The 72,089-nt window shown below is 42.6% G+C and overlaps 3 protein-coding genes across 5 annotated transcripts in view; all 3 read left to right on the top strand.

Moving 5' to 3' along the window:
• The window catches only part of zfp64 (zinc finger protein 64 homolog (mouse)), a 5,661-nt gene extending 2,937 nt beyond the window's left edge, over positions 1-2,724 (top strand). The window contains exon 6 of the mRNA XM_089014981.1: positions 630-2,724. Coding sequence (XP_088871107.1) covers positions 630-1,732 — 1,103 coding nt within the window. The 3' untranslated portion in view covers positions 1,733-2,724. The remainder of the gene's footprint in view (positions 1-629) is intronic.
• A 29,177-nt stretch (positions 2,725-31,901) lies between these two features.
• On the top strand, positions 31,902-38,338 carry sall4 (spalt-like transcription factor 4). Its single transcript, XM_089006901.1, has 4 exons — positions 31,902-32,078; positions 33,774-36,170; positions 36,250-36,533; positions 36,605-38,338. Exons 1-4 carry the CDS (start codon positions 32,012-32,014, stop codon positions 37,046-37,048), a joined length of 3,192 nt encoding a protein of 1,063 aa, XP_088863027.1. The 5' UTR covers positions 31,902-32,011; the 3' UTR covers positions 37,049-38,338.
• Positions 38,339-40,000: 1,662 nt separating this feature from the next.
• On the top strand, positions 40,001-71,547 carry atp9a (ATPase phospholipid transporting 9A). 3 transcript variants are annotated; one of them, XM_089014948.1, is made up of 28 exons: positions 40,001-40,168; positions 42,072-42,216; positions 45,095-45,208; positions 45,333-45,441; positions 47,719-47,777; positions 48,336-48,387; positions 49,433-49,527; positions 50,310-50,390; positions 50,893-50,968; positions 51,116-51,192; positions 51,739-51,899; positions 51,997-52,139; positions 52,316-52,428; positions 52,902-53,132; positions 55,418-55,579; positions 56,770-56,862; positions 57,213-57,296; positions 58,843-59,013; positions 60,301-60,399; positions 61,760-61,849; positions 62,476-62,620; positions 63,808-63,872; positions 65,092-65,247; positions 66,894-66,958; positions 67,043-67,151; positions 67,244-67,301; positions 68,982-69,185; positions 70,646-71,547. In XM_089014948.1, the coding sequence occupies exons 1-28, from the start codon at positions 40,101-40,103 to the stop codon at positions 70,780-70,782; spliced, it is 3,162 nt and encodes a 1,053-aa protein (XP_088871074.1). In that variant the 5' UTR covers positions 40,001-40,100; the 3' UTR covers positions 70,783-71,547. The 3 variants fall into 3 exon arrangements, with proteins under 3 accessions (XP_088871074.1, XP_088871084.1, XP_088871094.1); XM_089014958.1 differs by having other exon boundaries at positions 40,002-40,168; positions 52,923-53,132; XM_089014968.1 differs by lacking the exons at positions 40,001-40,168; positions 42,072-42,216 and having other exon boundaries at positions 45,096-45,208; positions 45,316-45,441.
• Positions 71,548-72,089: the final 542 nt, after the last annotated feature.

The following is a 72,089-nucleotide window of genomic DNA, read 5'->3' as shown; positions in this document are numbered from 1 at the left end:
ATTTGTCTGTATGCGTTCCTCATATTTTTGTTGTAAATATCTCCATTGTTTAATTTGGTCTGCTTAAGTTGAACATTTAATTCTCTGCGTCTGTGTAAGCCCTCAGTGGTACAGGAGCGGTCCATCCATCGAGGAAAAGGTTTCTTCAGCTGTCATCTGGACTTCTTTCAAGTCGTCGGATGTTTCGCTTCTTTTCCAAGATGCGAATTAGTTTTACTGGTAGTAACGGCCCTATATATATCCCAAACATAAGATTAGTAATGCTGATGAGGTGATACCAGAGCAAATAGGGCAATCAGGCCAGTCGTTAGTCAGGAGAATAGAAGCAATCAGTGGAGCCGCAGGGAGTAGTCCTGTGCTCCCCCCACCCTGAGAGCAGGGACCTATCATAGCACAGTAGCGAGATATATCTATAGGGCCGAAACTACCAGTAAGACTTTAGTTTGCTGACGAAGCTTCTTGGAAGAAGTACAGATGAGGGCTGAAGAAACCTTTTCATGTAATTCTCTGGTATTAAACTCAAGTTGAGCCTCTTCTAATGACAAATAATTAATGAGTGGTGCATTGCAAATCTGTTGAGGAAAACCGAGTTACGATTGGTAAGCGTCTGGTGTTTTGTATTCTCCAAGGAGATGCGCCCTTCCAATGTCAGCAGTGTGACGCCAAGTTTAAGATCAACTCGGATTTGAAGAGACACCTTCGGGTCCACTCGGGAGAGAAGCCGTACAAGTGTGACCTGTGCGAGTACCGCTGCGCCATGAAAGGTAACCTCAAGTCTCACGTTCGGATCAAACACGGCACGGAGACGGCCTTCCGCTGCGCCCGTTGCGAGTTCACGTGCGCCAACAAGATGGCGCTGCGGCAGCACTCTCGCCAGCACAGGCCCGTTCAAGCCGCGCAGTGCTCGGAGTGCACGTACTCGTGCGCCAGTCGCGGGGCGCTCAAAGTCCACCAGAGGATCCATTCTGAGGAGCGCCCCTTCAAGTGCGACTCGTGCGACTACGCTTCCAAGCAGCGCGGCAATCTGCTCATCCACAAGAAGCGGTTCCACTCGGACGCGCCCGAAAAGGCCGGCGGGAACCGGGTGGGCCGCGGCCCCCCGAAAGCCGTCGGCTCTCGTTACCGAGCCAAGCTGGACGCCACTCGGGCCTTCGGCTGCGACTCGTGCGGCGCTTCGTTTGTGAGGGAAGACTCGCTGAGGAGTCACCGGAAGCAACACAGAGAGGCCCGGAACGCGCCGCCGGCCGGCGCTCGGGCGGACTCGTCGGCCCCTTCCGATAGCGCGCACTTGAAAATTATCCTCTCTTCCGCTGAGAGCCCCGACAAGATGGTTCTTTGGAGTCCGGAACACCAGGACGTGGTCCGGCAGGTCGACCTGCTGGCCCCCGCGCAGCCACTTGGGTCGTGCCAAAACGCAGAAGCCGCTTTTGGAGCCCAGACGGTCCTCCTGACGCCGCTCCTCCCCGCCGACGACACCGGCGGCCCTCTGCAACAAACGCCGGCCCGCTCGGTCACGGACGATCAGGAGTCCGGCGTCGGCCCTCAAACTTTCATCGCCACCTGCGCCGAACTGGAGGACTTGCGCGCCTTGCTGCGAGAGGGTGGCACAGAGGTGACTGTGGTGACGGAAGGAAGTGCGGCTCCGGTGACTTCCAAGAGTCCCACTGGACTGACCGCAGAATCCGCCGCTGGAGATCCAGTGGAGGGTCAAGGGCGGTGCCTTAGCATGTGAGCCGCACGGGCAACCGCTGCAATGGAAGCCACTTTGCCCGCAGCAAACGTTTACAGGGCTCTGGTGTTAGTTGTGTACTTTCAATGATTCCAAATTAGTATTTTTTTTTTTTTTTTGCGATCAATTCATTGGATTTGTGTACTGTAAGCACTCTCGTAAGCAGACAGCAGAAACATTACGGCTTGTGGGCCATTTTGAGGGCTGTAAATATGGAACGACAATTGAGTATTTCGACCTTGAGATCCATCGAGAGTGAGCTGCCCACCCGCAGAAAAACGAATCCTGTGACTGTAAAGTGTCCTTGAGAGTTTTGAAAGGCGCTTACAAATGAAATCTATGATTATGATTAGTAGTAGTGCTACTTCTGTTCGACTGTGTGAAAAGAGGGCTGTGTATAGGAAAGGTAAAAAGATATGACTAATACACCAGATCATTCAACATGCTTAATAGTTACAAAACAATATCAAGGCAAAATGTGGTTTGATTTGATTTTTTTTAAACGAAGGACATTTCAAAGCAAATTCGAAAAGAAGGGGCGAAAAGTACTAGCAAGTCTTTTAGCTAGCTAGCAGCATGTCTACAAATGTTTTCCAAACACAACAATAATTAGCGAAATGGAATTCGAAAAATAAATAAATCGTTCGTGGAACTGTCATAGGAAAGAAAATGTGGGGAAAAAAATTCTAAAGTATTTTTGGGACTTAAACAAGCGCTCCTTTCGCTGTAAAAAAAAAAGGCAGTGAAGCAGCTGGACCGCCGTTCCCAAATTGGTCCACAAGGAGGCAGCAGAGAAATAGCCTGCAAGCTGTCAATATGGATTTTTTTTTTTTTTTTTTTTTTTTTTTTGATGGTTCCATCCAAGTTCCATTCAGCGAGGATCTTGCAAGTAAAAAAAATCTAATAAGGCATACCAAGGTCTGACTTTCTTAAAAGCTGTGTTTTGCTCTACTGATTGATTTTTCAATAAAAAGTGCAGTTCTTCTTCAAGCCTATCATCTGGCCTATTGTTCCTCACTTGACTTTAGCACTTAGTTTTTTTTTTTTTTGGTGAAGGTTGCATTTGTACACTTGACCATTGATTTTTGTTTCAACCTTTTAGTCTAAATCATGTTGTTCTGGTGGAAGATGCATTGGGTACCTGACTGAAAACAATCTTTTACATAGTGTTTCTATTATTTTTTTAATTGAAGAGAAAGCAAGCTGCAATTTAATGACGATGATGATGGCTGTACAACCACGTGTGGACAGTCCAAGCTCTGTGATGGCAACCGTTTTTGAAAAAATATAATCACCAGTGCAGCACAGTGCCGCAGTTGCTCACAGGTCTGTAAAAAAAATTCTGAGGTCTGTGTTTGAGACTCTACTGTGGTTGTTGTGCGTGTGTGGCTTTTCTCTGGGTACCGTGGATTCCTTTCACATCCTTCAATGTGCATCCAAGGTTAATCGTGATATGTGTTTGATCTCATTTACCGGTAATAATTTCCCCCATTGTTTTGTAAAAAAATATATACTTTTTTTAAAATCTCATTTAATTTAAATTGAATGATAAGCTGTTTTTAGTCTCCACTTAAAATCAGGGCTGTTCACATCTTTGGGAGTAATGAACGTATCTTAAACATCTTCATTTCATACACAGGCATAAACCATTCTCACTTTTTAAGATTGACTGATGATTGCAAATGAAGTAGTCTACAACTAACATCCCGACAGAATTCTTTTTTTTTTTTTATTGTGTCTATTCCAAATGATTCTTGCTTTATGTGTGTGTGTGTGTGTGTGCGCGCTTGTGTGTCAGTTGTGCGCGTGCGTGTTCCTCTTGAAGCTTGCAGCAGTTTGATAATGTTTTGGCACGTCTTCCTTCCTTCCTGTGTTTGAGTGGTGTCATAAATGCCACCCCCTTACAAAAAAAAAAGCCATTTCCACTCACCAGCTGCTTAAAGAAATCGTAAGATTTGCGAGATGCGGCCCTGCGAGAGAGACATAAAGAACAAGCGCAAGCACACAAAGACCAACGTGTCAACATGTCTTCATATTGAATGATGTTGTGTGTTTGCATGTGTTAACTTTAACTCCGGCATGATGACCTTTGCTTTGTATGCACACAATACATCAGCATCTGCAGCCACTAATGAAATTAACCGATTGTTGAAGACTTTGATTCTATATCCGCGGTTTGGCCCGCGAGCCACTTATTGCCTGCTTTGTTATTTCATATGCCACGCTAACACTTTTCTGTTTTTTCTTCTCAGAAAAATCAAAACTTTAACAGATCTTTTTTTTTCTCATGTCTTTAGATTAATTTACTTTTGGCTCGAAGAACCACTGTGGAGGTAACTGAGTTTACGTTAAAGGCTAAAAACTAACACAGCGATACCTCAACTTACGGACTTAATTGGGTCCCAGAAAGTGTGTCTCAGGCAAAAAGTTTGTCTGCCAAACATTTATTTCTCATAAGAAACCATTAAAAATGAGAATACTGTAATCCGTTCCCAGGTACCCATAAAACATAATTTTCTTTTAAAAGTTTTTATTATGTCCTAAAGATGACAATGTATGAAGAAGTAACCACTGTGTGGTGAAAGTAAAACAATAAAAAAAAAGAAATAAAATAGCAACTCTTTGATGTCGACATTTGAGATGGGGGGGGCGACGTTACGCGTCACTTTGTTGACATTCTTTGTTCATACTAATAGCGTGGGTGGAAAAAGAAGTCAACCGCTGTGTGATAACACTTCCATCCATCCATTTTATTATCGCGGTTGTTAAAATTAATGTTGGGTGAAGAGGTTGCGGTGGTCAGGAGCCTATTTCGGCCGACTTTGGCCAAGAGGAGGACTACACTGGCTGCAAGTACTACGTTTTAACCGCGAATGACCATTAGATAATTTTTTTTAAAACTCTTTCAGGGATAGAGCTTACTACAGTGGACAGCTTATCGAGTGACAGGTTATCATTATTGTTGTCTTAAAGCCGTAAGCTATGGATTCCCAAGGGGGGGGAAAAAACTGCTGACTCAGAGCATGCTGACTCAAGGTATATATATATATATATATATATATATGCTTCAACCAAGATTCAAACCCTGAACCTGAGAACTGTGTGGCAGACATGTCCACATTTGGTCCGGTTTCATCAAACGTTGCCTTTTTTTGCCGTCACTTGGTACCCCATGTCGTAGTGCGACTTTCACAACGTGTACTTGTGATTTCCCAAAGCTCCACAAATATGCGCAAGGGTGTGACACGACGCCTTTCTTCAAACAACTTAAATGTCCAAATCTGCTTTCCACTTCATTTCCTTAAATAGTTGCTCTTAGTATACTGAACATATATTACAACACACAAACTGTATCTTGATTCCGTGTGAAATTCAATCGAAACACTTAAACAAAACATACATCGCTGAATTTCAACCCAAACAGAAGCATTAACTTTTTCAATCTTCTTCAAATTCAAGATGATTTCAGCGGGAATTGCTTTTCTTATTAGACAGCGGTATGATCGGGCATTTCTGGGCAACCCTCGTACAGTATATCTACAGTACACGTATTTTAGTTCCGGGAAGGGACCCCATTTCTAATTTGGGATCTCGAGCTGAAAAAGTCTGAAAGCGTGTTTTTAAGGTGTCTTTTTTTTTTATCTCACATAGCTTGTCAGGAAGCGTTATCCTGACCCGCTCTCTTGTTACTGCGACTGCTTTCAGACTAAAAACAGCAGTTGGAAAAGTCCTGAGGGGCTGGGCAGAAAAAAAATAAGTGTAATGTTGCTCTCACCACTGGGCAGCGCCGTGGTGAGAGCAGAAAAGCCCACAAATATAATTGAATGGACAAAGGAATGCTACAGTATCTGTTATGTGCCAGGCCAGCGCACTCTGTCATGACACACGCACGCGTCCACCATTTTGTAACATTCTCAATAAAGGAATCAAGCTTTGTGCTTTGCTAACTCACGTTAAGTCAATTTGATTTCAGATTTGGGGAAGAACACAAGTGGAATGGCGTCGGGTGTTAGCTAGTTGCGTGGTTGTAGCTTGTCAGCATGTAGCTTTGTGTTTCCTGCGCTTACATTTGCAGGACAATTGACCCCCGCCGACCCTCTTCAACACAACACAATGCAGCCACACTTTGAGCCCTCCTTTTTGGGGGAAATCGTGTTTTCATTAACATGGATAGATAGATGGAGAGAGATACTTTAGACAGAAAAACAGGATCTGAATGTTGGGGATTGTTTGGGGGGTCGGGCGGTGTCGCTTGCATTGTTTGGGGAAAAGTAGGAATAGCCGTGAATGTGGTTTTTGTTTGGGTGCGTGGTTTCCTTTTTATGTGATAAGTATAGTATAACAGATTCTCAGACAGAATAGTCCAATAGATATCTTGGAATGTTGATTATGATTTGCATTGGAATGGTGACGACTCACACTGCTTCGGTAACACGGATGAGCCTGTGCTTGCTGGACTCAGCCTCTACATTCTCAAAAAGAGAACCACCATCTTCAGCTACAGAGATGCATGGGAACATTGGCCAGTCTGTCGTGTGTTTCGAAGAGGTCATGCCCAATCGATGTAAACACCCCCGCCAAGAGGTTGCTTGATCACCCCTCAATGGCTTTTTGCACCTTTTCAAGGGAAGACCAAGAGAGGACGTTGCAGATACAGTGTTCGGGGATATAAAGCAAGTACACCGTTCACCTCTGCTTCACAAGCCCAAAAAATGCTTTGGTCACTATCACAGCAAGTGAGGGTTGTTACATCGGTCTACATCATGGCAGCAATTGTATTTCGGTGGTTTGATTAAATTGGGATGTTCATAAAACTATTATTTTGATTACTATATGCTTTTTAGTTCTATAAAATGGCTCTAAACTGGCTCCATTCACAATCCACCCTGCATGCAAATGATTTCATGTTGTGTATATTTCAGTGACCGAGTCCAACTCTTAATTTCTACTAGTTCTCAGTCTCATTGCAAGAATGATGTACATTTTGCTCAAGAAAAAGTTCATTCTTCCTGAAGAAAAAAAATCTAGACCAGATCGACCGCCTACAAAAACCTCTAAGTGGTCCCAAAAAGATGCTAATTATTTTTCCATGTCTGGATTTTACTGGGTTAAAACAATGCTGGGAATTCCTCTGGTTTCAACAGATGGCTATTAGCAAGTAAAAATATTGTCTTTGTTCACACATGCCTTATCCTAAGAAAACAAACATGATGGAAATCTGATCTTTACACATGCGAGCGAGCCATTGTGTGTGTGTGTGTGTGTGTGTGTGTGTGTGTGTGTGTGTGTGTGTGTGCGTGATGCATGAGTTTGTGCTCTAGCTGGTATTTATCTTGCCTGTTTTCAAAGTGTTTCAATATCACAGCAATTGCCATCTCTATTCTTTTGCAGTCGACAAATCCTTAGGATGCAATTTAAAAATAGCAACTTGAAATGGCAGCGCCTTTAAAAACAAATCACCCGCATATTAAGAAACGATGGATGCCGTCACACAAAACATAGCATGCATTGCACGAACATTCATTCGGTCATGACATCGTATCATGCAAATCGGCCCTCTTTTGACAGCGAACAGTGTTCAGATGACCTGAAAGCTGAGTGTACGCATTGGCCTTGGCCTCAATCGGCAGCACAAATGCGCCTAAAAGTTAGCAACCACTCATTTGACGACAATGAGGTTAAAATATTAGCCAAAGAACGTAGATGGTTTGAAAGGGGAGTAAAAGAAGCGATTTTCATAAAACAGTTAAATCCTTCACTGAACCGATATGGTGGTGTGAGGTTCAATTTGGATCGTTCGTACAACAGACTGCTTAGGCGACGTAGGATTAGTAATGCTGATGAGGTGATACCGGTGGAAGTGGGGCAATCGGGCCAGTCGTTAGTCAGGACAATAGGAACAATCAGTGGAGTCGCAGGGAGTAGTCCTCTGCTGCCCCAAACTGAGAGCAGGGACCAATCATAGCATAGTCCGGCACCGCTATGTCTGGACAGTAGGGATACCAGTAAGAGTTTAGTTCGCTGACGAAGCCTCTTGGATAAGAAGCGAAACGTCCGACACCTTCAAAGAAGTACAAATGACGGCTGAAGAAACCTTTTCATCGATGGACCACTCCTGTACCACTGAAAGCTTACACAGACGTATTGGCTTTGATTATTTTCAGATTATAGCAAGAACTCCTAGACACGTGGAAGAATGTGTTATGAACTTATTAAAATAAGGTTGAACATGTTGACGATTTAAACAAAATGGAACTTGGGTCTGAAACAAGATGGAGGGAATTGCGACCCATTCCAAATAGCAGTCAGTGTGAGTACAAAAACCTTTTGCTGGAAAGCAAAAAATAAAGCCAGGAAAAGGCCACTAGAACAGCTGCACTTTATTTGGAGGTCATCAGAGGCTCTTTAAGTGGTGCCACCGCACCATTCAGTCTAAAAAAGGCACATCCCACTTGCAAGATGGAAGGCAACAATATTATCTTACTTTCTTTCTCTTTGTCCTCTTTTTATCTCGGTTGACTTGTATAGGTTATACGGCACAATATCACAAAACCTAACATTAGAACTGGGGGGGGGGGTGTAGACTTTTCCAATCAACTGTTTTTCTGATTGCCTTGATTATCCTGACGTGACAGTTTGAGGAGTTTTACAAAAGCTGGTCGGAAGATGAGAATGTGACGGTCGTGGGTGAAGGATGGTCATCTCCTAAGTAAGCTTCTGCTTTGTTGAAGCTTCAAGTGATAAAGTTGCGCCTTATAATCAGTACTTTCTGCTACTTTAGATCAATTCCTGGGGTTTCAGCTTGCTGTGGTGTTTGGTTATTCGTGAACCTTTGGGGTCAGACCCAGGAAACATCCTTGTTTTCATTGTGATAGGCTCGTTTTCAGGAATGGGGCCGAGCAGCAATGTGGTTGGAAGGGGGGGGGGGCTCGTTGAGATAACATTTTCTTGCTCACTTTTAGTCTCAAAGCTACAAATGTCTCCTTATTTCTTTTAAAGGACTTGATTTAAAACTAATACAGTAATACCTCAGCCTAAGAACTTATTTGGTTCCCAGAAATTGTGCGTAAGGTGTCTTCCAAACATTAATTTCCCATAGGAAACCATTAAAATGAGAATAATCCGTTCCCAGGTCCACATAACACATAATTTTCCCGAATCCCCCATGATTTTATAAGTCAATTTTTTCATATGATGCTGCACAGTGGATGCCAAGCAATCCTATTCTGCATACCTAAAGTGGCTCAATGGATGCGCTTGCTGATCAGCGGACATGATTTTGAGGCCAAGCTAAAGCTACGACGTACACGTTCCCTAACGGCCCTTGTGTGGGCCAGATTTATATTCCACAAATGCCTGCAATCCACACCCCGCACCCCCCCCCCTTTTTTTTTTTTGAGCCGAGTCATATTTGCTGTTTGTTTGACCCCGGCGGGGCACCAACGCAGGGTGATCCTTCATCGGAGGACAAAGCTTATGTTTGCGGTGACATCATAAAATGCCTGCGCTTGGAAAACAATAGCTGATGAATTCCGTCAGACTCCAGCATAGTCAATGCGTTCGTTGGTCAGAAAGAAAGACGGACAGACGGCGACACCCGAAACTTCCAGTTTAGCGGAAAGTTTCCGACATGGATCCACACCTTCGTCAAACACACTTCCTAAAATGAGGGGCGCTTTCTGCTCGGATGGGATCCAATTGCCTGAAATGTTTGTCACATGATTTCCCCTCCCCCATGCAGATAACGGCACATGGTGTCAGATCATAAACGCTTTTGACACAATCCAACTTCAATTTTCCTCAGCAACAAGGAGAAAACATCAATACTGTGCAAAATTATTTTTTTTTAATATGAGCAGCGCCATGAGCCATCAACGATAAAGACTGTCTGGTGTATTTGGCCATTTTATGGATGTAAATCAACAACGGGGAATCATCAACTTTTTAGCTTTTGTCAGCTACATTAGAAAGAAGTTTTAGCATGAGCATACTAAAACCAGCATCATGAAATGCTAGTTTATGGGGAAACAAAATACATCAAAAAAAGAAAATAAGTGCAAAATTAACAATCATAATAATGATAATGATCATTATCATTATAATGATCATTTGATTTGATTATCATTATAAGTATAATGATAATTATAGGGATAATCAAAGTCAGCTTGCCGTATTGTAATTATAATTATAATACTGATAATAATGATAATCATGATAATAATAATTATTAGTTGTTATTGTATAATATAATACTATTATTATATAATAATAATGCTAATAATAATGTAATGATAGTTATGATAATAGTAATTATGATTATATTATCATTATTATTATTATATTATACTCATTATTATATAGTAATATTAAATTTGTATTGTACAATAATAATGCTAATAATAATATAATGATAATAATATTAATGATGATGATGATGATAATAATAAATGCAATTAAATTGAACCATCGTAAAACCCCATCTGCTTTCAACATGTAAGTGTTGAAAGTGGATGGGGTTATTTTTATCAGGGGAAAAAATGTACAAATTAATTTTTTTCTAGATTTTTAAACATGAAATGTGATTGTTTTGACCCACAAAAGCTTTAAAGCAGTTGGATGATGCTGTGCTCAGCTACAGCAATCTATTTGTTGAAAAATATTGTCATTGTAATATTTTTAAAAGCGGAATACAGTGTCCCTCCCCCAAATAGTGATATTGGGGGTAGGAGGCGTGTGTGGGCAGGGGGTCCTTGTTGTTTTTCAAGGCTGCTTGGAATGTGTTGCAGACCTCTCTTTTATTAGCATTTGTGATTCAACCCCCAACTCCGAATCCGCTGGTGGTCTGATAACGGGCCTCAGATTGCATCGCTTTGCAAACTTGTTGAATGGCTCCTAATCATATTTTCACACAGGTTGCGCGGTTGCGCGGCGGGGGTGTCAGGAAGCCGTCTTTGCTAGGTAGGTGCGAGCGACCTTTGTCAATGTTCTAGTTGGCCGGCAAGAATGTGAGAGGCCTTCATTAGACATGCATCCCACCCGTGCGCTCATACTAGCTGCCGGATTAGCATTGTCTTTGTTAGGCTAATTGCATCCTTGTGGGGGGAGGTGATCCGTGTATGGCTGTACATTCATTTATTGGGGGGGCTTCGAATGGAAATGAGTGATGTTCTTCTTTTTTGGGAGGGGCAAGCTTGGCGCTTTAAATGTGATTATTCCCAGAGGGGCAGAAAAATAGGTCATCTGACCTGCACTCTTGAGTCAGGATTGAAGCCACAACACGGTGCCTCGGGCAACTTCCTCATGTCACATCTCCACTCCAGATAATTCACGAGTTCATATCTGCCATGCGCTCTTGCGCTCAACAACGCTTGACACATCGCAAACAGATTTCTCCTATGAATTGCCACCCGAGAAACTTCGTTTGCAAATGTTCTCCATCGAGCCAATTGTTTCTGCTCACATACAGTTCCTCCCGGGAAGATAAGCCTGGCGTGGCCTCACAGATAAGAACACGAGCCTAAGATGAGACATTCACTGTCGACGCGTCCGCTCGGGATCATTCCACTTGGTCCCGAGCAGCCGGCCACTCGTCGTGAACATACCGTAGGAGGGGCAATCGACGCGGCCGTCTTCGGGATGTTAGCCATTTTATTTCATCAGACTGTGACTTGGCTTTAAAAGGCTGGAACTTGCTGTTAGGGTCATTTCCAATGGAAATTTCACGGGCCCCCGTCGACATCGGCGCATTTATTTTGTAGCCATTTTTTTTCATCGCGAATATTCTGATGCTGAGTGGTTCTTGTTGCAAATTCCAAATGTTATCACCGCTTGCTTCTCTTTGTTTTTACCATTTGTTGTTCCCAACAATAAAACTACTTTGCTGCATCACAGAAAAAAAATCAAATAAAACAGCAAATGGGCCAAAGTTAATCATTGGACGCACACTAAACAGAGATTAGCCGCAACATTGGCCTTGTGAGTAAAAACATCTGCCTGATGCTTGTGTGAATGTCAATGTGCTGCTAAAAATTGTCCTCCCTCCAAAAAAAACCTACTGGTAGAAGGTATGGTTTCATCATATTATCACAGTATATAGTGATTCCCACCCCGTTTTTGTGGGTGTCGCGAGTGTTATACGTATTGATGAGCTTTTGTCCTTGTCACACGAGCACGTGAGAGTGCTGACCCATCCCGCTGCACCTCCTGAAGGGGCACTAATCCTCCCCAAGTGTTCAGAGCTGTTGCACCGCTGCTTGTTTTGATATAATAAACAACCCCCCCACCCCCCTCCACCCAAAGCCACATCCCCTGCCTGCCTGCCTGCCTGCCTGCCTACCCCCCATACCTCGCTCACCTCATTCTCCTCTTCTTTCTCCACTGCTGTGCTTGAAATTGTTGAAATTACCCTGCCGGCATGGGCGTGACCACAAACATTCACAAGGTTAGATCATTATCACAACAGCATGACAGCGCACAACATGACCATCGTTCATTTATTTATTTAGCTGTCTATCAAAGATTTATTTTGGTGAGTGCTGCTATATTTTGTCCCCGAAAAATGAATTGTGTGTTTTGACCCTTTCATTTGTGGTGCCCGGCGACTTATTAGTGGCCCTTCTGCAATCAGCCACAGGGTTACGCCCCTGGCTTAGGCGGCCACAACTTGCTGGGATGGGCCATCAGGCAAGCATACGCTGCTTAAAAAAAAAAAAAGTGGGCTAAGGCAAGAAGTTTGTTCAGCCTCCCTGTGTGGCCTCGTATCATTCCATGACCCGTGGTTTAGGAACCCCAATGGGTTTTGTCTACGTAAAGTCACCAAAAGTCAAATGCAAAATAAAAAATACTGTAATTGTAATCTTATCGATAATCGAGCCATATACATATGTTCACCTCTTAAAATAAATGACATTCTTACTTTTTTTCATGCTACGTCCTCATTTGAACATCGTGTGCTTTATATTGCACTGCTGTCTTGCGTGGACTTATTTCTGAACATTTGCGAGCTCCGCCAAAAGTGATTTGCCGTCAATTCTAAATGATGTTTTTTTTTCTTGCGTCAAATAATCCGTTTGAATGAACTAGATAAGCACGTGCAGTGTGACCGACCTCTGTATGTAAATGCTTCCAGCAAGTTCCAAATTCAGCCCTCCCAAGTCAAACAAAGCCCCATCCCCCAATTCTCATGTTCTCTCGCCCCATGGGAGGAGGGGTGCTTGCACAGAGTGATCCCAAAGCATCTGAATCCCTTTTAACTAAGTGGCCGCAGAGGAGTGAGAGACCAATTATTCCAACATCATACATTCCATCACTGGCCAGCTCAGCTCAGTTCCACTTTGCGGAATGCAAGCGGCAACTTTTCTCGTCACTTCCTGCCTGGCCGAGCAGGTGCTGGCTGGCCGAAAGAAAACAAAATGACATACTGTAGCTTATTGTGTTTTCCCGATGCAAATCTCACATTCTTACTATCTTTTGTGGTGGTTGGGAGGGTGGGGTTGGGGGGGTGGGGGGGTCCTGCCAGTATAAACGCAGGCTTAGCGACCATAAGTACAGCTGCAGGACGTCTGAACAGAGGAGGCTGCAATTAGCGGAGATTAATAACAGTGTGGTGAGATGAAGCCTCTCCCTCATGAAAAGCCCCACCAGGCACAAACTCTTGTTTGTTTTCACCTTTAAAGGACAACCGACGTCACTTTTTTGTTTCCTAACTGACATCAGAAAAAACGTTTTATAGCATCGAAAATAACCAAAACACGCAGGCTGATAGTTTTAGTCAAATGCAAAACACCAATAAAAATGACTTCAAGTGTCTAAAAAGTACTTCAATTTGAAACCGGAAGTGGCCAGTTTCAGAAGGTCCCGCCCCCTTGTTCGTGGTGTCACGGCAAGACGTCTTGCCTTGCTGGAGAATCAAAACAATGGCTTCAGATTGGGACAATATGCTTTCTTGTTACTCATCCACTTATGAATATGATTCAAATAGTTCTGAAGAAGAAAGCATCAGTCACTGCAGGAAAGACTTCATGAATGAGGGGGCTTGACTTATCAAGGGACTAGACTTTAGATAACCTATGACTTGACTTGACCATGAAAAACAATGATGGACTGCTTGAGATCGAAAGGTGAAAGACCCGAGACTTGGAGTTTCGTAACTTGATTATATATCAAGGTTCGTTCTGTGTAAGCTCTCAGTCGTACAGGAATGGTCCATCGATGAAAAGGTTTCTTCAGCCGTCATCTGTCCTTCTTTGAAAGTATCGGATGTTTCGCCTTTATCCAAGAAGTTTCGTCAGCAAACTAAAGTCTTACTGGTAGTCTCGGCCCTATATATATATCCCTACTGTCCAGACATGGCGGTGGCGGACTCTGCCATGATAGGTATCTATCTATCTACCTATCTATCTATCTATCTATCTATCTATCTATCTATCTATCTATCTATCTATCTATCTATCTATCTATCTATCTATCTATCTATCTATCTATCTATCTATCTATCTATCTATCTATCTATCTATCTATCTATCTATCTATCTATCTATCTATGGATATCTCGGTTCAGTTTTCAGAACACGATATGCCATCTTTGAATGTTTCATATGAAGTATATTATGTGTTGATTTCTCCAACTCAATCAGTCATTGAATTTGACGCGCACGATTTCAACAAGTGGAGGAAGGGCAGCGAGAGACATTGTGGTCAACTCCGACTATCTCACAAACGTCCGGTGGTGGTTCCCACCTGTGGATATGCGTTAGCGATAGCCGGACCAATTCTGCCATGTTTAATGGAGCTCATCGTTTCCCGACTATTGTCTCTGTGATTTTGCTTGAAATTGGACACCGGTGTCTGTGTATCGTCCGGCCGAAGCTTTTCTGTGAAGCGACTGGAGCGTGAGCATGAATGTTTCTTCCTCAAGGTCACACAATACTCACAAGACAAATTTGCGTCTGCGTCGTGACCGACACTCGGCTTTGTCTTGACGCGGCTGTCAAATATGCAGCGCATTCGTTTGGAGACAAATGCCTCCAAGTGGTAGCGGAAGAGCACAACCGCAGATGAGGTGATGATTCCTTTCAGCCGCCTGAAACAATACATCATCCAAATAGGCTTCAAAATGGAGCTGCCAACTGGAACCTCTGGCCTGACCTCCTGAGATGTTTTTAATATTTGCGGAAAACAAGTTTGTGCATGCAGCAACTGGTGGTTTATTTTTCATCGGTCATATTGAAGTGTGTTTGACCTGCATCATTCTTTATCTCCATTGTGAAGCCTTCTTTGGCAAGATAGGAACATTACACTGTCTGTAATATGCTCCTCGCATGTAGATTTTGTGCGTTGACACAGCCCACTAAGTGTGTCCGTAAGATAAGTTGGGCAGTAGCCTTTCATCCTGTGGACATTGGGCCTGAGACAAAGACGGGTCAGGGTTAATGACAGGCTGTCATTGCACCTTTAATGTACTACGTGTTCACTAAAGGCTCTTTGTTCAACCACGTGTGGCCAATGCTTTCTGTTGAAAGATGAGAAAAATGAAGTAAAACTCACATGGAGTTCTTAATTGCTACAAGTCCTGTTTGCTAAGCTTTGTGTCAGATTTGTCGATTTTAACTCATGACCAAGTCGAATCGATCCAAGCGAATGATTGCATTGAAGTCGAAGCGAATGATTGCATTGCAGGTATGAAGGAAGAGGTTTGTGTACCGAATCTTCCGGTGCATGAGGCGCACTCAAAAAGCCTGGATTTTCTTCAAAAGACGACCCTGCGCCTTATACGCCGGTGCGCCTTATATCTAAAGTCATATTGCGCCGCAACTGGTCTCGCAACCGCTGACTCCATTTCCCCCGTAGAAGAAGTAGCGCGTAACCCAAGCCTCTACTGTAGTGCCATATAATGTGGTGTGCCTAATATTTGGAAAACTTTTCTATATTTATACATTTTATTTGGGAAACTTTTGTCATTCATTGAAGGTGCGCCTTGTAGTCCGATGCGCCTTATATATGGAAAAAGTTTGAAAATACACCATTCATTGGGAGTGCACCTTATATTCCGGTGTGCCTTATACATCAGAAAATACGGTCTTTAGTGAGAGTAGTGCTTTACAATGCCGCTTGAACGCGGATGACGTTTACAGGTGATTATAGTGGAAATGCAATTCGGAAATTCGTCCATTTTCCACTGCAGGTTGAAGTCAAAGTATGGCATGGAAAGATGATTTCTTTGTTACATTGATTATGTTTTGGAAAAGAGCCGTTCAAACAAACATGAAATCACAAACGAACTTTGTGTGACGGAAAGCAACGTATATCTTCTGCCCTCCCTCTCAACCAATTTCCAAACTGTCAGGAAGTACTTGTTAAAAGACAAGCACGTGCTTTAATTTGTCAAAAAGGATCTGAGCCCACGACTTTTGTAAAGTCCGCTAGAACAACCTTCCAAGGCCCCTGACCTAAGGCGGGAATGACCCTTGACCTTATTTGGGCCTCTTTTTATGAGGAGCTTTTTTTGCGATGGGGCCAGATGGCTGGACTATCAAAGGTTTTTTTTTTCTTTATGAGAAAAATCTGCGCGAGGCAAGAGTGAGTAGTATATTTATTTATGTCATTGTTTGCAGAAGGTAAGGGAGCAAGCTCTCATACTTCCAAGCCCGTGTCCAGGAGTAGGTTGGTCACGCAACTACAAACCCTGCAACGCATATTGAGTTACAGATCAAAACCAATAACCAAAACAGAAATACAGATTAAGAAATAAACACCGACTATCTTATTTGTGTTGATAGTGATTATTTTCAACCCTCCTCTCGCTTCCACAAATATTAATTGAAAGCGGTTAACATAATGTTGCGTAACAATAATTAATGTGGCAAGAAACAACATTCATGTATTTGAAAATGAATTTATCCTTGTTCATATGAAGACGCTCGGCACGTTTGAACAATAAAAATGTGTGCAATAAAGATTTGAGCAAAAGTAAATGATCACGATGATGTATCAGGAAAAAAAAAATCACCTGTTGTTGAACTAACCAATCATTCATTTTCAAGCCGAGGCAGCTAACTTTGGATAAAAGGCAGACAGCACCCGAAACAGACATTTCATATTTCAAGACGACCAAGCGTCCACACCACACCTGTGCCTGCCAACCCGCTCATAAGTCAGGTGAGTGTTTCGCTACATTCTCAGTGACTTTGGCTGAAATTATTATGAGCCTATCTCAGCTGTCTTCAGGCAGTAGGCGGGATAGAACTGTTTGCCAGCCAATCGCGGGACACAAATAGACATACCCATTAAGGCTCACAATCACACCTGTGGACAACTTAGATTGTTCCATGAACCCGCCGTGCACGCTTTTGGAATGTGGGAGTGAACCGGAGTACCCGGAGACATCCCACCGAGGCACAACATGCAGATTCCACACTCCAAAAACAAAGCAACAAATGATTTCTTTTCTATTCTGGCGAGCGCAAGGGAGCATTTGGGAAAGCGGGGCAAAGAGTCGCGTGTCGCTGCGTCGTCGTAACTCGCTGCATTGGCATCTTTATGAGAAATGGCCTGCTCGCCGAGAGTGAGTTTCGAGTGACCTGTTGAGGGTCCTGCTTGTCGCAGCACAGCATCACTTGGTAAACTTACTGAAGGTGATAAACTTCAACCAGTTTTTTTTTTAATAGGTGACCCCCAATACACAAACACAGCTGCTGCAGCCATTATCCATGTATTCTTTTGACCAGTTCCCATTGAGCCCATCCACCATGCCCTTTTTGTCCAAGCCTTCTGGGAAAAAAAATAGAACTTGAGTGAGGTAGTGGATGGATGTGAATATTTTCCAACCCGACAAATGATCGATCAATCGGATTGGCTACCCTTTATTTTTAAACTGCGACTCAGGCTTCCAGATGTGCTCAGGCTTCCATTGCTTGAATGCTTCAAACATGACACATGACCAAACTCCCAAACTACAAACCCACACACTGTAAGGAATAACACTGGACAGCAACAATATTCCACGTAAACTATTTACACACAACGCAAACGTATGTAACTGGACATCCATGACACTTGGACTTGTCAACTTTGCTTTCACAGGCTGACACAATCAGTCCCCTCGATGTGGTTTGGTTTGGAACATCACAATATTTACCACAAGATGGCAAACCTTGCTTCGCTGCCCTCGCACCACTTCTTATGATTTCCATGAAGGTTAATGTTTAACTCCCCCACCCCACACTGCAGGGTTCTTGACCAATCACCTGGCTTTAACCGAAGACTGGGGGCGGGGAATAGAGGATAACAACAGTGGCCACCATTTTCTTGTTCGCAGAGCGGGCTCGTTTACGAATAACACATCACTCTTTGTGGCAGCTCCGTGTGTATCCCAAAAAACAGTTTGTATGGCAAGGTAAAATTTTCAGCAATGTAACGTTCGTAAGCCGAAAAGTTTGTAAACCAAAGGGTTCGTAAACCGAGGTTTCACTGTATGGTTCTTTTCTGGTATGTGGCTGCGTTGATTTGCAAAATTGTTGTTAGCGCTTGAGTACTTGGTAAGCCTTCCCAGATGATGATGATGTTAAGGACCCTTCACTTTATTAGCGTGTGCGTCCCAAATCTGCTAAAGTGGCAAGCGCAAAGGCCACCATGGACGGGATGGCAGACTGTCAGTATGCTTGGACGAGTCCGAGTGGTGGGGTGCAACCATGAATCAAGTGTTTCCCCCCTGCCCGGCGGCCATGACGGACCCCCCGCCGGGCATTTGTAAAATGATTTGTTTCATCAATATTGGGAATGGCGGGTGGGGAGAGAATGCCCCTTGCTCTTGTCAAGTAAGTGGCCCGCGTGCTTGTGAATGCTCCGTGTTTGCGCCTCATAGCTGACGGCGAAGAAGGTTATTGATCAGCCATTCAAACAAGTCACGCAGGTTTTGGCACAAGCGGAAGGACAAAGACTTGTTCTTTATCACACCACTTAGTTCAGGTGGAAAGACTCGCCATTAACCCCCCCCCCCCCCCCCTCCCCAGCTTCAATAACCACATTCTAACATAAAGGAGACATATTGTCCTTTTTGACTTGACAGTGTTGGGCAGTAATCAAGTATAAATACATGATTACTGTACTTGTGTAAAAGATATTTCCCACGGCCTTATTTACAGTAAGATAAAGGCTTGATGTTGTCAGCCCCTTGAGTGATATGTTTTGTGTCTTGTACCAGTCTAAAAAAAACACACACACTTCTGGTTTTCTAAATCTAGCAGCCTAACTACAATGACTTTTTTTAAGTAATGTGAACACATCTTTTGACTCTATCATAGTCTACTGCAAGTTCTGGAAACTTTTGAACACACATTTTCAACAATGTTACAAAGGGCCTGGGGGCAAATTAAGTCAAGCTAAATTGTAATATTATTGAGGCACTATATCCTGCATTTAACTCTTAATTCTCAGAAAAAATATTAGGCCTACTCAGGTGAAAGCCTAAGGTCTAAGTCGCAGTGTCACCATAACAAAGATGTGTCTGTCATCTGGTGGTGATTAGTGATATTGCAACTTAAAACGACTTTCAAGACCCTCCAGATTTACAGGTCAACATCCACGCATTTGCACATCATGATATCTTGCTCTTAAACAAGATCTCAACTGATTGTTGCAGAATTAAACAAAATCGGTATTGTCTTAATTTGGCAGAAAATTCTGTCACTTTTTCCCCTGGCACATTTTGAACATTTCAATGTCAGTTTTCAACCAGATGGAAGCAAAATGATTTGCCTTTCTACCAACACGTCAGCTCTTCAGAAGAGGGTGCGGGACAGGAAAAGTCATTGCTAGAACATCCCTATAAGTCAAATTTGGGGGAGAGTGAGCAGATGTGGTTATTTGGGGTTTTTTTCCCCCCTCAGTCCTAACTATTGTTCTGCTCTGAAGCCATTTCAGTGGTTGCCATGATAACAGCAATACACTCACTTTATCCTTGTGTCTGAACCATTCCGGATCACGGTGAATCTGAACACTTGAGTGGAAAAAAGACCCCCCCCCCAAAAAAAAAACAAACAAACATTCTTCTGGTCACTTTTGTTGCCCAAACATGGTGATGCACATTTTGACAATGTCGTGCAGCAAGTTTTGAATGATGGAAGCTACAGTTGGGGGAGTTTGGGAGGGGGATTAAGTGTTGCTTTCAATGGCGGCTGCTGTAAAGCACTGAAGGGGCTGAAAACCCACCAGGTGTCTTTTTTGAAGCACATTGAGAGCCAAGTGCTTTTTGTTGCTTTGTCTTGCTTTTGTATGGCGAGCAGGTTCACCCCCGACACACTCCAGCTGAGCATTTTGCTCATGCTCACCGATGAAATCATCTGTTTGCCATGCATGCATCCTCACTTACTATCGGCTGCCGTCATTTGATTGCATTTTCCTGAATTATTATAATTAGGACAAGGTTTCCTCAAATGGCACTTCCTTTTTTCATTTTAAATGAGATTTTTTTTCTATCCCCCCCCCCCCCCTAATGGTCACCTGTATACTAGCTACCACATTGTCATGATGTTTTGTTGCTGTTAATTTCAGGCACATTTTTGATTCTTCAATATTTTGCAGTGGACTAAGTTGGAAGTTGTCTGTCCAGCGGACCGGGGTCCCACTAGCTCTCTGAGGAGCGGGTCTGCGAAGAGCAACAATAGATGTTTAATTGGTGACTATTAATGCATTCAAAACTATTTATTTTTTAAATTGCTTTTTTCTCAGCCTCCCCTAAAACAATCTTGAATGGGCGGGGATAAATGACCCCCACCCCAGTGGAACCCCCCTGCCCCTCCTTTTTTTATCCTGAATTTGCAAATGGCGAATCACAAATTTGGGGGAGTCCACTTCAAAATACACCGAGTGTCCAGTTTGCCTTTTTGGAGGTTTGAGTTGAAATGAACTCATTGAACAGCATCCATTGTGCATTCTGGTGAACTAATTACAAAGCAGGAGGAGAGAGCTGTGTTGTCTCCCCAGCATTTCCCACCCTGTAAATGTTTATGACCCCAGCAGCAGATTGCAGCTCTGGATGGAGGGATTGCCCCCCTGTTGACTCACAGTTTGATGGGGACTACCCACTTCTTTCTATCTCTTTTGTTTTAGAAGGCCTCCACTTCAGCCGCTTTCACCTCTACTCCTGTTCTGACACCACTTTTGAGGGTGGGGGGGGGGGGGGAGTTAAAATCTTTTTTTTTTTTTTTAACGCACGTTTGTTGTGTGACAAAAATGTTGGATAATAAACACGACTGTGACTTTAGTTGGTCCGCACAGTGCTGTAGTGTTTAGCATGTCTGCCTCATACAGTCGTTGTGAGCTTCAGGCTTCGAATCTCAATTCTGGCCTTTGCAATCTTTGAATCTGGTGGCAACGTGTCTGGGAATGTACATTAGCAAGACATAACTGTTAGAGATCACCCTGGTCCAGAGTCACTTTTAAGAATCAATGAAGTGGTTCAGATTTGTGTCCCTGAATGCATTTACCCAGTTTTAAGATTTTTTTGTTGTGAAATATGTCCAATACAACCTTGCGCGATATGTTTTTTACTCTGTATTGTCATTTGTAGCGATGGCGTTTCAGAAAGAAAATTCACCTGTTTCTGAAACGAACCTGTAATTTTTCAATGTTCCCAAATATCTTGCTATTGAATGAATTGTATTTGCAGTAATATATGATTGTGAAAACGTGAGAGGAAAAGTGTTGCAGAGTCTGTATCAGCACAAAAAAAAAGTTACATCCAAAAAGTTTCCTCGCATTTCGTCGGAGAGAACTGCGCGTTGTCATTTTTCTTACTGTTAATTTTGCAACGCAAGCATTTGTTCGTCGTGACCTCATTGCACCCCCGTCCCGCGCCCTTATACTACTTCCCAGCAATCAGGGCCATATTTTTTGCCATGGTATCTTAGGAATGATAATGCTGCGCTCAACAGCCACATAAACGACTGGAATAGTGCTCATTAAAAGCGGCGGATTGGAGGCGGTTGTTGAATTTTGAAACAATGTCGAATGTGAGTGTGACCATGAGTGAAAGCGAGAGGCGGACACAGGTGACTTCTCTTCATACACTGACTCTTTGTGCCGCTAGCCCACAACACAACACTCTATTGTTTATTGATGGAGGCAGTTGTCATAGTCCTGCAATAACAAAAGCCTGACTATTGGCGTGTTTACCTCTGCGCAGGAACCGCTAGGCAATTCCCCATTAAATTACAGCCATGTGTGGCCCACTGATGTCTCGGCTGCCCCTCACCCGCCCGCCCCTCCAAAATCTCCACCAGCGACAAACTTTTTCAGCTGAAGTCCCAAATTAGAAATGCCCTTCCTCCCCCCGACTCACATGTCATCAAATAGATTGGAGTTGGCATGCACACAAAAAAGCAAAATTGACAGAAACTTGCACTATATATTCTTAAAGGACAACCGACGTCACTTTTTCGTTTCCTAACTGACATCAGAAAAAAACGTTTACAGCATCTAAAATACCCAAAACACGCAGTATGATTCAGATGCAAAACACCACTAAAAATGACTTCAAGTGTCCAAAATCTGCAAAAAAATGAGCTGCGAATTGGGCATTTTCAGAAAGTCCCGCCCCCAGTTCGTGACGTCACGCCAAGACGTCTTGCATTGCTGGAGAATCAAAACATTGGCTTCAGATTCGGAGAAGATGCTTTCTTGTTACACATCCAGTTACGAATATGATTCAAATAGTTCTGAAGAGGAAAGCATACATGTTTGCAATCGATTAACGAATTTATTCCGTGCCATTTTGAGGCAACATTGGGGAGAAATGTCTCCCCAAAAAGAGGTACAAAACCAAGCTCCTGTGAGGAATGAATCAGCCCGTTTCCACAGGCTGATAAATTCCTTACATGGAGCTTGGACGCCCTCTTCTGGCTGCAACATGAGGTTTTCAGACCAAACAAGCATTGACGTGATGGAAGGACTGCTACAATGTGTCCTTTTTTTTTCGGTCAGGGGCGTTCCTACAGTGACGTCACGTACAGACTCGTCACCAACTCAAAAACAAGACTTCCGGAATATTCAGCATGAGTCTTAAAAGGTAAAAGATAGCTATATGCGGTGGAATCTTTGTAAAATACACTCAGTAGAAGTCATTTGAAGCCATTTTACAAATTATGGACACAATTTGTCCGAAGACGTCGGTTGTCCTTTAAATGAAATCTATATTTTTCTATGGGGTGAGCACAAATGAAAAACATTCAGAACTTTTAATCGTATAAGACATGAGACATTTATTTCTTAGTATAAGCATGAGATCAAAAGTTAAGAAAGACCTATTTCCTAATAAATGAAATGGGGAAATTTGGGCCCTGGTCCCCAGTTTGGCTGTAAAAGTAGCTTCAGGACTTTGTGTGTTAAAGTGATGCCAGTGCTTGAAGCCATCTATCGATATAAGGAGGGGAGAAAGCATTGTGCACCTCACTTCTACACCCCCTCCCCCCCAACCCATCCTCTGTCCCTACTACAAGGCTCTCAGTTAACGGTGCGAGACAAATAAGCTGTCATCTTATCTCTAAGGACTCCGATCTGGCTTAAAGACACATACTACGTTCATACTTCTTGTTTTAACAGCAGTATTTTGCCCGTGCAAATGATTCAGCTCAGCTGCATACCCCTAAATCAGTACATAAGAGTAAGTTTTTCTGTGGGTGTGCAGCGGCAGCCGTACGCGCCGGCGTTCACTCTACCCAAAATAACTCAAAAAGGTAGAAAGCTAGCTAGCTAGCTAATAGAATGCTAAATAGCTAGCTAACTAGATAGCTATATGGTTCCTGACTCAAATAGCTAGCTAGCTATAATACAATCACGATGACACGAAAGATAAAATTAGCATATTATATTGACAGCTATAATTTAGCAATAAATTGTCACTATGGTAACACATTGGTCAGATAACATTAGAACAACAATAAAACTAATAATTAAAATGTTTGCACCAAACTCCTGCAACATTAGTATTATGTGTGCACCATAGAATCAGAATCAGAATCAGAATCAGAATACCTTTATTCGTCCCGCAATGGGGAAATTTGCAGTCCACAGCAGCAATTGAAGAGGGATGGGGTTGGGGTGGGAGTGAAAGGATAGAAAACAAGATATTCTAAGCATAACAAAATAAAATAAAAATATGCATAGGATAATCCATTTAAAATAATGCTACGGCAATATTAGCATTATATAAGCATAGTGTTTGAACAATTTTAGCACTGCACTAACAAAATATGAGGACATTCCATATAGAAAGCATACGTTTGCAGACTACGTGCATGAACCTATGTGAATTAACCCTTTCAGGGACAGCTGCTACTTCAGTCCACAAGTTACAGGTTGTCATTGTGGGTACATGAAAGGGTTAAAGTGATGAAATTGTGTTCGGAGTGTCATATTTGTTTGTGTTACTTGAGTTTCGGATAAAAAAAAACTCAATGAATCCATTTGACAATCTTTCAAATCAAGCAAATAAGCAGTTTTCATCATGAACGTATTCAACATTTGGACTGTTAAAAAAACAGACTTCAGATGCTGTGTAAGAAAGGCAGTTCCTTTTTCCCCCATATTTCAAAAAAACGCATATGCAGTTACAGGAAATGTAATTGTGCATGTAAAAACACATTTTTAAGCAAACGGCATTTGTTCTTCGGCTGTAGTTTTGCCACCAGTGACGTAGTGAAATGAAATGGAAGTTGAACCAATTGAAGAATGGTACAAGTCATTTTGACAATCATTATCGTGTCATATCAATACTCAATCATCTTTGATGCTAAATAGTTGACGTAAATGCAAATATCATTCATCGCTCAAATATTTCATATATTTTTGTACCTTGAGCTTTTTGCTCGGACTTCTGTGAGATGCAAAATATTCATTTTGAGTTTTTGAGTGCGTGCTCATTAGTGGGGGCACGTCGGTCATTCTGGCATTATTTCAGGTCGACCTACTTTGGTGGCGGAGGTGGCAGCCAATTGTCATCAAGAACGTACAATACAACACAATACAATACATATTGATACTACATCACACGAAAGCAAAAAACAACAACAAATGATGAAAAAAAACAACACACACTGTGATGATTGATCAAATAAAAACAATATAGGAAAATGGGATTTCCGTCCATGTGACGGAAAGGAATACAACACCCTGTTTTGTGGATGTTTCTGCTGCGTCTGGATGTGACGTAATAATTATGCTCTCGATTCCAACTGGCTGTCGTCGTCGCCGCCAGAAAAAAAATGAGGGTTCCCACCAACATCAGTCACTGCTAACTATGTAGCTGTTACCTTATTTTCGTTCTGGAATAGTGATTGTTTGTTTCTCATACTCGTTTTATATTCACAGCTGGTTGCTCTTTGACCCAACACTGTTAAACTTCAGTGAAAAGTCAACGTTTGACTTAAGCACTTAGTCTGATGTTTTCCGACTTAGCGTTTCACATTAGCAATCAACATTAGCGTCTTCTCAGCATCTTCTCATGTTCTCTCTTGTTCGATGTCATATTCTTTGCCTTGATGATTGTACGTGTGAGAAGTATATCTTACTCTCCGTATTTGGCTCACCAATTGTCTGGCTTTGGCCCCGTAATTGCTTATCACCAATCGTGAAGCACTGTGATATCATTTTAAGATGACAGCAAATCACAAAATGGCCACCCCCTAATGGATAAATAAGAACAGGTGGAATATTGATGTTTCATTCATATTCCACAAAAACACGTGTAAGTTATAGTGGGAGTGCACGGACAATGTCGATAAGCACTATAAATATATTTGAAACAGCAAAACTAGCAATAGCTTTTTGCCACAAGTCCTGAATACATAAATACATTTATTTGTTGGGCTTTATTTATTGACTGTTTGCATGTGGCAGTCATGTGAAACGTAAGAGAGTTTTCAAAGGGGACATGTGCACAAACATCCAACAGCTACCCCCACAGCCTCTCGCTTGCATTCTCGGCAACGAACAAAAGCTTTTGAAAAGGAGGAAAATAGCTTTGGATGGTCAATTGCCACCTCAAAAGAAAGAAAACAAAGTGCCAATGAGCTGTGCGCACAATTACTAATACTGTCTCATCCAAACTTGTCCAAATTGATGACGTGTACCAGGATTTAAACATTTTGTAAATGAAAATTTGCAATCTTTGTGGATTTTATTTCCACCGAACGCTACACGAATACACATTCGGGACTTTTTTTTAACTTAAATTGTCATCTTTAATGACTTCTCACATCAACGTGAAGGTGTGCATCCTTTCATCTTTTACGCTCTTCAAAGAAAAAAAAAAAACATGACCTCCCCAACTGGATGGCTGCCATTGTTGTTGTTGTTGTTTTTTTTGACAATGTTGCTCTCCAGTCTTTTCATCATAGCCAGTGCGAATTGACCATTGTAGGATGTCTGACCTTGTCAAGGTCTCTGGAAAGAGCTTGTTTTTCCGATGGTTTTTTTCCTCCTATTTCATGTTATAACAAAATGGCTCCTATTTGTGTCAGGTGAAGATCCAAGAGTCTTTCTCATCCTTGCTTGATACCTCTGCAAATTTCTCATCCCCATCGCTGTAGTTGTTGTTGAGTAAAGTCGATTTCCTTGAAACTATAATAAGGAAGCATGGAGCATTGTTTCAAGAAGAATCCATGATATTTTGGTGAGAAACTGGATGAGCAGGAATTTACTTGAAGCAACCAGATGGACCAACAAACTCTTGTTGACAGTCCTGCCTGGGCGGGCGGAGTTCTGCATGTCGGAATGACATTCTATGACAACATTGCTAAAACAACACATCCAATAGTGGACTACCAATTTTGCCCCAAGGCAGGAGGAGTGGGGCTGGCTGGAAAAACTTTTGTGCTAAAGGGCCACTTTTGGCCAGGGAGGGGCGGGGGGGCATTTTGATTTTAAATACCTATGTGTTTATGTTATGTCATACTGTATTTATTATATTTAAAAATCATGTCTTACTTTGTTAAATTAAGTGATTATTTTAATTCTGATCCAACCATTTAATTGTATTAGTTATAATTAATGTCATCATACTTCATTCACCCAATATTTGCTCAAATTAGGGCTGCATGATTTATGAAAATGATTGAACTTTTATTTGATTAACTTGTCTCAAATTAAACTTCAGTGCAATATTTATTATCAAAACGCTTGTCTAGGTCACGTGATACATATCGCTAAAATTAGCCCACCGTAAGCTAGCAAAATGAGTAAAAAAAACAATCCGCCGGTCCGTGAAAATATTGTCTGACATTAAACCGGTCCGTGGCGCAAAAAAGGTTGGGGACCGCTGATCGAGAGTAACATTAATTAACCAAACAAAGAATTGCAGGATGATGTCATACCGTCAAAAGGTTAAAAGTTATCACTCCAATATTGCACTGCCACTTAAATATGAGGTACTGCATGTAATAAAAATGTTTTTAATCCCAAAATGTATTGCTTTAATTTAAATCCTTAAAACATCTTCGGAACGCAATACATAGCTGAATGAATGCAATAAATACACTTGATCATGTATACATATTTGTGTCCCCCAGGCCTCGTTAGGCCACCCGTGCTCCAAGGTGATCGATCAAGGTGATCTGTGAAATGTAAATTTCTCCACTGTGAGACTAATAAAGGCATATCCAATCCAATCCAATCAATTCCAGGACGGTTGTCGACCTCTGATTTGTAGAACTTTTCAAGGCTTTGGAAATAATGGAAAGGGATTTAATCTGTGACGCGGTCAAGCTCTTATCATCATGAAACCTTTCTTGAGTCTTTTAGGAAACATTAGAATGTTCTTCAGATTAAAATGAAGTTAAACATTGTAAATATCAGTCTACATGAAGGAAGGGTATGTTATCTCATGCCACAGTGTCCAAGAACGCCAAGAATGCTCCAGTCATACGCAAATTGCTGCTTCCTTTTCCTCACAGAGATGTCACATGATATACTATGTGAGATTGCCACATTTAAAAATAATGAGAGGAGACGCTTTGTTTGGGGGTGAATGGAGTCGACTGTGTTCACACTCACAACGGCGCAAACCAAGGACTTGCAGTGTCAAGAACTTTGGGATTCGATTCAATTTACATTCTGGAGGATATGATAGCATGCAGAGAACTTAGCGGGACTGTATTTGCGCAAAAAAATGAAAGTTGCATCTCACAGTGAAAGTGTAAAGCACAAATGAACTAAATGTTCTTTTTTGAACTGGGAGGGGGGCCCAATAGTCCAGTGGTGAGCGCATCCACCTCACGATGCAAAGGTACCGGGTTAGATTCTGGCTGCGGCCTTCCTTGGGCGAGTTTACATGTTCTTCCCGTGCCCGCGTGGGGTTTCTCCGGGTACTCCGGTTTCATCCCGGATTCCAAAAACGTGCATGGCAGGCTGATTGAACACTTGTCCGTGGGTGTGAGTGTGAGCGCGGATGGTTGTTCGTCTCTGTGAGCCCTGGGATTGGCTGGCAAACGGTTCAGGGTGTCCCCCACCTACTGCCTGAAGACGGCTGGGATAGGCTCCACCACCACCACCACCCTGCGACTCTTGTGATGAGAATGAATGAATGAATGAATGAATGAATGAATGAATGAATCAATCAATCAATGAAAATTTGATGGAGGTCAAAAGGTGTTGAACCAGAAAAACAAACACTTGATCACTCCCAAAACAGAGAGGGATATGTGGGTAAAAATTTACGACAAACATAAACTAAACGATAACATTTGCAGGTGACCTTCACGTCACCTTTTGAGTACATCTGACCAAAAAAAAAAGTACTTTTCAGCGATTTAGGAGTAAGCTCCATTTTCTGAGGCTTAAAATAATCGTACAGTTGACATAGTTGTAAATATATCTGTAATTAAGAGTGCGCATTTTAGTATGCTCAATATTTCACAAGGACATTTTGTCGCTGCGGACATTAAGTATTCCCTATAGGTGGTGGAGGAGGGCGTGCTTGTATTTGCACACACAGTCGCAGAAGAAGAAACAAAACAGCGTATTCAAGTATACGTACTTTCTTATTGGGGGCCATAAAGCGTCTAGACAACACTCCCTTCTTTTCCACCTTCAGTCGAGACCCTCAAAGAGCATTTGGTCATCCAAAGGCTTTGCTCCACTCTTTGTCTGCGGGGGCTATTATGTAACACAAGGTAGAAGACTCACATTAAATTCATACTTTGTTCAAGGTCATTTCTGTAGGAGGTTTTTTTTCTTCTTCCAAGAAGACATCGGAACTTTAAAGACTCACAAGAAATCGAGGGATTGAGATGAAAATTGCTCACTCTTTACCATAGTCTGACAGAAACCAAAGGAATCTTTTCGTGCACATTTAAACATAGTATTTTATTGAAAAATAATAAGAATCCATTTCATTTATAAGCGCCTTTCAAAACTCTCAAGAACACTTTACAGTCACAGGATATTTTTTTCTGCGGGTGAGAAGCGGCAGCCACACGCGCCAGCGTTCACTCAACCCGGAAGTAACTCAAATAGACAGAAAACTAGCAAGCTAGCTAATAGATACAGTAATAATAGATAGAAGACCAACTCCGAGGTAATAGCTAGCCAGCCAGATAGCTTTATAGCTAATCGATAGCTAGCTAGATAGCCGGCCGGGGAGCGAGATAAAGTAGCAAATAGAGAGCAAATAGCTAGCTAGCAAGATAGCCAGCTAGATAGCTGGATAGCTAGATTAAAAAAATCAAGAAATATTCATGTTGTAATGGTGTCATATTCTGCTTATGGTGGACTTAAAAAAAATGTTAAATTTGTGTCAAATGTTGGTTGAAATGCAGGTCAAATCTGGTTAGAATGCTAGCAAATACATGTAGCTAGCAAATGATATGGACTGTTATCAGTTTTGACGCTCTATCAGCACATTTCTGTGGGAGCAACGGCAACAAAGTATAATTTGACATTTTATAAAGTGTTATCGACGTACTAACGTCCTGAGGACTCCTCAGCCCTCTTCTATAGGCCGTCTTAAAACAATGGCCTTGGCCAAAAGTTCCCACGTAACGCCTTTGATCTCAGCTGACCCCTCAAATGTCTGCGCGGCAGAGTTTGGACCCGGCTTGGAATGTCACTGGTATGCCCAAAATAAATTCCCGTCTGTGCGCATGGGCTGACTGGGAGAACATCAAGGCAAAAAAAAAAGTTCAATTCAATTGCAGAGAACAAGTCATTGTGTGATATATTAGATGGCCAGTGTTCTTTTGTTCTTCCCCTTTGGGGATTATTAGTCAATTCCATTGTTGACTATTCAATTGATTGTTTGGCTGCTGCGGTGATTGTGATGCACCACGCACAAGATGTGGATAACATTGGAAGAACAGCGTGTGTTTTTGAGGAGCTCGCAACCAATTCTTTGATTCTCTCCAGTTTTGTTCTTCGTCTTTGGCTGGATCGTCGTCTGTGCCCGCAAGGTGAATCCTTATGACATGCAGGATTTCAATTATTGAACTATTGTGTTTTTACGGTCCTACTTTTTGGTTTCTGACATACTCTGTCGGTGTAGATTTATGGTAGAGTGCATCCTTCTGCCAAGGGCAAAGTATTAAGGAATCCAAAAATTCATGTGATTTCATATTTCTGTTTGAACAAAGAGGTTTACTGTGTTAACATGGCTTCTGTACGAGTCATATGCTTTTGGCATTACATCAAACGCATTTGAAGAGAATTTTATATACGCTACATGCGTTTTCACAGTCTATTTTGAAGCAAAAATGCTCTGCCTTGTTCCTAACACGTATACAAGCGGGTTGCGTCCTCGCAACAATTGGAGAATGCAGTCCTCGTGTGACAACTACTTTATTTGTTTATTTAAGGATCCCCCATCAGTGTCTTCCTAGGATCTAATCACAAATGAATAAACATAGAAATAGTAAATAAACAAGCAAATAAATACTTACATAGGTTAAAATAAAACAATATAAACAAGTGGTACATTGACTATGCACAGACAGTTACTGTAATCATCAAGCGTAAGTCAAGTTATGTCCAGTTCAGCAGCTGTAAAAAAAACATAAGTAGAAGTTTTAAACAAACATTCCAACTCGAGCTGCAATAATTTGGCAAAATGCACCATTTGTCACTGATTTTTTTTAAATTTCAAGTTAGCGTAGCGGCTCATTGACATCATTTGTGATAGTAATGGTATGTGGCCTTTGGGCCATACTTTGTCACATTGTCTGTAAAGTGTAGTTAGCTATCAGACTCAGAAAACCTTTATTTGTCCCACAATGGGGGAAATTTGCAGTCCGCAGCAGCTATTTGAAAGGGGACGGGGAGTGAATGGATAATAAACAAGATATTGTAAGCATAGCAAAATAAAAATGTCAACTGTATACTGTAAATGTGCAAAACCGTTTCATAAAAAATGTACATAGTGCAAGTATCAAGAAAGGCATATTGATAGATGTAGCTGTATCGGGAATATGAATTACATTTGTGTTAATTTTTTACAGTACATTACAAATATAGGGGCAAAAATAGCATATAAAATGTTTTGTTTTTACTTTAAAACAAATCTGTATTTTGTAGTTGTTTTGTTTTACCATTTTGCACAATGTGTTAAAATGTTAACATTGGCCTTTTGAGTTAAACAGCTTCTTCCCCCAAGTCATTAACCCTTTGAACAGTAGCCCAAATAGAACTGTATAGTGCCTCCATTTGTCTTATGATGATACTAGTGCAGCGTGTTCTACGGGAAACAAATTCCTTGTGTCTTCTACATACTTACTACGGCAATAAAGATGATTCTGATTCTGATGACCCCTCATTGCCATTACGCAATAATAAAACGTGCAATGAATGCGATGGTGGTTTCTTTGTGCGGCAGAGGGGTGTTGCGGGTGCTTTATTTGTAATTTCACGGCCTACTGTACGTGTCTGGATTGGAGTTGGTCGGATGCAGGCAGGAGCCGGCTCGGCCAATGAGCTGTGCGTCCTGAAGCCGGCCTCCGCGCTGCAAGGCCGGCCACTGGCAGGGCTTCTCCCGCCCCCTTCGTCCATGAGGTAGCGGCCTCGCTCATTTGAATAATGTGCCACAACTTGGACCGGAGCCAATCAGCTGTCGGAGCACAGCGATAGCTCGCAATGCATTATTGATAATCATAATTACGTTGACGTGCGCATTTGAGGAGGTAGGAGCGTGGTGGTTGTGGTTGTGGCGGTGGCGAGGGCTAAGCATTTTTTAAGGCCAAAAGAATTTGTTGAAGAAGAGGAGCATAATCGTGCCGAACTCTTTTTGGCCCAGATGCTTGCAGCATGTCGAGGCGCAAGCAAGCCAAACCGCAGCACATCAACTCGGACGAGCCCGGCTCCGCACAAAACGGTGAGTTTGACTTCGAATTAATTGTTGTTTTCATGGTCCCCCTTGGACACGTTTGACGGTACGGCTCGGGAGCTTGAGACGCAATTCGAAAGTTGACAAAGGTTACTCAGGTGTGGGTCGCAACATCAATCGAACGTATATTGAAACTACTCCAACTTATTTCATTCAAATACCTGTTGGTTTTTACCCCTTTATTTCCTCTCTTCTGGTCGCCGGTGTGAAAGAAAACATTTTACACTTGCAACCCGCTTCATTCGTAAAACAAGTACAATTTTGTTTCATTTGATTTTTGTCGCGTCGTCGTGTCGAATCTACTCATGCGAATATTAAGTTGCGTTTACATTTTCATTTGATGTATTTAATGTGACCAATTAAAACTGCACTTTTAAAAATTCACAATATTTTGTAAACGTTACAAGGTTGAAACAAATGTAACTACACCGTCAAAAGTATGAAATGGGACTCCGGGAAAGCTGACCCAAAGGCAATAAATCCCCCAGTTTAATGCATGACTGTTTCCTTTGGTACGTATGGGGGGGGGGGGGGGGGGGGGCAGCGACCCTTTTAGTGGAGCCTGTTGGGTGGGAAGGGGGTGGTGGGGTCTCTCTCTCTCTCTCTCTCTCTCTCTCTCTCTCTCTCTCTCTCTCTCTCTCTCTCTCTCTCTCTCTCTCTCTCTCTCTCTCTCTCTCTCTCTCTCTCTCTCTCTCTCTCTCTCTCTCTCTCTCTACCCCCCACCCCCCAATAGAATAGAGTTCAACCTTTTCTGTGAATGCAAAACTTGCAAAAGCTTTATTGGGAGCGCGGTTGTAATAATCAATCAAAACGTAAAAGAATGGCGTTTGGAGTCGGATAAGTGATAATCTGCCGTCACAGTTTTGCTACTGCAGCCGAGGGGGTAGGTGAGCTCTCGTGTCGTTTGTGCGCAAATGTGGGCAGTTTCCCCCTCGGATAAGTATTGTAATGCAGTGTGTTGTGTGTGTTTGTGTTTGTGTGTTGTGTGTTGTGTTGTGACACCGTTCCAGTACCTCCTGGTGAGCAATTATCAAGTCCAACAGTTTCTTTGAGCAAATGCAAACAGGTGGTCTGCCCCCTGTCTCCAGTCCACAAGGCATTAGCATTAACAGTATATGCAGTTGTTTTTAAATGGAGATACGTAAATCGAAATGTGCATTTGTGGGTGCTCGGGCAATTCATGCTGATCGCGTTGTTTTATTTTTATTTAGTGTTTTTTTTTGTGAGCTGAGTTACCTGAAAGTGTAATGGTACTTTTTCCCCAGCCGATGTCCCCAGCACACTTCTGTAAACTTCTCGGATTCGACATGATGGCCGCATAAATTATTTTAAATAGCAATGCATCCTGGTGCCCTTTTACGTTGTTGAAATTGGCGTTAATAGTAGTTGGTTGCCCCCTGCTGGCCTCGTGGACAAAAGGTTAATTCAAAGTTGTGCAAGTACCAACAAAACCGAGGAAGCTGGCCCTTTTACACTGTCGCATCTGTTTGATTTCCATACTTTTTGAAAATTGTGACAGTAATATATGAAAATGGCGCATTGATTATGATATGGAGGGAATTGTACACCCTACAATGTTTAAAAAGAAAAAAAAAATCACTTGTCGATTCCCACATTGTCATCTGTTTGTTTGTCATATGTTTACCTGTCATTTAAAGGTGTCTATCTTTCAACCCCCGACAGGCCTTCTACAAGATGATCCAGCCCAGGAGACCGAGGCAGAAGTGAAAAGGTTCCGAATGGACCAGACTCAGATCTGCAAAAAGTGCTGTGGCGAATTCTTTGATGAAGCAGAATTTTTGGAGCATGAAAAGAAGTGTACCAAAAGCCAGCAAGTGGTCATAATGAGAGACGGTGAGTGCAATGAGGTGACAGAGGAATATTCACAAGCGTTTCCCGACGGAGCAGGCAGCGAGCATGACGATAGCCGCTCCAGCAGCCATTCGGTAACGGCTGCCAATGCTGACCAAATGGGAAAAAATGAGGATGAGTCCAACGCGCACACGGAGGAGCAAGAGCGAGAAGATGTAGCTGCCAGTCCCGAGACACACTTCCCACCCTCCCCCGAGATGCATGATCCAAACACTTTTGAAGCAATCGCTAGTGACGCTCAACTTTGCGCCCCCCGAACCGCTTCCAATACAACAGCTTTGTGGTCGCAGGACGCCCTGCAGGTCATCCCCCTGATCTTGGAACAGTTGGTGTGCCTCCAGCAGCAGCAGCTCCAGCAAATCCAGATCACAGAACAGATCAGAATCCAAGTGGCCATGATGACCCCGCAGGCTCTCCGGTCATCGGCGGGCGCCGCCACGGATCCCCTGAAAGCCCTGGGCGCGCATCTCTCCCAACAGCTGTCCGCTGCGGCGGCTTTGATCGGGAAAAGGACCGGTAGTCAGAACCTGTCAGCGGAGGCGGTCAACCCAGCTAAACCGTCCCTAGCCGCGAGCATCCCGACCTCCGTGCCTGCGGGACTGAGTGCGATGACCTCTAAAATGGGCGTTCCGGATCCGGCGGGCCGTTTACCAGCGCCGCTTCCGGAGTCACCGGGCGTTGTGGCTTTCCCGGGCGCCTTCGCTGCCGTCCAAGCAGGGATGGATTTGAAGAAAGCCAAGGGAAAACTGTTGACTCTTCCGGTGGAGTCGAAGAACGGAGACTCGTTCTACAAGCACAAGTGCAAGTACTGCGGAAAGAGCTTTGGCAATGACAGCGCCCTGCAGATTCACCTGCGTTCGCACACCGGCGAGAGGCCCTTCAAATGCAACATCTGCGGAAACCGCTTCACAACCAAAGGCAACCTGAAAGTGCATTTTCAACGGCACAAAGAGAAGTATCCCAACATCAGCATGAACCCTCATCCCGTGCCCGAACACCTTGACAACATTCCCACCGCCAGCGGTATTCCTTTTGGCATGTCTGTGCCCGCGGAGGAGTCAAACGAAATGAAGCCGGTCCTGGCTCATCCCGCCGCCGGCTTCCATTCGTCATCCCTCTCCGGATTCAAGACCTTTGATGGCTTTAGCGGCGGAGAGCCGTTTTCCCGGAGACCCTCGCCGTCGGCAAGTGACGGCTCCCCGTCCGTTTGCTCGAGTGTCTTCGGCAAAGAGGATCACACCCAGAAGGATCCGAAGGAGCTCCTGGGAACGCTGCATCACATCAACGCTAGCAACGTCCCGCCCGGAGAACAAAGCTCCGGCACCGCCAAGCTTCAGCAGATGGTGGACGGACTGGAGAAGAAGACAAACGATCCCAACGAATGCGTCATCTGCCACAGAATTCTGAGCTGCCAGAGCTCGCTGAAGATGCATTACCGTACGCACACCGGGGAGAGGCCGTACAAGTGTAAGATCTGCGGCCGCGCTTTCTCCACCAAAGGCAACCTGAAGGCCCATTACGGGGTGCACAGGGCCAACGCCCCTCTGAAAATGCAGCACTCCTGTCCCATCTGCCAGAAGAAGTTTACCAACGCCGTGGTGCTGCAGCAGCACATTCGCATGCACATGGGCGGCCAAATCCCCAACACCCCGGTGCCGGACCACCGCTTTGAAGCAAACGGGTCCTCTGCGCCCGAAGACAAATCTGTGGACCTCAATGGCTTTGAAGGAAACACGGAAGCTCAAGAACCCGAGGGGAGCTCCCAGAAGCCGACTGAGAATTCGGACGCTCTCCCCGCGGCCGCAGATGAGCAGAAGCAAGCCGGCCCCGCTATGTTTTCCAGCCTCGATGTCTTGAAGAATCTCACTTCCGCTCTGGCGCTAAAACGACAGGGCAGCACCCCGTCCGAGGGCGAGGGGACCCCCAAAGAATCGGCGTCCGCTCCCAGAGAGCAGGAGTACCGGAACGGGCGCAGCCCGGCCATTTCTGAGTCTGCCGCGTCATTTCATTCCGTGTCTCCTCTCGACAACACCGGTAGCCTCAAGTCTCCGGAATCCGCCGCCGAAGAGTTTGTTCGCAATGGCTACAAAGCGGACCTTGAAGGCGCAACCCGAGATGGGACTGAATCAAACGGAGCCCTTGACCTCACGGCTTCAAGTAGCTTCACCCCAAAAGCCATCAAAGAAGAATTCCCAACCGGAGAATACGGTGAGTCCGTCCGTCCGTCTGCAAAACGCGTTGCTTGTTTTCATTTGGAAGGGAGCTTATTGCCTTTTTGTATCAGCAGCTGCAAGTAATATGCCTTTGGTGAGGATGCCTTCCAGTCTGGACATGAAGATTCCTCAAGAGAACCCGTTGGGCTGCCACGGTTTGTTCACCTCGGGGACCGCCTTACCCTCGCCAGTCTCGGCGGCACCGCGTCGCTCCTCCAAACAGCATGTTTGTAACGCCTGCGGGAAGAACTTCTCCTCGGCCAGCGCCTTGCAGATCCACGAGCGCACTCACACGGGCGAGAAGCCGTTTGCCTGCAACATCTGCGGCCGGGCCTTCACCACCAAAGGAAATCTAAAGGTGCGTTGCGTGCTAATACCGCCGACTTAGAAATGCCAGACGGTACGATATTGGTTATGTGTTGTCTTCAGGTACATATCGGCACCCACATGTGGAACAACTCCTCAAGACGTGGTCAGCGTCTCTCCCTGGATAATCCCATGGCTCTGATGGCAATGAGCTCCGAGCCAAAGATCTTACCGGAAATGTTGCAAGCCCCCAAAGAACTGGCTGCCGCTGCTCCTCCCATGAACTTTGACCCTTCAATGTGGAACCAGTACACGACGGCCTTTAGTGGCGGTCTGACCATGAAGGCCAACGAGATCTCCGTCATTCAGGGGGGAGGCGTCCCCCTCCCCGGGAGCCCTGCTGGCAGCGCCCCGCTGATCGGATCCACCGGAGGGCTCGTGAAGATGGACGCGTCCCACTCTGGCTTGCCGGCCTCCATGGCGGAAATGGAGAAAAACGCTTCTGACAGTGTACCAAAATCCCAGTTTCCCCATTTCATGGAGGAGGGCAAAATTGCAGTCAACTAATCAACCCGAATGTCTTCTCACAAATGAGGTACAATCATGGAATTCAGCATCGGTCTTTTCTCGGCCATCTTGTCACATCACTCGTTCAATCGATTCTTTAGCATCGCGCCGTAGTTGGCTTCGTGTAACTACTGTAGTTGTATTTTATATCAACATATACGGGTATGTTTTTGTCCTGTGACTTTCTTTCCGTCTATCCAAAAGTTTGAATGTAGAACTTGACTTGAAATTCTTCTTTATATTCCACATGAGTTGTTTGTTTTTTTTTCTCTCTACTTTTTGAAGGATTTGGACTTGAAATGTTTGACTTACAAGGTCAGTGTCTCAGCGCTCATAACTTTGGCATATTCAACCAGCGTTTCGATCCTAAATTACTACTTTCCCCTCCTATTGCGTGCCATTGATTTTATGCCATTTTTGTAGTGTAGTTTTTCACATTGAAAGTGGGCTTTGGACAGGTTACTTGGGTGTCCTGCCTGTTGCATTTGTGTTTCTTTTGAATGATGTCCATAAGTAATGACCGTGACTAATGGTTCTCCTTGCCAAGTGCCCAACTTGAATTGCGTGTGCTGCTATTGTCTTTCGATGCACCGAAGGGTTAATTTAAAGGCTTTGGTAGAAGTATGATTTGTACCATGTAGCGTTGCTCGTGTATCAAGATTTACACCCAGAACTCGCTGTGCGGCCTTTGTGTTTTCTTGTAAGGCAGTGTCACATTTAGTTGGCTGTGCTCTAAATGCAGAATATTGTCCAGCCTGCACTTTATTTGAGGTTAATACGGTCACATTTATTGTCGCATCTCAGTCTTACCGTGTAATGCTGTCTTGGCGGGACAAAAGGCAAAACTACAATTTTGTCCCAGAGGTCTGCTGCCAGTGCTCTGATTGAATGGGCTTCAAATTGTAGCATTTTAATTTATTTATCGTACGCAAGGCTTGAATTTTGGGGGAAAGGTTCTACCTCATTTAGATTTTAGTTCTCCACACCTCCCTTTCTCAGTTAACTGTACATTTGTCCCCGAATACATTCTTGAGTGCATATATTTTATTTTCTACTCTAAATCTGCTGCGTTGAACTCCAATGAATGTATCACAGGACACTTTACACGAGTCAGAATGGTCAGAGTTCATTTGAAGGCCCCTGCTGTACATTCCTTAGTAATTATGCATTTGCCAAGTTGTGCCTTTTTTGTAAGTGAACCGTGTCAAAACTGCTTTTCAAAGTCGTCTCGACAATTCAATGTTGAGCCAGTGTGGCTTGTTTACAGTGTACGTTGTTTTGTTTTCTCCAAATGTCTCCTTCAACTCTTTGCTGGTTTTGAAAAATAAAGTCTTCACTTTTTTCAGAGCTGCATCGTCATGAATTCGTTAATATTTACAAGCAGGGTTACACAGACACCAATTGTTACGATTTGTAAACTTCGTTTTTAAAGTTCATACATAGCTATTCCGTTCCATTAACACTTCTGTTTTCATGTTTATGCCGCACATCAAAAATAATCTCTGTCCAACTCTAGGGAAATAGAGTGTATCACAAATTTGTCATTCAGCTATTTACAGTGCGCCAAAATGGCGGTCGGCACTAGTTCATATATTAACGAGAGTGGAACACGCTTTACCTCTCTCACCACAGCCAATCTTCCATCATTACACAAATGTCAGATTTAATTTCTGAACATATCTTCGGTTAGAGTTTGTTAGCTTGGAGTCAAATTTGGCAATGCATCGTTTTGGGAGAAAACACATTTTAATACAATTCATTGAAGAAAAACGACCCGGTCCGATTCCTGAAGGAGCACCGGGTGTTGCTCGTAACTGAGCAAGCTGGAAAATACTTTGCATTTCCGTCACATTGATCAGTGCACACGGAAGGGGATACAAAGTAACACCGGGATGTAATCAATGACCGCGTTCAAAACTGAGCATTTCTGTCACATTGAGCAAGCTCACGGAAAAGGACACTAAGGTGTACACCAGTAATCAATTAATGCAACTCCATTGCATGTTCCAGAACTCTGCCTTAAGGCAAATGTATGCCCGATGTTGAATACACATCTCTACCACGCACCCCAGTGTGTATTATATACTTGTATTTGGAAAAAAAAATGAGAGAACCTCTCAAGTATGGAAAGACAATTTTTTTTTTTCTTGACCCCGCACATATCAGTCAAGGTAGGCAGCTCTTTCTTGTCCTTGAGGGCCGCCATCCGGGATGTTTGAGATGGTTTGCTCCTCGCACCACATTCAATGATGACCTGATCATGTGAATTGGGAGTGTTGGAGGAGGTAAAATGTAAAACATGCAGGACGGTGGCCCTCCAGGACAAGAGTCGCTCACACCTGATGTACAGCATTACTTAAACGTTTCAAGTTGACCTTCGTGACATCTTGCAGAGTAGCCGAAAATGTCAACATGTGTTCTGACTCAAAAGTGATGTGTGGTGAAAAAATTGTGGACACAGAGAAAACCGTGTAAAGATAGCTGATCATAGGGTCCCATTTTGCTGGTCAGCGGTTGTCAATTCATTTTTTTAAACGAGCCATCTAACTCATTTGTATTCCATGTGAATTGAATGCATTTTTTTAAGAAAACGGCAAATAGTTCCAATAAGTGCCCATTGTGTCGCTCGGTGTGAGTTATAAGAAATAAAAACTTTAAAATGTGCATTATATTTTTCTTACCTCTTTTACAGCCAAGTCAGGTTCACACTTAAATTACCTTGAGATTATGTAAAGTATTGTGTTTTGGTTTGATTTGGGATAAATGCGTGCTAATTTATCAAGATCGAACAACGGGTAGGAAGGACTTCTTCCTTCATCTTTTATGTATTTCAATGTTTGTTGTATATGTTTGATTCGTGTCTATGTATGCATGTAAAAGTTTACCACGAGGGAGCCTCTTTTTTCCTCCCGGGCTTTGTTTTTAGTGTGTACCCAACCGGCTCTGTGTCAGAGACACGGTGCAAAGTGACAGCCCCCGCCCAGAACCGCAGAACCGCTCCAGCCAAAACTGCGTGCCCGCCCCGCGGCGGATTTTGTTCCTTTCTTCCGGAATGACCGACAATATTCCCCTGCAGCCCGTCCGGAGGCCAAAGAGAAACAACAGTAAACACAGACATGGGTAAGGCTAGTTGAAATAACACCGTCATTTTTTTTAGCAGCCCTGTCGTTTTCGCTCTTGCAGCCATCTTCATGAAACACAAAAGGTGGCTTTGTGTTGAAACGTCAATGGGCTGGGAGAATGTCCAACTAGCAAAGGGCTAAACTATTGGTCATAGACGCCTTATTGTTGTCATTAATAAGGAAAAGGAGTGTTATGCCGATATGGGTGTTTAGCAGCTAGCTTTAGCTTTAGCTTAAATCCTTGTTCCGGGGAGTGCGTGCAGCAAGTGCACGAAACGTCAATATTTGTTTGTTCGTACACATGTACCCCCAACCCAAGCAATTGTTATGTCATAAAAATAAAAATATCTCATAAAAATAAGTGATGGTACCTCATGCGCCAGCACGAGGAAGACAACTGACAGATTGTGACATAGATTGATGGGAGGACATCCGATAAATTAAAAAAAGACGATTCAACAGATTTAGTTGGCAATTATAGATGTGTGTTTCCCAAACATTTCGTATTTTTTCATCTACTACTTTTAAAATAGTAATTACTCACATTGATGACTGCAATACGATGGCAGTAAGGAATTAAATCACTTTTCTTTGTTGCTGTGGGAGGCGCTTCACCTATTGGGTTTGTGTTATAATTTTGAAAATACAGTATTTTTATCAATGAAATATTATTATTTGACACTGACTGCAACAGCTTTGTTTCTCCAAAGCCTGCAGCGACGATTTACAGTGTCACGTGATATTTGATTTTTACGCTGCCAACACAACAATTAACATTACTTCTAAATAATTCAGAAGGTTTTCCAAGTGTTTACATTTTTTGACAGACAGTTTAAAATTCGTCAATTTTTATAGGACACCTCAATATTTCTCAAAGATAGATCCGCAATGGATAAATCTTGTGATACTACCTCCCAATTTTCAATGATCTGTGTCCACCTCCAAAGTTGGTTTTACGACATTTTTTTCAAATCACGGTGTACTTAGTTATTAATTAATCATGTGGCCACTGAGTTCATTTGTGTGGAATCTTGGCCTGGCTTCAACTCTAACAGTTGTCACCCATTTTGTGATGAAATCACAGTTTTTTTTCTATTTATGGACATGCACTTGAAAGATCAGTGTGGTTTATGTTTGTGGTCACACATTAACTCAGGATGTGATTGCGAATTCATTAGATGAAAGTCTTAAAACCAAATACATCCACACCCACGCTAGTAGATGTTTAGAAAATATTCATGAAAGTATGATAAAATAAAACAGTTCACTCCTAATCTGTATTAGGAGTTTTTAAGAAGTTAATATCATTTTACAATTTAGTTAGCGGGACCACTCTATTTAATGTTTATGTGTGCATTACATCGGTGTGTGCACAGTGACCAGACTTTGAAGTTTTTGGAGATGCAAACTCTTGTTTTGACTGATTTTGATATATTTTTTGGATTGGATTGGATTGGATTGGATTTGCCTTTATTAGTCTCACAGTGGAGAAATTGGAGAATTGGGAACCATGCGACGCTAGTGACTCAATTCACTATACTTTTGAAGAAAAAAAAATATAATGCTGCCACAGGATCAGCTCACAGGATCATGACATTATTTTCTACAAATGTATATGTACAGTTATTTAGTCTTTTATTTGATTGCAGAATAAGATCATATACTGTATAATGAGTTTATCATTTCTTATACAGACAAAAAAGGACATGCGTGCACAAAAAAAATTGCCATAATGGACGAATGTTTCGTTTATTACCTGTAAAAATTCCGCTCTTTTCAATGTCTTAAATGCATTTTGTGGTGTTTTCAATTTTTAATAGCCCATTTTATTTCTAGCTGTTTATCTTCGGTCAGTTGAATAGTTAACACGAGAATTTTGCGATCACGCCCCTTGGTCTCAGGTGCTGCCCGTGGTCCAAATGTTGTGGCATGTGCGAGTTCCGTCCCCGCACGGTGTGGCTCGGCCATCCAGAAAAGCGGGAGCAGAGGTACCCCCGGAATGTCATTAACAACCAGAAGTACAACTTCTTCACCTTCCTGCCTGGGGTTAGTTTCACTCAAAGGTCACAACTCTATTTCACTTCTCAACAACCACTCATATTTCCTTCCACGTGAATCACAAATCAGACAGATCTTTTTTTTTTTTTTTTCTTGAACAACAAATCAGGTCACCAGGACACCTTGTGTCCGCCCGCTGTCATCAGTTAGTGTCAAATACCGAAAAATGTGAGGAAAGAGAGTGTAAGTAGGGGCATTGGATTCATTTTACAAAACAGGTCCAAATTGAAACTAAAGTCACATATGCAAAATAATACAAGAAGATCTAGAAATGTATTGAATATGTGAATAAAGTGGGACTGTTGTAAATGTAAATAATACTGGCTGGTGTTTTGTTAATTACGGTGACCTATATTGCATGTAAAATAAATAAATTGAATATGAATACTTCAATTACAGTCATTGGATTGGATTGGATTGGATGTACCTTTATTGGTCTCGCAGTTGAGAAAATGACATTTCACAGCTGCAAAGTTATAAAAGGAAGAGGAAAGGAAAGAAAGAATTAGAACAACAAAATACAGGAGCTGCTGGAAAGGCAGCCACTCTCGCGGCGCCATCTTGAAGTAAAAACAAAACACACAAAAAAGAAATTATATCACAAAATAAAGACACAGAGCGTCATTCATTCTTCAGCACTTGCTGTACCCTCTTTGTGACATGAAGCAGTTCTAGATGAAAGCGGAGAGGATCAAAGCGTATCATTTGAATGTATTAGTTTCAAACTGAAGTCCCATCAATTTTCTGAATGCAAATTGACTTATTTTCCATACAAATGCAACGTCAAGCATCAAGGTCCCTGAGGAAGAGCAATCGATCACAGATAAACAGAGGACCTCTTCTGCAATTCAACACCCCCATTTTGAAGCATATGACATGCCCCCCCCACAGAAATGTCAATCTCCTAAGCGGCTCTTAACCTTTCTTCATGCATTTGTGTCTCAAATATTTGGCTATTTGTTAGTTTAGAGCAGAGTGGAGATGAGGATCACCAACTCATTTAAACGACTAAACCTTTTGAGTGAACATAGTGAAAGGTATCGCTTTATGAATTGATGTTGGTGGCCCATGATGGGAAAAAAAAATCATTGGGCCAGAGAGAATTGGTCCGGGATGGTTAATCAATGGGAAAAAAAGCTATGAAAAACTTTGTCAGACAAGCTGAAAATATGTACTGCAATTGTTTTCGTTTTAGCCACAACGTTCTGCGGTGCAAATCTTTACAAAGGTGACCCCCCATTTGTCTGCATGTTTGTTGCACGTCAACTAAAGATGGGGGTTGCTATGCTGTTTTTTTTCTCCTTCGGATGCTCTGTTGTGTTTTGCATCAACATTTGCTTTCTAGATATATTCAGTTGTCTTAGGATCTTCAGTCAGTTGGTGAAAGTTGCTTTAGTTCCTTTGCCAAACAAAAGTCAAGAGCAGGTGTTTTTGGCTATGCAAAATAGCATTTTTTTTCTTTGTTTGTCTTGAAGCATTTGCTCTCTTTGTCTGTATTTTGTACAGACTGACTTGGCCATGCGAGTAATGTCTCACAGTGGTGGCAATGGAACTGAGCGAGGTTGTGACCTGAGCGTTAAATGAAAGTATGATACTGGTGGAAGCTATTGCTCGAGTTCTAGACAGGAAGTGACACATTTTAGTTGTCCGCTCCGGTCAATTCTGCGACTTGCATCCGGGCGAACCCCTGAATGCACTTCTTTTCGGGGGTGTTAAAATCAAACTATCGTTTTCAATGTCAAATTGTCACCATCTTATAATCGAATGGATGCCCCGAGCAATTTAAGGCCTAGTTTTAATGTTCTTAATCATCACCAAATAACGCAAACGTTTTTTAACCCATTTAAAAATATATATCTGTTTCCCTATTATTGTGAGAAATGTTAACACAATCAATGTTATAACTTTGATGAATGAATGATCACATTTCTGACCCACTTCATCCTCACAAAGGTCGTGGGGGGCAAGGTTCTACTGTATTGTACAGTAATCCCTCCTTTATTGCGGTTCATGCGGACCGGGACAATCCATGATAGACGAAAAACCGCAATGTAGTGAACCCTACATGTATGTAACTCTTAACGCAATAAAGTAAACAATCCAATATCAACATACATCTACAGTATAATATTTACAGGTACACTTCTGTAGTTAAGTTAAGTTTCAGAAGGCGTCGAGGGTCCTGGTGAAGGCTCGAATGACCATTTATGACGGGTGAGGAACATTGTAATAGGTAATTGTTGCCATTGCTTTTTTTCTTTTGACGAAAGATTTACAGTATCTGTACGGTTTCCTGAAATCGACAGCTCACCGTCAGGTGCGGCCAAATGAAACCCATGTTTTTGGTTACTGAAGTAATGTTGGGTTTTGTGCATTTACGGTACAGTAATGCCTCAAAATGGATGAATACATTAAAAAATAACAACAGCAAATCTAGTCGATGCTGTATCCTGCTCTCTGTGACCCGCTGTTGTTTTACAATTCTATACTGTAGTGACTTTGGCTGTCATTTGGGGCCCTTTTTTTTTAGGTTCGAAAAAAACCTGCGATGCATCAAGGCACGTAATAATCGAACCGTGAAGTAGCAAGGGAGCAGCAGCTTCTAGAGAGCCAGCTCTCGAAGCCTTTACTGCTGTTAGGTAGTGGCTCTTATTGTAGCTAGAGATCTCTAACGCCAATGTCGAAAACAACGTAACCATCCTGGTGAAAATTCCAGGTCAGTATTCCGACGAGGATCTTCATTCCAGAGAGTAAAGCGAAAGCCACCAATAATACTGTACTTCATTCCCTGATGATGCCAGACTTAATTACGATTTTGAAATGAACGACGTGTGTGTGTGTGTGTTTCTTCTTCTCTTCCCAACAGGTGCTCTTCAATCAATTCAAGTACTTCTTCAACTTGTACTTCTTGCTGCTGGCCTGCTCTCAGTTTGTGGAGGAACTCCGCTTGGGTGACCTCTACACCTACTGGGTCCCTTTGGTATGCAGCCTTTTACAACCTCTGTTGGTCAATAAGTCACTTGTCCGACAATGCGATTCTTCTGTTTCGTTTAATGACAGTTGACTTCCACAAGTCATCTTTTGAAGAGTGATTTTCATTTCAGGGTCTGGTCTTGACCATCACCATCATTAGAGAGGCCGTTGATGAAATAAGATGCTACATTCGAGACAAAGAAGTGAACTCTCAGATCTACAGCAAACTCTCAACAAGAGGTAAGCATGTGATGACATGAAATTCAACTTCCCACTGCCACACTCACCGAACACTGAGTACACGCTACACTCTGTACTATCATCCTGAACTCTATTTTTTTCTTTCTCGTTTTTTTCTGCAAGATCTCACTTCAACCCTTTTTGTTGTTGTTTGTTTTTGCATTACTACATGACGTCACTTTACATACGGCACTACCTCACTTTACATTCAGAAATGACATGTATTGTCTGTTGTCAATTGTATGTCTCTTTTAGCCACATTATAAGTGCCTTGCATGCCTTGCACGCTGGTTCCGAGAGGACATTAATTTCATCTGTGCTCTATGTCATGCATATTAGCATATTTGACAATAAAGCTGACTTTGACTTCGACCTTACTTTACAAACATATTAACAATGCTTTTACCTGCTGAATGCATGCTCTGAATGGATATGATTAGCTTGGGTCATTCCTGTTTGTTCCTGTTTGGTTGCAAAGACGCACAATGACCACCATATTCTTGTTTGTCAAGGCGAGCTCTGAGCGGTTCTGATCGATGCTGTAGTTCAGTCCTCGCAGACTCATTCTTATTTTTTTCATCATTATTTGCTGCAGTGGATGTTTTTAACAAACCAAGCTGGCTCAAACGTGGCCATTCTCAGTTTTTAATGTCCAAAAAAAATCCAGATGTTTTTTATTATATGAAAAATAGCATGGCATGAGGTAATATGAAATTGTTTTTCACTTCTCAGAGATTTGGAGCGGCAAAGATGTGTTCAGAAGCTATTTCCACTCTTTCAAATGGGTCAATACTGCTTCAAAATAACAGACAAAAGCGGGTGGGCCTCTTGTGATTTCCGTCATTCGGCCACTTTGATGTGGCAGCCATAAACCAGTGTCTGAAATAACGTCTGCCTGGATGTCCGAGGCATGCAACTTTTACATTGGGCGTACAACTTACAAAACGTCTCCGCCTGGGTGGCCGACAACTTCTTCAAGAAAAAAAAATAATAATCAAATCAAAGGTTTGCTTGATTCAATAAAGCAAACGTTTGAATGAAGATTTAGAAATCGAAATCAATTATTTTGATTTTGAAATATTTGTTCAGTTTGGAAATTTCGGTTCGATTGGCAATTTGCATACTCGGCACGGCAGCCAGTCAGAAGCCTACTTCGTAATTCCGGACTTTCCCGAGCGTTATAAGGTCGTGCATTTGCATATCATTTTCCAAAGTAGACGCACAGAACCTCAGCCCCAGAAGAAATATTCAGAACATTTATGACGCTACAAAAGGTAAACGTACATTATCCCGTGACTGTAAAGTGTCTTTGAGAGTTTTGAAAGGCGCTTAGAAATTAATGTATCATTATGATTATTATTAAAAGCATCGTGGAAAGAGGCGTTAAAGTGGCTTGTAGCAACTCTGACATGTAGCAACACAAACATTGCATTGTGCAACATGACGAAAAGTGTATGGACAAACGACAACTGGAGCAAAATCATCAGCAAGAGATATTTACGATAAGTGAAGCAAGGGAGCATTTGTGGTAGGTTCATCCTTCATAAAAGCAATCCTTAATACTTTGCAACAATGGTGTTTTTTTGCAATTGGTCTTCTTATTGTGTTTCAAGTTATGAAAAATGCGGCAGGCCACTTTATGGCCGGGCAGGCAACTTTTCCGAGTTGTCTGCCTTGGTGTCCGCTAACTTGTTGTCATGAGTTTCAGACACTGCATAAACACAATAGCACGATAGCAATCCCTCTGCACACTTGCTTTGCCCCAGTCTTCAAAAACGTGCCGAACACATTGCCATCAAAACCAATCATTCTTCATGATTTTAATATCTCTCACAATTGCCAATTGTTTGCAAGTCTGGCCATACACGCCTTTGCCACAAAGGGACAAAGAAGAAATGTGAATTCCCATGAACCCAGACACACAGTGATATTATATCTGCCTTAATGTCTTGCATATGCATTGGCCAGGGGTCACGACAGAGGTCAAGGGTCAGTGATCTCCTCCAAACAAATTTGCCTGTTAATTCCAAATGGAATGAGAGAGAAAGGCTCAACTCCCCCAGCATTCCTTCAGATCTGCATGGAAAATTACCCCCCCCCCCAAACTTCAGTGGGGTGACCGGTGAAGCATGCGAGAAAGCAGCTGGCGCGACTATTATTTGATTTTCGAGATATGCTCTTTGTGGTTCAAATGTTTACTTGCAACCATTTTTAATGATGCAACCCGTGGATGTATTTTATCATTTTACCTTTGCTGTGTTCTGTATTTTTCCTCAGGCACAACAAAGATCAAAAGCAGCAACATTCAAGTGGGAGATCTTATAATAGTGGAAAAGGTTTGTCTAAAACGCTTCAATATGGCACATAATGCTTATAATCAAATATTAATCATCTTGTATCTTTTGACGTCATCTTTTTTTTGGTTGTTTAGGAGATCTCAGTTTGAGGTTTTTTTTTTTGGTAGGATTTGATATGGAGTGTAGCTCCATGTATGTGTTTGCACATGAAACTTGAGAAGCACACTCATAGTGGTGTCTTAAGTTTTCAATGGAAGACGTCTTTCTGAATGATTGCTTGCAGCGCGGCCATAAGAAAGGTCACACAGGTCGGATACCAAATTTTGCCAACTTTTCTGACTGATGGTCAGCAATTTGGAAATATTACCTCACCGAGAGTTTGCTTCTTCGATCTACAACAACCGTGTTGGGATTTTGGGGGTGTGCAGAGTCTCATGGGGTCACCCCCCACCACCCATTTTTTTTTTAATGAGTGTTACTAATATGCCGCGTGCAACGTTATAAGTCAAACATTTTAAGAGCAGGAGGAGGGTGGGGTGCAGGCAGGAGCAGGAAGTGATGCCGAAGTGATGTTTTCCTTTCTGCTTTTCTTTGTAGAACCAGCGTGTTCCTGCTGACATGATCTTTTTAAGGACCTCAGAGAGAAATGGTAAACATCTGCTGGTCATTCATCCAGATCTGGCTGGGGAAATGACTTGTTTAAAGAAAAGGCACTGAGGTGCAGGGATTAGCCCTGAGCCTGGACAGGAAGTCTTATAATGTCGAAATTGTAATTGGGTCCAGTACTATACTATCAGTCAAAGCTGCTGTGGTCGTAGGCGGGCGTTCCATGCTTCCACTTATACATACGTCATACTTAGACCAAACTTTGACTTTGTTTCTCCATGCTGGTTTTGCAAATGAAATTTTGCATCGTGATAGGAGTTATCATAATTCATAAACACTCGAATTTATAAGGTTGAACAGAATATATCGCAGTAGTGTACATCGGTTGACCGTAATTATTCAGATTTAGTCACAATGGTTCATCATAATCAAAATGGTAATTAGCCGCTCCGTGATCAAACTTGCCTGTATCACACGCACTAACAAACTCGATAGGCAATATTAGCATTCGTGAGTTTTACAAAGTGAAAGCCAGAAACGATATCTTTCCACCCACATAAATTTAAGAGGTTTCACGATACTAACAGCTGCATTTTCTTATTTCTTATGCATATATATGCAGCACAACATTAGATTTTTTCGACTGTGTTCGTGGATGCATGTTGTGACCTCATGCCCAAGGGGGATAAAAAAAAAAAACACAGCAGCTTTGTCTTACTGGAAATAGTGTAGAGTTATCTCCCTTCCATGTGGAGGCCATTAGGTCAATTATAAAGAGCCTGAGCCGTGACTTGCCCACATGACTCATGCGGGCTAAATTTGAATTTGGTGGGAGGAGGGATAAGGTTTCTGTCCCACAAGTTAATGTGGCATACAAAACTCCCAATGTGAAAAAAAATATATAGAATAATAATAATCTGTTACGAATGCCGGCTTGAGTAAATCTTATGCACGTGAACAAGTGTCACAATTGGCTCACAGATCATGACTAGACATGTCGCTGATTGACATGAGAGCCTTATCTGACGTCACCCCCTGCTGGCGAAAGTGTATACCTGTGGCATAAGCATCTGCCTTCTGCCTCTCAGGCTCGTGTTTCCTCCGCACTGATCAGCTGGACGGGGAGACAGACTGGAAGCTGCGTCTCCCCGTTGCATGCACGCAGAGGCTGCCGACTGCTGCAGTGAGTACAGGATGGCGGCTAAATTGTGCTCAAGTATCTCGTAGACCAGTGGTCCCCAACCTCCGGGCCGCGGACCGCTACCGGTCCGTGGGTCATTTGGTACCGGGCCGCGCAGAAAGAATAAATCATTTCCAGAATTTCCGTTTTATTTATTATCTGAGTCCGAACTATGTTTTATTTTGAAAAATGAAAAATGACCAGATTGCATCCGTCTATGAATTACTCTTGACGCATGTCAAAACGCTTGTCTAGTTCACGTGATACGTACCGCTAAAATTAGCCCACCGTAAGCTAGCAAAATGAGTAAAAAACAAACGTCTTTGGAAAGTTTCTTTTCAAAAGGGAAAAGGCCCAGTGAGAAGACGGAAAAAGAAAATAAAGGCTGCATTTAACAGACAATACCATCCAGTTTCCATGCCTGTCGTATCGGTTTATTTTGTTGTATTTGTCCGCCGGTCCGTGAAATTATTGTCTGACATTAAACCGAGCCGTGGCGCAAAAAAAGGTTGGGGACCACTGCCGTATACTACAGGTACACTTGGTCAAAGTTTTTGGCAATCGCGAGAATGGACGAGAGTTCCCAGTCAGCAAAGCAAGCGTTATAAAGTCATGTTTGGATGAGTTTGGTGTGAAAGAATAAGACTATTAATCATCTGGATGAGATTGAACATCAAATTACATCACATGCAAATGTTTGAATCATTATTTTTAACTCTAGCGTCAATCAACACGAATGTCCCTTTAAATACACATTCGTTAGTAATATTGTTGATGTCTTGTAGGACCTTCTACAGATTCGATCCTACGTGTACGCAGAAGAGCCAAACATTGACATCCATAACTTTATTGGAACCTTCACCAGGGTGAGTGCGTGTACATCATTTGGTATGAAGCAGCAATCAGGTCTCGTTTGTGTTATGGATTTGTCTTAAGCGAGTATTTCTTACTTCATCACGGAAATCTGCGCTTTCACACACACACGCACACACACACACACACACACACACACACACACACACACACACACACACACACACGCACACACACGCACACACACACACACACACACACACACACACACACACACACACACACACACACACACACACACACACACACACACACACACACACACACAAGCCACTGTTACACTGTACTGTACACAAGGGGCATTGATCCACTCACACGAATGACCGCCATCACACCTCCAAGCTTGGAGGTCCACCTTGAGAAAACATTGTCACTAATAAATCAATAAATGATTTGACTGTGTTCCGTTACACTTTTCTCGCCATTTCCAAAGCAAATTTGGCGACATGCCCTTGGGGCTGTAGAAACCCTCCTCGGCACATTGTTTTTTCACAGGAGGATGGAGACCCTCCCATCAATGAAAGCCTCAGCATTGAGAATACACTGTGGGCCAGCACGGTGATCGCCTCAGGTAGGTTCCAACAAAGTGATGGTGACACCTTGATTTTGGTGCTGAATGATAGTGTTTGAAATGATCATTTTTCTGAAGCATTGGTTTTTGACCTGCATTTTTATTTTTAATGTGGTATGTTAAGAGTGTGTGATTCCTTTGTCATAGGCACAGTAGTGGGACTGGTGATTTATACTGGCAAAGAGCTGCGCAGCGTCATGAACACATCCAACCCGCGGCACAAGGTACAGTGGCTGAAACCAGGCATTGCAAATCTTACAGACAAGTATTATTATGACAAAGTTCAGGTTAACTGTTTAATAGCATTCCGGGGTTAAATAAACGTTGTACGTCCAAATACAGTAGACCCCTGTATTGTCAAGATCTGGTTGGCGACCAACGGGTAGCGCTGTCGGCCCTGCCGGCAGCCGCGCTAGTGTCGTTCCAATCAGTGCCGGTCAAAAGGACTCCCGGCACAACCATTCGGTGGCGGGTCATTGCATTGTGCAGTACATTCATTGCATTGTATGCTGTGCATGTGTTTCCTGCACCCTGTCAAGTCTTGGCAGACTTTTACTCTTGTTTTTTTTTCTATACTTTGTATTTTTCTGTTCAGATGATTTTGATGTTTTAGATTTTGTTCCTGTTGACTTTATTTTAATACAATTTCTCAAATACATCCTCCTGCCTACTTTTTGGGATTCACAACCACCATCACCACCTTGCAAAGCGTGACACGCATTGCCACTTTGAATAGCATCGTTACTTTGGCTATTTGTTGGCATTGTCAGGTGGGTTTATTCGACCTGGAGGTGAACTGCTTGACAAAGATCCTGTTTGGGGCATTGGTGGTCGTGTCTCTCGTCATGGTGGCGCTGCAGCACTTTGCAGGACGCTGGTACTTGCAGATCCTGCGCTTCCTACTGCTCTTCTCCAACATTGTACCGATCAGGTGGGATGTTAACGCCTCCCACAATCATGTCATCCGCATGGGTTCAGTTGATTGTGCGTTCTCTCTGAGTTCTCTTGTCGTGATACATCCGATATAGCCTCCGTGTCAATCTGGACATGGGAAAGATGGTTTTCAGTTGGATGATCAAGAAGGACTCCAAGATCCCAGGCACGGTGGTTCGAGCCAGCACAATACCTGAACAGCTGGGCCGCATCTCCTACCTGCTGACGGACAAGACAGGTGCGATTGGAAAAAAAAAGCTAACAAGCGTTTTAATCAGAGCAGCAACATTAAAAAAGTACCAAAAAGCAAAAAAAAAAAAAGTACAGCACGCTTTTGCACGTTTCATGCTTTATTCACTGCCACGTGTATCATAATTGTACTTGAATGATGCCCTATGACTCTGTGAATGCCAGGAACTCTTACCCAAAATGAGATGGTTTTCCGACGCCTCCACCTTGGGACTGTTGCATACGGGATGGACTCAATGGATGAAGTACAGAGCCACGTGTTTAGTGCCTACACACAGGTACAAAATAGGACAAGGAACGGCACTTCAATTTCCGCAATAAACCAAATCTCACAAAGCTCGGAAGAAAATGCAGGTTCATTGTTGGATAACGAAAACAAACAAAAAAAAAGACATCAATTTGTGATTTTTTTTTTTTTACCCATCAATTCTTCCTGACCTCTGATCATAGACCTTGTCCCCCCTGACACCAGAGGTTAGCGAAGCAGGAAACAGGATGAACCCAAATCCAAGCACTGCCCCTACATGTTAATGATGTTGCCCATTTACCTCTGCAACATATGGATGGCTCATAATAGAAAAGAAGCGAGTAATTCAGATTTAGTTAAAAGCATCTAGGTATCCAATGTTTACTGTTTTAACTTTAAAGCCATTAAATTGCCTCTTCACAATCAACTTGTCAAAAATCAAGAAATCCTGCTCATTTGGAGGTCAACTGATAATCATCTTGAGAGCTCATCTGTCCTCATCAGTGGCCTGTGCGTGCTCCTCAGCCGACACATGACCTTCCGGCCTCCAGGACGCCAGCGGCCACCAAGGTTCGTAAGACCATCAGCAGTCGAGTCCACGAGGCGGTGAAAGCCATCGCGTTAGTGCACAACGTGACGCCGACGTACGAGTCCAACGGGGTGACGGACCAAGCCGAAGCAGAGCAGCACTACGAAGACACCTGCAGGGTGTACCAGGCCGCCAGCCCCGATGAGGTACTGGACCCGGACACACGCCATTTTGTCATCTGTTCTTGTTCATTTCTTTACATCCTGTGAAAATGTCGACCCTCTCATCTATACAGGCTTGTCAATTAAGTCTGGGCGTCATGTCATTTCACTCCAAATTTTAAAAGACAACCGACATTACTTTTTCGTTTCTTAACTGACATCAGAAAAACGTTTTATAGCATCTAAAATACCCAAAACACGCAGGATGATATTTTTAGTCAAATGCAAAACACCAATCAAAATGACTTCAAGTGTGCTGAAACTGAAAAAAAATGAAACCGGAAGCGGCCAGTTTCGGAAGGTCCCGCCCCCTTGTTCAAGGTGTCACCCCAAGACGTCTTGCCTTGCTGGAGAATCAAAACAATGGCTTCAGATTCACAGAATATGCTTTCTTGTTACTAATCCAGGTATGAATATGATTCAAATAGTTCTGAAGAGGAAAGCATACATGTTTGCAATCGATTAAAAAAGTCCTTCCGTGTCATTTTGAGGCATCTGGGGGCTGGAAATGTAGCACCAAAAAGAGGTTGAAAATGGCGACAAAGCTCCGTGTAAGGAATGAATCAGCCCGTGTACTGGCTGATTCATTCAGCGCGAGTCTTAAAAGGTAAAATATAGCTATATGCGGTGGAATCTTTGTAAAATACGCTCAGTAGAAGTCATTTGAAGCCATTTTACAAATTATGGACACAAGTTGTCCGGAGACGTCGCTTGTCCTTTAAGACCCCTCAGGCGTTCTGAGATTTGCACTTTCACTATTTCTATTTGCATTCCATTGCATACACCCCAGGAAGAAAAAAAAACACAAGTTAATACGCACCTCCCCCTCCCGCCCCTCTCCTGGATTTTGATATTCTCACACATCCAGCCAAGATGAGTTTCCCCTCATTAATTGTATAACACCTTCACACGATCCCAACACGGTCCGTTATGTGTTGACCATTTTTGGGACATTCCCGCTCAGCTGCTTTCTTCCCTGAAGTGTCACAGGCCAAATGTCATGCCACATTTATGTCCTCCATGGTACGCGTTCTTTGAACACCAGGAAGAAGTCTGCTGAAATCAATGTGATCCACATCCTGCAGCGTAAATACGGATTTCCTTGATGTGCTCCCCAGCCTCTTGCACTTCTCCCCTTTTGGGTTTCCTTTGCGCACACGTTTTACGGGTCACTGCTTTTGTCATTGAAAAAAAAAAACACCTACATTTGTTGTTAGGAGGAAATGACTGCTCTTGACTCTTTGTATGTGACGCTCATGAGAATTTTGTAGCACGATGCACATTCCAGGACTCAGCCAGTTGAACTGGCTTTGCCAAAGGGAAGTCTTAATATAGTGCCGATTCACGTCACTGACGCTTGAACGTACATCTTCACTATGGCAGTTTTATCCTGCTATGCCACGTTTTGGCCATGTGACTTAACAATTGAGGTCATCTCACCATTCAAGAAGTAAATACATACTGTGTTGGTTTCATTGTTATCAGTGTTTGAAATAACGTCTGCCTGGAGTACAACTTTCAAATTGTCTTGGCCCGGGTGGCCGACAATTTCTTTTCAAATCAAACGTTTGTTTTATTCAATAAAGCAAAAGCAACAAGCAAACCGCTACAAGCCACGTAAACTGCTCTTTCTAAGCGCCTTTCAAAACTCTCAAGTACACTTTACAGTCACGGTATAGTCCAAAACAGGCTTCTGATTGGCTGCCTTGCCGAGTATGCAAATTGCCAAACATGTATACTCGCAATAAAACTTGGATTATAACATTTAATAAATATTTCTCACCAATAATAATACATTTAAGCATACAGTTTACTATAACGACATTTTCTTATTGTAGCGTGCGTAACTGCCAGACAGACCATGCACTTAAATATTGTATATTGTCTTCTGTATTTTTGGCTTATGGATTGGCTTTTTTTTTTTTTTTTTTTTTTTTGCAACCTCTGGTCTGCAAATTACTGTTATATTTATCTCGCCTATTTTTCGACCCAAAATGCTCTTAAGTAAGTAATGGACGTGGTTTGCCACTAGCCTTGAGACCCTGCCGACACAATATTTTCCTTGAAAGTTATCCGTCAATAGTATTGAGTGCTCCAAATGCTCCAGACATTGATTAAAGTTGAAGTGACTGAAATCTTAAGGACCCGATTCAGGCTACGCATCCCTTTCCTTTGATATAATTCATGGAATGTGACATGATAGCATTGAGATCAATAATCTTCTGTCAGTCCCAACCGATTTCAAGGTCTTTTCTACTCCCTGTCTGCAGGTGTCGCTGGTTCAATGGACGGAGAGCGTCGGCTTGACGTTGGTGGGGAGAGACCAGTCCTCCATGCAACTTAGGACCCCCACTGGCCAAATATTGAACTTCAGCATCCTGCAAATCTTTCCCTTCACTTATGAGAGCAAGAGGATGGGCGTCATCGTGCGGGTGAGTGCCAATAGACTTGTTGTTGCTCCGTGAATGCAAGTTCAGAAACAGGCCAAGGTCAGTTTGGGCTGTGTTTGCTGCTAGGGGAGGCACAGAGGCTGCCCCTTTGAAGAAAATACATGACAGATTTATCATAAGAGTTGGTGGATGTGACTGGGGATAGGGGGGGGGGGGGTTGCATATAGGTCAGATGACTAATATACAACCGACGCCTCCGGACAAGTTGTGTCCATCATTTGTAAAATGGCTTCAACTGACTTCTACTGAGCGTATTTTACAAAGATTCCAGCGCATATAGCTAGATTTTACCTTTTAAGACTCGCGCTGAATATTCAGGAAGTCTTGTTTTTGAGTTAGTGACGAGTCCTGACGTCACATCACGGAAGGAACGCCCCTGACCAAGAAATCGACATAATGTAGTCGTCCTTTCATCACGTCAATGCATTTTGCGGTACTTTGTTTTGTCTGAAAACTTCGTGTTGATCCGTGTTGATGGCAAAATTAAAAGGAAAACGTATAAATAACACGATGGGGAATCCTTGTGTGTTGCACCGAGCATCCATTTGCTGATATTCGCTGACAAAAATTCCCAGGAGACAAATCAGCCCATTTCCACGGAGCTTTGTCGCCATCTTCTGAATTTTTTGGGTGCTACATTTCTCTCCAGATGCCTCAAAATGACACAGAATAAATTCTTTAATCAATTGCAAACATGGATGCTTTCCTCTTCAGAACTATTTGAATCATATTCATAAGTGCATGAGTAACAAACAAGAAAGCATCTTCTCCCAATCTGAAGCCATTGTTTTGATTCTCCAGCAAGGCAAGACGTCTTGGGGTGACGCCACGAACAAGGGGGCGGGACCTTCTAAAACTGGCCACTTCCGGGTTCAATTTGAAGTCGTTTTTGGACACTTCAACTCATTTTTATTGGTGTTTTGCATTTGACTAAAAATATCATCCTGCGTGTTTTGGGTATTTTCGATGCTATAAAACGTTTTTCTGATGTCAGTTAGGAAACAAAAAAGTGGTGTCGGTTGTCCTTGAAGTGACTCAAACGCACAAGCCACACTCATGTGCCCCGCTCCCCTGTCATTCGACTGAAGTTTCAAATGATTTTGAGCATCTCTGTGACCGCAAAACACATTTTCAGTGGGTCCTTTTTTAATTAAAGATGAATTCCATTTCAGGATGAGTCAAATGGAGACATCACGTTCTACATGAAAGGTGCTGATGTGGTGATGGCTGGTATCGTGCAGTATAATGATTGGCTGGAAGAAGAGGTACTTACTTTTTTGTTCATTTTGGCATTCTACAACTAATAGCCCAGTTTATTTACACATGCTTTGCTTTTCTGGCGGGGTATGAATTTTCCATTAAAAAATAGATAGCAATAACCGTGACTTTTCCGGTTTAAAGTAGAATTGGACCTTTTACATATTGGTTCATTAATAATCATGAAACATTGGAAATAGTAAGTACTAAATACCAATTTAGGGAAGCTTTGGGATAACTATTACTTTGGGTGGTGGTTTCATAAATGCATTCAGCTTTTCTCTGTAACTGAATTGACGGTGGATAATCATGTCTGAACACTGCGATTTTTTTTTGTGTGATTTTTTTTTTTGTGTAGTGTGGGAACATGGCAAGAGAGGGTCTGCGAGTCCTGGTTGTCTCCAAGAAGTCCCTGACTGAGGAACAATATCAGGATTTTGAGGTAAATGTTGAATGTGAAACACTGACTCCCTGTAGTTCACCATTTGTTTTTGTGGTTGAGGCCCAAAGCTACCCTCAAAGTAGCATTATTCCCCTTGTCAAGCCCACTTTTAAAAATCCAACAGTTTACAATGTCCTTTTTCTGTTTATTCATTCACATTGGTTTGGATTGGATTTGCCTTTATTAGTCTCGCAATGGAGACATTTACATTTCACAGCAGCAAGTTATAAAGGAAGAGGAAACGAAAGAAAGAAGTAGAAAAACAGAATCCAGGAGCTGCTGGAAAGGCAGCCACTCTCGTAGCGCCGTCTTGAAGTCAAAACAACAACAAAAACTAAATAAGAAATAACGTGACACAACACAGACATTCAATCTTAAGCACTTTCTGCACCTTCTTTGTTGCATGAAGCAGTTCTAGATGAAAGAGAAGAGGATCAAAGCATCGTTTTCACCAGTGGATCAGGGATGTCATGGTTAAATGTGCACGTCTGCTACAATCTAAATGTTGAAAGCAAACACAAAGCTTTAGCATTTATTAACAAAAATAGATGGTCTCACATCTCCTGTCCCACGTAAATCCGCTTCAATTCCAAGCCGTGACAGTTACGCATACGCGTCAATGCTCTTTTCTTCTCTTGGTGGGCTCCTCAAGCCATATGCCTCCATTCAGCCGCAGGCTGTCTAACAGCAACGATCTTTCTGCTGAACAAAGCAGGGCTGTGAAAATGCTGCCCATTCCAGGTGCAAAAAAGCACAATGGCCCCTGTGGTGTCCAGTGTGCATTGTATTCAAATGACCGATTCCTCATTGTTTTTTCCACGCGAAACTTCTCCATAGCTCTTTGTGAAAATGGATGACTGAAATTCATGTTCAAGCTACAGTGCATCACTTTTTTCTTCGCAAGCATGTTTTTTTTACTTCTCGTAGCAAGCTATGGTGCTCCCCTTTATCTGCCCATCTCAGAACCTGATTTTCAAAAGTGTCATGGCTGCAAAATCCAAGCATCACGTGCAACACTTCAAAGATGAAGAGTTTTCTTTTCAAATGGTTGTCAAGGGAACTGAACTCCAGCTCAAAATACATGACATTTTTGTCCTAATAAATACAATTGTTGCTGGGTGATGAGATTAACCTTCGAACCTACTTGTCACCCCACACCCCACTCATTGTTCAAGAAGGGCGGTGTGGCTTCCCCGCATGCTCCAATAAGTGAACTGTATCATTGTGTATTGGAGCTGGTGGGCAGAAGTGAGTCACAAATACACACTTTTTCTTTCCTCTATGAGTCACTGGCCAATTGTTTATTTTTTTCGTTATCTCATTGGCGAGTGACCCACAGCAGCCAAATGACGACCGGCAACACACTCACTCGTTCAATTGGCTTTGGGAACCTGCTTGAAAGAATACAGTTTTAGGTTATTTTGTTATCGTTGAAATGTTTTGGATCATTTGTCAATTCAGCCTACTGTCTGCGTGTGTTTTTTTTTATGCAGTTCGTCTTCATATTTCATTCAAGTCAATCTGTCTTCTTCCTCTTTCCCTTCAGGCACGCTACGTCCAGGCCAAGCTCAGCGTGCATGACCGCTCCCTTAAGGTTGCCACGGTGATTGAAAGTCTGGAAATGGAGATGGAGCTCCTGTGTTTAACTGGCGTGGAGGACCAGCTGCAGGCCGACGTCAGGCCCACGTTGGAGATCCTTCGCAATGCGGGCATCAAGGTGGAGCAACTTTCGACAGCATATGAATGACACAAATAGCATGACATAAGAGTGGCCTTAATTTATATCAAATAAGATCAAACCTTGATTAGTCTCACACTAAAGATGAGTATGTGCGTAACTGCATTATAGAAGTGATTCTTTTTTTTGTTTGTTTGTTTTTTGCGCTTGACTTTTACCTTCTTCAAGTTGTCTGACACTTGAGAAAATGTATTGGATTGGATTAGCCTTGATCAGTCTCGAAGTGGAGAAATTTACATTTCACAGCAGCAAAGTTATGGAAGGAAAAGGAAAGGAAGGGAAGAAGTAGAAAAACAAAATAGAGGAGCTTCTGGAATGGTAGACACTCTCACGGCGCCATCTTGAAGTCGAAAGGAAAAAACAAACAAAATAAAAATAATAATAACATTGCTGTCACTTTAATGGTTTGTAACTTAAAGGACAACCGACATCACTTTTTTGTTTCCTAACTGACATCAGAAAAATCGCATCTAAAATACCCAAAACACGCAGGCTGATATTTTTAGTCAAATGCAAATAACCAATAAAAATGACTTAGTGTCCAAGATCTGCAAAAATTGAGCTGCGAAACTGGGCATTTTCAGAAAGTCCCGCCCCCAGTTTGTGACGTCACGCCAAGACATCTTGCCTTGCTCAAGAATCAAAATAATGGCTTCAGATTCGGAGAAGATGCTTTCTTGTTACTCATCCAGTTCTGAATATGATTCAAATACGTCAGAAGAGGAAAGCATACATGTTTGCAATCGATTAAAGAATTTATTCCGTGTCATTTTGAGGCGTCTGGACAAAAATGTAGCACCCAAAAAAGGCAGAAGATGGCGACAAAGCTCCGTGGAAATGGGCTGATTTTTTTCCGTGGAATTTTTGTCAGCAAATATCAAATAGTTGCTCGGTGCAACACTCAACGATTCACCATTGCGTTATTTACGTGTTTTCCTTCTAATTTCGCCATCAACACAAAGTTTTCAGGGCAAACAAAGTACCGCAAAATGCATGGTGTGTCGCTTTCTCGGTCAGGGGTGTTCCAAACGTGACGTCACGTGGGGATCGTCGCCACCTCAAAAACAAGACTTTCGGAATATTCAGCGTCAGTCTTAAAGCGTAAAATATAGCTATATGTGGTGAAATCTTTGTAAAATACGCTCAGTCAAACTCATTTGACGTGATTTAACAAATTATGGACACAACTTGTCCCAAGGCATCGGTTTTCATTTAAATAACACAATGACGCAAATATGTGCACTGTGTTATTTGCTTCCTGCAAAGGTTTGGATGCTGACAGGAGATAAGCTGGAGACGGCCACATGTACCGCTAAGAATGCCCACCTGATCACCCGCAGCCAGGATATCCATATCTTCAGACCAGTAAGTGCGCAGATTCTGCTAGTGGGAAGGAGGAATGGGGGAGGGGCGGGTGGCTGTGGAGGCGTCGTCCTGGATCAAACATCAACCCTCAGCACCCTCCTTGGCACGTTTGCGAGCGCTCGACTTCTTGCACAGGCCCAGCCGGCATCCACAAAGCATCAATCACTTCCTGATGGCGAATGCATCCAAGCCACTGTCACAGAGAGCAAATTGAAGGAGAAATTGAGCAAAGCACTCCCGCTGAGAATGCGCTGAGGCCTCGTTTCCTCATTTGTTTTTCAGCTTTTGGACTTTGAAGGTCCTCTGGCGACGCTACGCCTGGCGCCGAGCCACTTCAGAAAGTGAGCCGGCCACTTCAGGTTACAACTGTGCTTACTGGAAGAGAATAACAATGGTTGGCATGCCTTGAAAACCCGAGTCCCAATGGACACCGGGGGAGTGCTGACTGGGCCTGCGACGCACACATCTGGATTCGTTTCCTGGTCACCAGCAAAGTCCTGATGCCCGCTGACGTCTGAAGAGTCAGCGGCCGGCGGATTCACTCCACGCGCTGTCTGGGATGAATTTTTGCTCCTTTTCTGCCTCAATGAAGCTGACAGTTTCCTCCGTCAAACTTGCCAAAGTCCAGTTTGTGGAGCAGAAATGGTTCAACTGGAATGCAGTGCGGGGAATTTGTTTGTTTACAAGGGCTGATGCGAAACGGCCTTCTTCTTATGAAGTTTTCTGCAAGGAAACTGGCAAAATGTCACCATTTTGATTCCATCCTTTTAAAATGTATCATTTGTTACAATTGGTCCTTGTTGCTGAATCTCTGCCTTGTGTTAGTTTAATGGAAGACATTAAATTGGCCACAGATGTTAGTATGGATGATGTTTCTCTTATCCGTGGCCTGCGATTCTTGGCTAACCAATCCAGTAATGCCTGGCACCTTTTTGGATGAAGTCACATGGTTTTGGCTCATGTAACCAGGGACAAGCAGACAACTTTGATGGATAGGTAGGTAGGTAGGTAGGTTGATTGCTAGATAGATAGATAGATAGATAGATAGATAGATAGATAGATAGATAGATAGATAGATAGATAGATAGATAGATAGATAGGTAGGTAGGCAGGTAGATAGATAGATAGATAGATAGATAGATAGATAGATAGATAGATAGATAGATAGATAGATAGATAGATAGATAGATAGATAGATAGATAGGTAGGTAGATTTACCATGAAGTAAATACAAATACCAAAATGTATAGAACGAACCACAAAACATTTTATAAAAAGGCACGTTTAGTACAACAGCAAGCGCAGATAACTTTTGTGTATGTTTGTGCTGAAATACTTTACTGTTGTGTAACGACAACAGGTGACCACAAGAGGAGAAGCCCATCTGGAACTTAACGCCTTCAGAAGGAAACATGACTGTGCCCTGGTGATATCGGGGGACTCCCTGGAGGTAAGCAATTGGGATAATGTCATGAAAATGTAATTTATTGCATCCTGTAAATACGTCGCTCATTGAAGAGTGGTGCGGTTTTATGTCAATGAAGCAATGTATGTCACCTTATATGGTAGGGCCTTTTATATCGTTTCAATATATATATATATATATATATATATATATATATATATATATATATATATATATATATATATATATATATATATATATATATATCAGTCCTTTTTTGTTCCACTCCTAACACCACTGCAGTTTTGAATGGCTTGATTAGGATATTTTCATTTACATTCCAACAACATTTTGGTGGTTACTTAGTGAGAGTCGTAATGTTTACTGAGAATGAGTGTTGAGAATGACCTCACTTCTTCAATGCCGTATTAAACAATAAGCTTCAGAGCGCATTTGAAATCAGCTAACCAAAAACGCCAGCGTTGACCTTTAAAATGAGCAGGTTTGAGTGCGTGAAATACAAAAGGACAATTGGCAAGTCACTTTGATTCCTCTGCTGTGCTTGTATGCTCGGACAATAAAATCAATACAATCAGTGCAATGGATGGTAACCCTCACTGCGATCGATGCAAAGCGATGCAGCACTCACCGTTTGTTCCTCGCCGTCGCAGGTTTGTCTTAAATACTACGAATACGAGTTCATGGAGCTGGCGTGTCAGTGTCCCGCTGTGGTCTGCTGCCGCTGCGCCCCTACCCAAAAGGCCCAGATTATCCGGCTGCTGCAAGAACGGACGGGCAAGCTCACCTGTGCTGTCGGTGCGTAGCCAACCTCAAGCAGACGCGAGCTGATATGAGCTGAGTTCTTCGCTCGTTCGCTGCCAGACGATGTACAAAATGCATCCACTCCAGTGCCAGGGTTTTTGTCATTTTCACTCAAATTGCAGGACCGATAGAATATTGAGTTTTAGGACTGCATAAACATTCAATTCAGCGTCAGAAACCTTACACTCTCTTCTTTCATCAGAAAAAAAGAGTTAATTCCTAAGTTATATGGGTCTGGAGTTATCTGGGCGGCTGTACAAAATACAATATAAAATACATACATAGTGTGTCCTTGAGAGCTTTGAAAGGTGCTTAAAATGAAATGTATTACAACAGCTGAATCTGTAACAAACGCTAACGTGGACAAAAGAAAAATGCTGCCCCCTCGTGGGAGATAAAAACATTGCCAGAGGTCTGACCAGCGCTTTATCAGCACCCCCTCAAAAAAAAAAAAAACAACCGAATTCTGGTTCCACGTCATGCTTTTCAATTGCAGAATACATTCAGGAATGGCAGTGAATGAGTGAAAAGGCAGACTACAAAATGTTACTTTTCGTATTGTGCATCTGCAAAGTATTCACAGCGCTTCACTTTTTCACTCTTTTCTGAAGAGAGTAAAACGGATTATATTTTTTTTGTTTGCTCACAATTTCACACACAATTCTCAAAAATGCAATGGGGTAAAGCCTGTCTATTTCTGCCATTTCTGCAGTAGTAGATTTTGTAATGATGATTTATATATTTGACAAAAAAAGAGTCTAAAGAGACGAGTGACCTTTTCTAAACCAAGGAATGGCTAGCCTGTCAATTTTGATTGAAATAACCTGGCTGATCGATAATTGGTAGTCTTTCATTGGGGCTGCCAAACTAATGTAGGACATATTTTGACCCAGTCAAGTTTGTTGATTGGTAGACAGAATCATCATTTTGTACATCAATATAAATGGAAGAAGTGATCATAACATGATTGGGCGCAAAGTGTGTGGACACTATCCTAAGGACACATTTGGGAATAAGGTGAATAAGGTCTTTTTGGATGCCTTCATGTAACAGTCCATTTTATTTCCTCGATGACGGACGGGATTGTGATCTGAAATGAAGGGCGTGTCTCGAGAAGCAACGACTATCGGATGTTATGCGATGTGAATCCTGACACCTCTATGGCTTTTGTTTTCTCTTAGGGGATGGAGGAAACGATGTCAGCATGATCCAGGAAGCCGACTGTGGCGTGGGAGTGGAGGGAAAAGTGAGACTCTTCTACCCACCGAACCTCTCTCACAACTCGCCTTTCCTGTCAAAAGCCCTAGCGCCTTCACGTATACGCACGAGTCCATTTTCATTGTCGGTGTGCATGAGGCATTTTACATGGGGGGGCTTCACAGTCTGCATCCCAGAAACACTACAGTACTCCTATTATCTGTTCTTTTTTCCATCTATGAAAATATCTTCTAATGTTGGTGTTCTGAATTGCACAGGTGATTTTTGTAGGCGTCGTTGCTAAAGCGGAGACTCTTAAAGGACAACTGACATCACTTTTTTGTTTCGTAGCTGACATCAGAAACATGTTTTATAGCATCTAAAATACCCAAAACACGCAGGATGATATTTTTAGTCAAATGCAAAACACCAATAAAAATGACTTAAAGTGTCTAAAAAGTACTTCAAATTGAACCCGGAAGTGGCCGGTTTCAGAAGGTCCCGCCCCCTTGTTCGTGGCGTCACGCCAAGACGTCTTGCCTTGCTCGAGAATCAAAACAATGGCTTCAGATTGGGAGAAGATGCTTTCTTGTTACTCATCCAGTTATGAATATGATGCAAATAGATCTGAAGAGGAAAGCATAAATGTTTGGAATCGATTAAAGGAGTCCTCCCGTATCAATTCGAGCCGTCAAGGACAGCATGTAGTGTCCCAGAAAATGCACAAGATGGCGCCAAAGCTCTGTTGGAAATGGGCTGATTTGTCTGCTTGGAATTTGTGTCAGCGAATACCAAATTAGTCGTCTTGGTGCAACACACAAAAGATTCTCAATCGCGTTTTCCTTCATATTTTCGCCATCAACATGACGTTTTCAGACCAAAGTACCACAAAATGCATTGTGTGTCGCTTTCTCAGTCAGGGGCGTTCCCTCCGTGACGTCACGTCAGTAATCGTCACCAACTCAAAAAGCGGACTTTCTGAATATTCAGCGCGAGCCTTAAAAGGTAAAATATAGCTTTAATATGGGGTGGAATCTTTGTAAAAATACGGCGAGTAGAAGTCATTTGAAGTGATTTGACAAATGATGGACAGAAGTTGTCCGGAGGCGTCGGTTGTCCTTTAAGCTCCACAAGTCAGATTTGTGTGCGTGTGTGCGCTGACTGTTTTAACGAGCGCAACAAAATGTGTTTTAGCGTCTGATCCACTTGGCGGCGCCTCAGGTGGACAGACTCCTCACTGTCCCGTCTGCCTTCCTTGTGTTGAACAGGAAGGCAAACAGGCTTCGCTGGCCGCAGACTTCTCTGTGACTCAGTTCAAACATTTGGGTCGTCTCCTGATGGTTCACGGACGGAACAGCTACAAGCGCTCGGCAGCCCTCAGCCAGTTTGTCATCCACAGGAGCCTTTGCATCAGCACCATGCAGGTCACAATCTCCTCCGATAGTCCCGCATTCGTCCTCTTTGACGGCATCGCTCCATTTTTTAGAGGGGTTTTCTTCATTTGGGTCGTAGATGATCTTGAGGCAATTCCAGGGGACTACCAGATTCATACTGGAATGCTCCTCCACAAACAATCCCTGGACACAAACATTAAACATGTCTTTTTATTTTTTAGTTGTCGTCATCATGAAAAAACGTGTCGTTAAATGTAAATACTTTGAGCGACAGTTTTCATGTAAGCATATTTCAGGGTGCGTGAAAAGTTTAAACAAAGACGCTGATCTAGCACATTAGGTTTGTGGAGATATTTTTATTTATTTGTTTGTTTGTTTATTTATTTTTTATTTATTCATTTTAAGTTAAGTGATGTTTTACTTGATGATTTCAACAATTCACAAATTTTAAGTAACGTATATGACTGTGTAAGCTCGAAGTCGTACAGGAGTGGTCCATCGATGAAAAGAAGTACAGATGACGGCTGAAGAAACCTTTTCATCGATTAACATATATGACTATTGCATATTTTGTTGTTATAATACCAGACATGCGAAATTAATTGAGCTATCTAAGAACTATTATTTTGGGGGATTTAGGGGTGTACAGCCAATCAGAAGCCTGTTTCGTGCTTCGGACTACACCGTGACTGAAAAGTGTACTTGAGAGTTTTGAAAGCCGCTTAGAAAGAGGAGGCCACTTGGCGTGTAGCAGTCTGCTTTTAGCTTTTGCTTTACTGAATAAAACAAACGTTTGATTTGAAAAATAAAATCCCTTTTTTTTTTCTTGAAGAAGTTGTCGGCCACCCGGGCCGAGATGGTTTGAAAGTTGTACGCCCGACGTAAAAGTTGTACGCCCCGGACGCTATTTCAAGCACTGCTTATATGCGGAAAGTTTGAAAATACACCAATCATTGGGGGTGCACCTTATACTCTGATGCGCCTCATACACCGGAAAATACGGTCATTGATAATTGACCCCCCCCCCCCCCCCACACACACACACACACACACACAAAACAAGCATAGAAAGGTCTGAGCATCCAATATGAGGCAGAAAGGTGTGGTCATGAGTCAGAGCGCCCCCACACCAGTCCAACCTTGGGGCCGCCGTGGAGGACGAGCCTGTGACTCAACGCCTCAAGGGAGTTTGGGAGCGGCGGGGGGGTTCCTCCACATGTCTGGACAACCACAACCACAGCTGGAAGCGGCACTGCGTGGCCCTTGACAGCTCAATGGTGCATTAGCCATGCCGACCCCCCCGCGCGCCAAAATTAGTTGCCAGTTCTTGTGTCAACTTTCAGCCAGAACTATTTGAATCATATTCATAAGTGGATGAGTAACAAGAAAGCATCTTTTCCCAATCTGAAGCCATTGTTTTGATTCTCGAGAAAGGCAAGAGGTCTTGGCGTGATGTCACCAACAAGGGGGCGGGGCCTTCTGAAACTGGCCACTTCCGGCTTCAATTTGAAGACACTTGAAGTCATTTTTATTGGTGTTTTTTTTTTATTTGACTAAAAATATCGTGTTTTGGGTATTTGAGATGCTTTAGAAAACGTTTTTCTGACGTCAGCTAGGAAACCAAAAAATGGTGTCGGTTGTCCTTTAAGCAACAACTTCTCTTTGCTGTCTCACAGGCCGTCTTCTCGTCCGTGTTCTACTTTGCTTCGGTGCCGCTCTACCAAGGATTTCTTATTATTGGGTGAGAGCACATGGCCCCAGCCAGCTTGTCGTCGTCCACACGCACGTTTATCAAGAAACGTGACAAAGATTTGCCACCTTTCAGCTACTCGTCCATCTATACGATGTTCCCTGTCTTCTCCCTGGTGCTGGACAAAGATGTCAAATCTGAGGTGGCCATGTTGTATCCGGAGTTATACAAAGACTTGTTGAAAGTAAGTCGTAACAGTTACACACACGTGCTATTTAGAATGATACCAAAATCAATGTGTTGATATTCTTCCGTCTTGTTTTTTTTTGCCTTCAGGGGAGACCTCTGTCCTTTAAGACTTTTCTAATATGGGTTTTAATAAGTATTTATCAAGGTAAGAACTTTTTTTCTCAATTTCTCAACCAATTTGACGTTGTTTTTTGATTTTTTGCCAGGAGTATATTAACTCATTCGCTGCCATTCCCAAATTTTGGGGGGAATTGAAAAGTAAATGTGACGTAAAGCGCCATTTCTGAATTGGTTCGGGTTTTGGTTTTTCTTCCGGGGGTTCCAATACAGCGCCGGTCAGACCTCTGTCAATGTTTTTCCCTTCCGCGAGGGGGCAGCATTTGGCTTTTGTCTATGTTAGCGCTTTGTTACAGCTTCAGCTGTTGTTAAAGCGCTATATACCTTAGGCATTAACTCTTTTTTTTCTGATGAAAGAAGAGAGTTTAAGGGTTCTTACGCTGAATTGAATGTTTATGTTGTCCTAAAACTCAATATTCTGACCCTGGCACTGGAGTGGACACATTTTTTCACATCGTCTGGCAATGAATGAGTTAAGAAAGGCCATGTTTTTGTCTTAAAGAGAAAAGCTATTGACTCTCTCAACCTGATTCAAGACGGTTTTTGGACTTTTGTCGAGGTTTGGATTTATTTTTTGGCATCCTCAATCGGAAATAGAATGAGTCACTTCGTGCAAATATAACTTTGCCAATAGCTTCATTTTTGGTTCACACTTTCCGAAACGTTCACATAATTGAAAAAAACAACAACAAAGCATCGCTTCCCTTAGTCTCTTTCTACATGTAATATTTTTTTTTTTGTTCACAGAGAAAAGTCATATTTATAGTCAATATTTGTATGAGAAACGTTTCTGGTCCACTTATTGTGTCAATAACACGGCTGTAACCGAAAATGCTTTCTGTGCGGCGCGAAGACCTCATACTGACACTCCTGCACAAACTAGTTGCGAGCGAGACGCAAAAGCAGAGCTTCAAGGACAACCGACGCCTCGGACAAGTTGTGTGCATAATTTGTAAAATCACTTCAAATGACTTCTACTGAGCGTGTTTGACAAAGATTCCCCCGCATACAGCTATATTTTACCTTTTAAGTCTTGTTTTTGAGTTGGTGACGAGTTCTCCCGTCACGGAAGGAACGTCCCTGACCGAGAAAGCGACACACAATGTATTTCGCGGTACTTTATTTGGTCTGAAAACTTCGTGTTGATGGCGAAATTAGAAGAAAAACATAAATAACGCAATGGTGAATCGTTGTGTGTTGCACCAAGACGACTATTTGATATTCGCTGACACAAATTCCCAGCAGACAAATCAACCCATTTCTAACGGAGCTTTGGCGCCATCTTCTGCATTTTCTGGGACACCACATGCTGTCCTTGACGACTCAAATTGATATGGGAGGACTCCTTGAATCGATTGCAAAAATGTATGCTTTCCTCTTCAGAATTATTTGAATCATATTCATAACTGGATGAGAAACAAGAAAGCATCTTCTCCCAATCTGAAGCCATTGTTTTGACACCAGGAACAAAGGGACGGGACCTTCTGAAAGTGGCCATTTCGGGTTTCATTTTGAAGTCGTTTTTGGACGCTTGAAGTCATTTTTATTGGTGTTTTGCATTTGACTAAAAATATCAGCCTGCGTGATTTGGGTATTTTCAATGCTATCAAACGCTTTTCTGATGTCGGTTAGGAAACAAAAAAAATGGTGTCGGTTGTCCTTTAAAAGCGTCACTTGACCGTAACAATGAAGTCGCTGGTCCTCGCAGGCAGCATCATCATGTATGGGGCGCTGCTGCTCTTCGAGTCGGAGTTCGTCCACATCGTGGCCATCTCCTTCACGTCGCTCATCCTGACCGAGCTGCTGATGGTGGCGCTGACCATCCAGACGTGGCACTGGCTCATGATGGTGGCGGAACTCCTCAGCCTGGCCTGTTATGTGGCGTCGCTGGTCTTTTTGCATGACTTCATCGGTGAGATAACCTCAGTGGACTTTAAGTCTGTTTCTTTCACTTTCAAATGAAACTTTCAACCTGCTATGACCTTACATCCATTTTAGAAAAGGTCACATCCAAAAGCAATGACAGCCATTTTGCAGCAAACAACTTGGCTGTGAATGACCTCAAATTGATTATCTTAAAATCTGAAACGGTGGACTTATTTGTTTGAAACGTACATTAGCAAGAGTTTGTGTGCGCTCTCCGTTACAATGTTACGAGGAAGTTTGAAACAAATGACCACAGCGGTCACTTCCTGATGCGTTGACACACTGAGTCGTTCGTGTTGGCCACTAAGACCCAAAATGGCACTCGTCTTTATTTTTGGTTTTCTGTGGGCTGCGGAGATCCATTTTGAGCCTGCCATCTCAACCGCTGCAAGTCTTAGCCGGCATGTGTGGTCAAGGCGTACCTTTTTTTGGAGATGCTTTTCTTCACTGAGGCACATAAGAATAGATTTTAAAGGTCAGCCTTCATGCGTCATTTCAAGCCGACATTGTGCTTACCAAGAAGGTTTGCTTTATCGTCATTGTTAGATGGAAGGAGGTTGAGGCGAAAACACACGTAATTTACAGACAAAGCCTTTTGAGGTTGGGTGCTTTAAATGTGCTACTAATAACACATTTTCCAGTCAAAATTGAGGAAAAATAATGGATGTCACGGAAAAACTGTAATTGTGGGAAATTATTTTTTCCCTCCTTCCGTCCGCTTCTCTCTTCCTTGTGGACAACGCAAGCAGGCCACCTTTCATCGGCAGTATTGAGATGAAACACATTTCTGCTTCATCTCTGTTTCAATAATAATAATAATAATAATAGGTCTGTGTAAGCTCTCAGTCGTACAGGAATGGTCCATCGATGAAAAGGTTTCTTTCTTCAGCCGTCATCTGGACTTCTTTGAAGGTGTCGGACGTTTCGCTTCCCATCCAAGAAGCTTCGTCAGCAAACTAAAGTCTTACTGGGGCCGAAACTACCAGAAAGACTTTAGTTTGCTGACAAAGTTTCTTGGATAAGAAGTGAAACGTCCGACACCTTCAAATTTGTACAGATGACGGCTGAAGAAACCTTTTCATCGATCGACCACTCCTGTACCACTGAGAGCTTACACAGACCTTTGTTTTTATTGGAAAGTGTCCTAGGGTGTTTGGAAAGGCGCTTGAAATTAAATGTATTATTATTATTTTTCCTCCTCCTCTGTCTTCTTGAGTGACAGCTGTCATGTGCGTGCTGCTGTCACATTTGACTCTGCAATCTGATTTGATAGCGACCGCGACAACGACTTTGAGACTTTAAGTGACGGGGTGACAGTTGTTCAACTGGCTACGTTTCGCTCCGTATTTCACACTTGCTTCATTGCGGTATAAACTAGAAGAGACAATTGTCGAAAAGAACACTTTTTCACAATTTATGAGGGTATTTTGTGACCATACTTTTCAGATGTCTATTTCATCACCACGCCGTCGTTCCTGTGGAAGGTGACGTGCATAACGCTGGTCAGCTGCCTGCCCCTCTACATCCTCAAGTACCTGCGTCGGCGCTTCTCCCCGCCCAACTATTCCAAGCTCACCTCCTAGTAGGCGACGCCTGACTTCTGTCTTCATGACACCAGTGCTGGTCTACATCATGTGACATGGAACTGTTTTCAAGTGTAAGAAATATGACACATTTTGCTAATTTATTCATGCGCATGTTCATTAAAAAAAAAAAAAAAAAACACGAGTTTGATGGCCTTTCCAAAGCTTACATTTGCCATCGTTAGTAGCAGTAGCAGTTTTATTGTGGGACTGGAGACTTGATTCACACTCCACGTTTCTAAAAGGAGTGGCAGAATTATACACTTTGCCAGCAATTGAGTGACCATAAAAGTCACTTTTGTTTATGCGTCAGGGAGTGTAGGCGCTCAATGTCAGCGTAACCGCTGCAGCTCGGGATAATTTGGTCCCAGCGTCTTTCTATACCGAGCCCGCATCCCCAGCAGCGGTGGTTATTTTAGGCCCATCATTACTTTCATGTGGTTGTGACCTCGAGCCATTAAACAAAATAATAAGGGATAACATTGTTCATATTGTCAATATATTTATTTACTTACTCCCAGTGATGCACTGAATCTTATTTTGTCTTTGCCCTACTGTGTTTTATGGAATTCATATTTAAAAAGATATTATTATTATTTATTATGTTGCCATTAAAGTGGAACATGTGATGTGGGTGCTTGTGAATAACTTATGTTTGTTTTTAATCTCTTCACCTTTTTATGCTATTTACCTGTAGTGGGCTTCTCCCTTTCAAGCAAAACAAAACTGTCGTGATTGAGCTGATGAATAAATTTGCTGCTTTGTTTTTGCCTCCAAAACAAAGCACAAGCAGTAATTTTCCTCAAAGTTAATGGCGAGTGTTCTATTTCTGTTTCTATATCGTGCCGTCAAGTTTATTTTTTTCACCTTTTTTTAACGACAGTTCCCAGACATTCAACAGGTTTTGACGTGAAAGGGTGAGTCGTTTTGTTTTAAATATTAATATGAACAGTGATGAAGTCATTTTACGTATATGACAATTAAGAGCGTCTAAATGTTCCTTAAAGGTGCACTTTCAAAAAGTTGAATTATGGCAATGGATTTTCATGATAGTTTGAGAACTTTAAGCGCCGTACAGGTCATGGTGAGACAGCCAGTTCTGACAGTAAAGCTGCCGAAGCCTACAAGGGATCATTCCTCGAAATGGTGAAAGAAGAATGCTACGTTCCTCAGCAAGTATTTAATGCAGATGAGACCGGCCTTTTTAGGCAAAAGATGCCTAACCGGACTTTCGTGACACAGGAATAGAAGTCTGAACCCCATTCCATCAAGCCATCAACGACCATCACAAAGGTAAATAAAACGAC

This window comes from Hippocampus bargibanti, linkage group LG01 (assembly GCF_051943395.1).
Source record: "Hippocampus bargibanti isolate YZ-2025 linkage group LG01, ASM5194339v1, whole genome shotgun sequence".
NCBI lineage: Eukaryota > Metazoa > Chordata > Actinopteri > Syngnathiformes > Syngnathidae > Hippocampus > Hippocampus bargibanti.
This window is presented reverse-complemented; position numbering and strand designations above follow the sequence as displayed.

Bases quoted from the DNA above. Each gene is read 5' to 3' on its own strand.
- sall4 (XM_089006901.1), top strand. From the start codon at position 32,012: ATGTCGAGGCGCAAGCAAGCCAAACCGCAGCACATCAACTCGGACGAG. The intron at 32,079-33,773 runs GTGAGTTTGACT...AACCCCCGACAG, and splicing joins GCCCGGCTCCGCACAAAACG to GCCTTCTACAAGATGATCCA. The intron at 36,534-36,604 runs GTGCGTTGCGTG...TGTTGTCTTCAG, and splicing joins CCACCAAAGGAAATCTAAAG to GTACATATCGGCACCCACAT.
- atp9a (XM_089014948.1), top strand. From the start codon at position 40,101: ATGACCGACAATATTCCCCTGCAGCCCGTCCGGAGGCCAAAGAGAAAC. The intron at 45,442-47,718 runs GTAAGCATGTGA...ATTTTTCCTCAG, and splicing joins CAGCAAACTCTCAACAAGAG to GCACAACAAAGATCAAAAGC. The intron at 51,900-51,996 runs GTGGGATGTTAA...CATCCGATATAG, and splicing joins TCCAACATTGTACCGATCAG to CCTCCGTGTCAATCTGGACA.